General features: G+C 40.6%; 2 protein-coding genes across 4 annotated transcripts; one reads left to right on the top strand and one right to left on the bottom strand.

Moving 5' to 3' along the window:
• Positions 1-20,053: 20,053 nt before the first annotated feature.
• Positions 20,054-49,800, bottom strand: URB2 (URB2 ribosome biogenesis homolog). 3 transcript variants are annotated; one of them, XM_039332872.1, is made up of 11 exons: positions 49,404-49,800; positions 45,618-45,754; positions 42,945-43,121; positions 42,151-42,228; positions 37,941-41,322; positions 35,815-35,975; positions 34,625-34,735; positions 32,911-33,144; positions 29,636-29,726; positions 28,237-28,376; positions 20,054-21,339 (listed from the first exon to the last, which is right to left on the bottom strand). In XM_039332872.1, exons 2-11 carry the CDS (start codon positions 45,741-45,743, stop codon positions 21,142-21,144), a joined length of 4,698 nt encoding a protein of 1,565 aa, XP_039188806.1. In that variant the 5' UTR covers positions 45,744-45,754; positions 49,404-49,800; the 3' UTR covers positions 20,054-21,141. The 3 variants fall into 3 exon arrangements, with proteins under 3 accessions (XP_039188806.1, XP_039188807.1, XP_039188808.1); XM_039332874.1 differs by lacking the exon at positions 20,054-21,339 and adding an exon at positions 28,868-29,090 and having other exon boundaries at positions 28,243-28,376; XM_039332873.1 differs by lacking the exon at positions 42,151-42,228.
• A 103-nt stretch (positions 49,801-49,903) lies between these two features.
• Positions 49,904-60,404, top strand: TAF5L (TATA-box binding protein associated factor 5 like). The gene is made up of 5 exons (XM_039332875.1): positions 49,904-50,251; positions 51,451-51,595; positions 54,412-54,516; positions 55,325-56,049; positions 57,925-60,404. Exons 2-5 carry the CDS (start codon positions 51,454-51,456, stop codon positions 58,720-58,722), a joined length of 1,770 nt encoding a protein of 589 aa, XP_039188809.1. The 5' UTR covers positions 49,904-50,251; positions 51,451-51,453; the 3' UTR covers positions 58,723-60,404.
• Positions 60,405-60,948: the final 544 nt, after the last annotated feature.

A 60,948-nucleotide genomic window follows, 5' to 3' on the forward strand; every position in this document is an offset into this window, starting at 1 on the left:
ACTGTGAAAAGTTGCAGAGGTCTGAGAAAAAATGGAAGGGAAATTGACATGTTTAATGAGAGATTGGTACTGGATAAACTAATTGAAGGTATCTCTTTCAGAGATCATTTCATTGTAAGGCTAACCACAAGCTAGATAAAAACACTGGTGATCAGTTAAAGTCTGTATTTTCCCTTAAAAACTGGAAATGTCAATGGGGCTGCTAGATATTGGTCATAGGCAACATTTGACACAACTGTGCCTATTTGAATTGAAAATTGTCCAAAGTGAAAGTTTTTTTAAAAAACTTTCTCTTGGCAGCAAATGAAAAGCACTGAATGCCAATCTTATGTTCACAGAACATGAGGTCTGCCATTTTAGTGAAAGAAGGATGGGACCCTCAAATGGATGATTCAGAACTGCATTTAAGCTTTGTTCTTAGACATGTTTACTTAAGAGTAAATCAGGATTGCCCTACTATTCAAAACTTTTCTTTCCGTGAAAAGCAAAAGTTACCGTACCTGCCCTGAGGTCTTCCAGATGACTGTTAGAAGGAAGCAGAGTTTTCTGTTTCATTTCGCTGTTATTGAGTTAATGTTCATGATTTGCAGCCCTGATATGCTAACTCAACCCAAGCCCCAAGAAATCATCTGTTTCATGTTTTTGCTCTCATTTTAATGCTTTTTTCATTTGGTATGGGTTTATCATTGTCAATCTGAAAAAACTTCATAAATTACTGATTGAAAATATGGCTAGTTTTTACTGCAAATGATATTTCTGCTTTCCTTCTCATGGTTTCAGCATTTCCTAAACCACTGTAACAGACAAGTTTTAAATTTGGGCTGTCTGCTATTACTGATCTTCCAGATAATAATCTTCCAGAGATAATCCAAATATAAACTTGAAAAAAAAGGTTTTTGTGCATCTAAATGTCTTTCCTTTTTTTTTTTTTAGCACTTAATAAGTAGTTTTATCATATGCCTAAAATGAGCTTTGGAATGCCACTGTTGTTTTTTTTTCCAAACTGATGCTGTCTGAATTAGTTGGACTACAACTCCCATAATCTCTAATCAGCACAGTCCAACACAAGGATGTTAGAATCCCAAAAGCTGCCTAAATAACCAGAAATTAAAGAGAATTGAACATGGAATGAATGAGGCCTTATGGAAATTTTTATTTTTAACTGCATGCATCTATTTTGTTATGTGGAAGATTTATATTCGGGAGCAAAACATTTCAATATTTCAGTGCTGCATTGTTTTTCTTCTCTGGAAAAAAGAAAAAGAAGGAAGGAGAATGCTTAATGCTAAGCTCTTATTATATGATTATATGTAACATAACAAGATATGAATCTCAAGGAAGAGAATAAAAATATATTGCCATGTATTTAAACATCACACCTATAAATATGCTGTTATTTATGCTCTATGGATTTTATTACACTTTTATGACTTGGGTAGATTTTTTTTCCCCAAGGACAATTTCTTAGCAATCTGCAACTTCAGAATTCAATACAATGAACCCAAAACATTATTTATATAATTATTTTGAGGGTGCGGGGTGAATTTCAGAAGGCAGTCTTCAATGGCAAGGCAGTTCACACAGTGGATTACTGCTGTAATGTGCTCTGCATGGGACAGTCCTTGATAGCAACCCTAAAACTAGAGGAAGTTGTAGTGGCCTGCATGCTAAATGGGATAGCTGGGTCTTGTCATGTAACTTCAATCTTGCGGACTGTATTGGCTTCTGATTTGTTTCCCAGTGCAATTTAAAATGCTGTGATCAGCTGTCTACTGGTCTGAAGAACTGACGAAGCTTCTTGGATGGGAAGTGAAACATCTTCAAAGAAAAAAAAGTCCAGTTTCCTTTGGAAAAGCACCTTTGGGACAACCATGACCTGGATGACTGAGAATCTCCATAGATGAATAGCTAACTAGCTTGATATCTGGCTATTTCCAAGATTGCTTGCTCCAAATAGAACCTGCCCATCCAAAGTGGGTCTGTAGGGGGGATCTTTTGAGTATTTCCAGTCTCGCTGAAGTGTAACAAGAGGGGAGCTGCAGGTGAGCATTCTCAGCAAGAAATCTCGTCCTGTGGAACCTCTCCCAACAGATCTAAGAACTGCACTCTCATTTTCAACATTCAGGAAGCTTTTAAAAACCATGAATTGGGGACTGAGAGACACCTGAATATAGGATGATTATTGTAATTTGGTAATATACTATATGGTGTTATACTCATTATTCCTTATTATTATTGTCATTATTGTTATTATTACTATCATGATTAGTCAGCCAGATGTTTAGATTGGATTTGTCATTTTTTAAATCTACTTACAGAGTCCTTCTCAAGGACCTGAGATAGTCAGACGTTGCTTGATGGTGTTAAAGGTATTGCTGCAGGATGTAAGCTGTTTCAAGTACTATTAGTGATACTCTACTTGGTTGCACAATCAGCCAGATGTTTAGGCTGGATTTGGCATTTTTATCCACTTATTGAGTCCTTCCTGAGGACTGTTATTAGTATTATCTGTTCCTTCAAGTTAGTGTTGACTCCTGGGAACTGCAAGATTTTGGAAGTGGCTTCCCTTTGCCTCCTTCCAAGAGCTGAGATTGATGGCCCAAAGGCACTTAGCTGGCTTTGGGACTAAGGTGGTACTAGAACTCATGGTCTCCCAGTTTCTAGCCCAGTGCCTTAATCACTACACCAAACTCTCTCTCTCTCTCTCTCTCTCTCTCTCTCTCTCTCTCTCTCTCTCTCTCTCTCTCTCTCTCTCTCTCTCTCATATTATTATTATTATTATTATTATTGACTGTAGACAGACAGAGATAGATTTTAATAATTTGTGGACTATTGTATCATTATATATTTGTCGTTGCTTGGAAGTTGCTTAGAGTCAGGTAACTGAAGCAGCATAAAATCATGCACAATAAATTAGAGAGACAGAAAGGTAGAGAGATAGAGAGACATATGGTTTTGAGTGAAGCCAGCTGTTGTCTCCAAGGGTCTCTAACTTGCAATGTTTTCACAAGAACTAATAAAAGTACAAGGATGACTTGGAATTATTTGTTCATCTCTCAGCCTCAGTTTTACTCCTCAAAAGGAAGAAGACCAATGCTGACTGACTGCTTTTGATTGGGTTTTTATTTTGCTTTCTTGGCCAAGTTTCCACCAGCCCCTTACCATTGCCAAAAGGCAGAGTTCCCCAACCTTTTGGACACCAGGGACTGGCTCCGTGGAGAGAGGTTTTTCTGTGGACCAGAGAGTGCATGGTTTTGTGTGCTGCCTGCATCTTGCAGATTGAGCTTTGTTTGTTTGTGCAGACCGGTTGCTGGCATGCTGTCGCCCAGTAGTGATCCACGGACCGGAGGTTGGGGACCCCTGCCATAAGGTATATACTAATTTCTATGCAATTGTATGGTTCTGCCTATGTTCTGTAATTTTGTTGATTATCCATGTTTCTTCCAAAGAGAAATAGTCCAGAAGCAACTTTCCCACTGTTTCTCAATATTTCTTGATAATTCTTGAAACTAAAAGTCAGTCAAGATTTGTAAACCAGGTCAGCCAATTCAGTATGGTTTATTGTCTTCTTCATACAGATAAAACAGCCCAAAGATTTTTTTTCTCCCTTTTCCCAGCTGCAATCTGCAAAAATGAAAGTTTCTAGGAACAACAAAGAGCCTTATCTATGTCCGGGCTTCATGCCAAATTTTCTTTAAGCATAATAAATTGTAATGCCAATGTTCACCACTAGATGTCATTAACATCCATTTTCCACTTTTTAAGTTCAAATTTATTTCACCAACTTTCTAAATATCTTTTCAAAAAGAAAGTCTTAAAAATACTTTTAGTCCCCAAATTTGTCGAAGCTATGTCTCTATATTAAATCCAAATTAATCTTGTAGATTTCTCTAATTTCCCCCCAAGGAAAGTTATTTGCCACTTCTCTGTTCCTGAGAGAACGGGGCGGAAATTTCCCTTCTCTCTATCATCTGGGGGTATTCTTTGCTTTGGGAATTCTTTTTTCCAGGAAGAAGTTTTAAAATTATAAAGGGAGGATTACATTCTCACCAAGCTCCATCCGCATTGTTCAGAGGTTGCTAATTAGTGCTTATCTTGGGTTGTTGGTGGCTTCTGGCTGGCCACATAAATGCAACCAGTCTTTCTCCTGCTGGTTTGAAGGGCTTCCTTGGATCAAATGGAAGGGCCACAACCCTCCACATCAATGAGGGTCCCCTCCTTCTTCATCGCCTCTCTGGGATGACTTTAGAGCAGGGGTGTCAACCTGCCGGCCCGAGGGCTCGACGCGTCATCGGGATACCACATCCACCCCACTGCCGGCAATGGCAAAAAAGCTCTGATATGTTGCGCAACATCACGTGACGTCGCGAGTTTGGCATGTCTGCTTAAGAGCCTTTTTAGGATCCCCAGCAGACCGAAATCGGACATGGAAAATGGAGCCCTGTTTTCCTGCCTCCATAATGCCACACATCTAACCCAGAAGCCTCCATGTTAGTTTTCAAGCAATGAGTACAACAGCCAACTTTTGGAAAGAAAAAAGAAAGAAAGGCAAAAAGAGGGAGAAAATGAGACATGGCAGTCCTAGGAAGAGAGACAGCACTTCCCTGCCAAAGCAAAGTGGCTCTGCTTGCATATACCTGGATTAAAAAAAAAATCAGGACATATCTGCTTTATTGCTTTAATGCTTTGAGGAACACTGCTTGTCTTGGGCCTCTTTTAAATGCTTTGCAAACCTTGCCCTCAATAGCTATATCTATTTAATTATATTTGCACACAGAAACACACATATATTCTAGAGAACATTAGAGAAAAGTCCATACAAAAATATACAAAACCAACATTAATTTGTTTTTTAAGCTAGGGAGAATGGTGTATAAAAATAAAGGTTAGTTTCTGTCCTTTATGTAAGTGTAAAATCTTGCTGCATTTTACAGCAAGACTTACTGATTGAACAGACTTACTGAGATACATGTAAAGAATAACAAAGAATAATCTATCCTTAGTAGCAGCTGCAATAAAAATAAAATACTCTTCCGGTGCCTGTTCCCCCATAGTACACACAGTACACTACACAGTACACTACACAGTGTGGCAGTGGCCCTCACTAGTTTTGATCCATCTCATGCTGTCTCTCTGAAGATTGTCAAAAACAGCCGTGTGTATCTGTGTGTTGATGTCTGGCAAATCACAATGTGTGACTGGCAGGTTCCTTTCAGCTGGATGTCTTGCAGATGGTAAATGACTGTTTTGCAGAAGGCAATGGTCTAGAATTGGCCCTTTCAATTTTACAGATTAGAGACATCCCCAATTGTAGCATCAAGATTCTTGTTGGGACTCTCTGGGGTTTCCTCCTGCAGTTCCTGGCCCAGTGATTGAGAAATTTTTGCCTGATCTCCAGGGTTATCAGGCTAACCCTAGCCGGATTTGCCAACTCATGAACAAAAATTATGTTCTACCACCAGTTCATTACAGAGTGGGAAACTAGACAGTAAACATTTATTTTTCAGATTTGGCTTGTAATTAAGAACCTGGATAATAAAACCTTGCATCTTCCACCCCACAAGTGCCTGAAATTATACTGTATAAACAGCAATCACTTCATCCACCATTAAATAAACAACTGCCTTCACCTTTGTCTGATGACAAGGCACAGCCAAACAACAATGCTCAAAGCAAGGAAGGGATCCTACTATAGGGCCTCTTCCATTCATTTAGCACCAACAAATTCAGAAATTTGCAAGCAGGGCACATCTATCAAGTGTATGCCGTCTGCTTTGATATCCAGTATAAATAATCTGAGCAGAAAATTAAAGAATGTAAATTAGCTATGTAGAGAAGAGAAAAAGCTGTTAAGATGTGTAGTCATGATGAAAAAGGCAAGATGGAAAAATAAGAGATGTCTCCTGGCTGGGGAATTGTGGGAACTGAAGTCCACACTTCTTCAGGTTGCCAAGTTTGAAAAGTGCTGCCTTAGACTGAAATGCAAAACCAAAGCAAATGTGATGCTATGTAGCTGCAATTTATCTCAACTTTGCCTGATAATTCCCAAATGAATAGCCTTGTAAAGAGACACAAATGTAGATTTGTCTGCTGGGCAAAGTGAGGCAGGGCATAGTTTTAAACCGGTGACTTATTGCTGTTCACTAGAGATTACTCTGAAACAGCTTCAGTTATTTGCACAGATGTACTTTCCATTGTAGAGTTATCTTGTTCATGTATCAGTCTGGATACATGTAAGACTTCTTCCCATAAGACTTCTTCCCATATGGTTTGGCCTTCTGGAAGGTATCCATACCATATATTAATGTGGTGAAGGAAAAGTCTTCATCATGGTTCAGTCCAAGTCAGGAATAAACAACATGGCTACTGCTTTAGAAAGAAGGTTGCAGTTTATTGAAGAGGAGAACCAGACAGAAAGATGGCTCTTGAAGAAAAAAGAAGAGCACATGTAGGGAGTGGGCTTTTATACCCTCTGGAGCCTTTTGTTTGGAGTTGTTCCTGTGGCATGAACTTTGACCTGAGTCTGAGTGTATCCTTTGGCATCTGTGGGTTAATCCTACTATGTCCTTTCTAAGAGTTTGCGTAAGGTATGTAGATTTTAGGTGTCTTTGTCTTCCTAAACTTCTAGTTTCAACTTTCCTGAATGGTTTACATCTGCATTTCTACACAGCTGGTTTCTGCTTGGGGGAGGGAGACTTGGGGCTATTAAGAAAAACTGGGCATGCTTTTCTGCCTCTTTAAGATCCTTTGAGAAAATATATTTTTCTGCCCTTTTAATATTTCCTTCTCTGGGGGGCTGACTTCCCACAAATGTATGCACTAATGTATTAATATATATTAATATTTGAGACAGATCAGTTATGATTACAGAATTTGTAGGTATGTCAGTAAGATGAACAGCATGGGTAGAAGTCTGTACGTACATCACCAATGCTAGAGGTGGTTGTGGGACCTCAGATTTTCATTAAAATGATGAAAAGAGCATTGCAGTGTTGCAGTGCAAGCTCTGCCTTCTACAAATGCCACAAATGAAGGCGAATATATATGTCTCAGGATAATGTTACAGGATTCAATCTGGATCAGTCACCGGGACCAGAGGTTTAGTCTTCCAAGCTTTGGGAGTCATGTTAGAACTCATCTTCAGGGAACTTCTCTTTAGCAAAGTGTGTGGAGGAGAAGAACTAGGAAAGAGATGGTCTTGGAGCAACAAAAATCCCTTGCCTCTTTTCTACCTAAAAATAAAGGAAAGGAAAATAAACTATAAAGCACTAACCTTCCACACCATACAACAAACAAGCAGATGCTTTGTCCAGGTGGATTCCCTTCTGGAGATTCTTGTCCATTTCAAGCCAACTGCCTTTATGTGAGTTGCAGAATTTAAAGGAATACTTGCAAAGAGTCATGACAGAGCAGATGAATTTGGACTGCTTTTTATATTTTGCATGGCAGTATGACTTTGCTCAGCCATATTCAAAAAAATTCCAAAGAGTTGCTAAAAGGGAGATATAACAAGTTGTCATGCCAATTTCCCCTTGAAGAACCTGTGAGTAGAAAAGACATGGCCAGCTGAAACCCAGGAGCCACAAGGTGGGTTGAACAGCAATTTTGTCAAAGGGGAACTCAGATTGCTTTAGATCAGGGGTCTTCAAACTTGGCAACATTAAGACTTGTGGACTTCAACTCCCAGAATTCCTTAGCCAGCCCTGTCTGGATGAGGAATTCTGGGAGTTGAAGTCCACAAGTCTTAAAGTTGCCAAGTTTGAAGACCCCTGACCTAGACTCTCACTGTAAAACTTCAGCATTGGGAATAGAAAAAATATTTTTTTTCTTCCTAGTTTGGGTTAAATTAATCAACTCAATTGTCCATAACATGTTGTCCGTAAGATGCCATAACATCACTGAGGAGCAAAGAATTGATTCTTATTCTGGAGTATGCAAAGACCTTGTAAAAATATGCTACCAAGACTACGGGTGATTAAACTACTTATCTCCTGTGCTGAAGCTGGCTCAAAATGAAGCTAGTGCAAGAAATTGCTGTCTAGATTTCAAGTTTTGGTCATGTGTTCTGTTCAGACGAGAATACCACAGCCCACAACTAGGGGGAGTGGGAGATATCTCCTGGTTTTTTAGTCTTACTCGCTATGCCAAGAAAGTGTTATCCAATCACTTTCCTTTTTGTGGGTAGGTCTACGAGGACATGTGGTTTCCATTTGAGCCAGGAACATCCAATATTACAGAACTGTAGCATGACAAAGATGAAAAAAACTTGGTTCAACACTCTGTTCACACTGAGTTTTTTACCAACCTACATATGAACTAGTGGGCGGGATCACATATACAGATTTTCTCCATGATGATCTATCCCTAATTTCTTCTTTCAAGTCTCCTAATGTCCATCGCCACTGTAACTGAATTGATTCACTTTGCTACTGGTCATCCTTTTCTTCTCTTTCTTTCCACCTTTTCCAGGGAACTAACTCTTCACATTATGTGTCCAAGGTAGGGGAATTTAAGCCTGGTCATTTTTGCCTTGAGGGAAAAGGCACAATCTGGATTTGGTTTGTTTCCTTGGTTGTCCTTGGTGTTCTCAGGAGTCTTCTCTGACACCAAAGTTCAAAGGCATCAATACTCTTCCTATTCTGCTTCTTTAAAGTCCAGTTTTCACTTCCATAGAGTGCCACCGGGAATAGCATGGCTTGCACAATTCTGATTTTTGTGGGTATAGACACATTATGGCATTTAAATATTTCCAAGGTCTTCATGGCTGCTGTGGTATTTCATGACTGTTTGTTCCTTTATGGTTTGGTGGTTATCCTAAAATGCAGAAACTATCCACCGTTTTGACATCTTCTTCATCAGTTCTAAGGCTGGCTGTTCTACCTGTGGTCATTAGTTTGGCATTCATTATATTTCATTTTAGTTCCATTTCTTCATTGTACTTTTTGACTTTTAGCACTAGGGTTTGAAGATCCTTTGCATATTCAGCTATCAGAGTAATGTTATCAGCAAAGCACTGGTTACTGATGTTTCTTCCTCCAGTTTTGAAACCACGCTTATCTTCTTCCAATCCAATCTTTCTGCCCAGATCATTCCACATATAGGTTGAAAAAATAAGGGGAGAGCACACAGCCTTGTCATACGCCTTTGCCAACCTGGAACCAGTCTATTTTACCATGTTCTTCTATCTGTACTGTGGTTTCCTGACCTGTATATAAATTTATCATGAGGACAATGGGATGTTTTGGGATTCCCATTTTTCTCGGTACTGACTATAGCACTAGTCCGCTATAAATGAAACTTGTCCAACAGAGTCTTGGAAGAAACTTCCAAGGTTCTAACTTATATCACCAAACTCAAGGATGGCCTAAATACCATATTTTATCTTTATACCCATTTGAAGAATAAAGAACAAAATTATACACACTTTTCAAACCTGAATAAAGAAATAAAGACTGAATGACTAATGAGATTACACCCAGCACATCATAAAGAAAGAAATTCTAGCAAAAATTCTTCCTTGGATATGTTGCCTATTTCTACAAGAAAAGAATCCTCTTGAAGGAGAAAATCTCCATTTCAGTTACCCAAATTTCCTTAGTTTCTCATTCTATTCATCAGAAAGTGTTGGGGAGATGGTAAGGCCATTACTTTTCAGCCTTAGTTGAGGACCTTCAGGTTTTGTGTTTAAAGGAACCATTCCCCCCCCCCCATTTTGAATAGAAGGAAGAACTGGAACATCTGGGTCTCCGTGTATGTGAAAATGTACTATAGATCCCTTTACTGTATGTGTAAAGTATTAGATTGCTATTGGATTGCAAGCCTCTTTCGTTTTTTTTTTTTTGTAAAAAATTTTATTTTCAACTTTACAATACATAACAATCTTACAAATACTTCAGATAAAAAATAAAACAAATTGATACACACCACATTCGGTCTTGCCCGCCCATTTCCCCCCAAACCGCATCCCACCTCAAACCAACTTACTTCTTTCCCTCTTTTTCTTCACTCACCCCCTCTCCTCCTTCACCTCAACCTTCCTACTTAACTTCTCACCTTCTTCTCCTCCCTCTTGATGCGGTCCAGGGGAAATGCCCGAGCAGTTCCTCTCTCAAAATTAAAACATTAATATTATATACAATAAGACTATTTCTACTTTATCTGAACTACTTAAACTTCAACCCATCCCCCCCCCCCCCTCCCCCTCACCCCGACTTCCCAGAGCAAAATACAGGATTATGTAAACATATTAAACATAATCTATTTAAGTTTACTAATTATACAATGAACAAAATCATAAAAACCCTTAACTCTCTTCAAACTTTAACATCATAAGTTTATAAACAAAATCATTACTCATAGAATAAGTGAAACTTTGTAGTTCCATATTTCTTCTGAACATATTCTATCCATCTTCTCCATATATTAAAATATCTCTCTTGTGAATGGTCCTTTAAATAAGCAGAAATTTTAGCCATTTCTGCTAAATTAGAAACCTTAAATACCCATTCTTCTAAAGAAGGCAGAGTATCCTTCTTCCAATATTGACCCACCAGTAATCTTGCTGCTGTTATTAAATTCAACATTAAAATAGTTTCTTTAACATTAAAGTCCACAAAAATTCCCAAAAGAAACAGTTGGGGAGTAAACTTAATCTTCCTTTTAAAAACCTTTTGAATGTTCCACCAAATCATAATCCAGAAGGCTTTAATAACTTTACAGGTCCACCAAACATGAAAATAGGTTGCATCCAAGCAACCACATCTCCAACATTTAGGTTGCAGGTTCGGGTACATACAGGACAACTTTTTAGGATCCAAATGCCATCTATAAAACATTTTGTAAAAATTCTCCCTCAAATTCTGGGCCTGCGTAAATTTAACATTTCTAGTCCAAATTTCCTCCCATAAGTCCAACGAGATCGGTTCTTGAATATTCTGGGCCCATGGATTGCAAGCCTCTTAATGGTGGAATTGCATGATGAGAGAATAAAGATCACCAATCACCTCTCTGTCAGCTCCTGAAGACCGTCTGTCTAGGTTAAGTGCTGTCAGCTTCTGATTCTGTTCGCATCTCAGCTACCTCACCTATGAAATGTTGCAAGAAATATAGCCATTTGATTGCAATTCGTAAAGGCCCAGGTGTTTAGATTAATAAAACATTTTGTCAGGAAGGAGGGAGAGAATTTTAAATGGCCATTTATAGGCATTCTGAGAATTAAACAAGCCACAAGAGTCAAGAATAAAATCCTGGCCTTAGAAATTGAGAGAAACCAGCAATAAAAAAGGGTGAATCATTTGGGCAACATATTATTTTCATCCTAAAAGCTAAGCAAGCATATACCTCTGTGACACAAGAGGCTCTTATCCTAGTGTTATTATTCTTTTCTGTCTAGAAGCTTAGGTTATCTAGAAATAACGCAGGTTTACAGCTTTTATCTTTTACTTTCTGTACAAAAAGCTTCAGTCTTTTAAATATGTACCCCATCCATATCTATCCTACTCAAGGTCTAGTGTGCCAAGTTAGATTCAAGTTCAAGAAAAAAAATGAGCAAGAAACACTACAAATAGTCTCTTGTTCAATGTGATGGCTGATTCTGAAATACTACAGTTCCCATCCACTTATATCATCTCCTACAAAGTCTCTCCTACAAAGTTTCTCTCATCTCTTGCTCTTTTTCAACCCTATTGCCCATCCCTCATCAAATTCTTGTTCTTCTGAGACTTAGTTTTTGAGAACCTTCCTTTATTTTTTTTAGCAATCCTCCAAGTTGACATTTTTCTATAAGATGCATAAGCTGATTATTTTCCAGGGGGGGAAAAAACCCTTCCATTTCTATAGCCTGTTTTTAACGGCTCCATCTTTTGAACATTTCCATTCATGATTTGCACAAATGTATGCTGCAAGATACATAATACAAATGGGAATGAAATTACTTTTTTTTGTCTTGATTGCTGATGCCCATATGTCCATGAAGTAACTCAAAAATGCTATTTAATGTTTAGTGTTTAAGATAGTCAGTAATGGAGCTAAGTTTCTGGATTCTCTGTTATCGTTTTGGCAAATGGGTGTATATATTAACAGGAATGGAGTGTGTTTTCCAAATAATTTGTCTCCAATTCAGAATATTACAGATATGCAGCCAGCTGCTGATCAAGACACCAGCAAATTTCTGTAACTTCTCTTCAGTTTGCTTTCAATAACATTCCTGCTGATTGCTATGCAGTTTTCAAATCAACTGGTTTGGAGATAAATATACTGTACCATCCCCTTTATGGATTACTGCCTTGTCGTGGCGAAGGGGCTTGCGTAACTCAATGAAGCTATAAGCTATGCCATGCAGGGCCAACCAAGACGGACAGGTTATAGCAGAGAGTTCTGACAAAATGTGATCCATTGGAGAAGGAAATGGCAAACCACTCCAGTATCTTTGCCATGAAAACCCCATGGACAGTACTAAAAGGAAAAAAGATATGACGCTGGAAGATGAGCCCCTCAGGTCGGAAGGTGTCCAATATGCTACTGGGGAAGAGCAGAGGGCTAGTACTAGTAGCGCCAGAAAGAATGAAGCGACTGGGCCAAAGCTGAAAGGACGCTCAGCTGTGGATATATCTGGTGGTGAAAGGAAAGTCCGATGCTGTAAAGATTTTTTCTCCATAGGAACCTGGAATGTAAGATCCATGAATCAAGGCAAGCTAGACGTAGTCAAAAAAGAGATGACAAGACTGAACATCGACATCTTAGGAATCAGCGAACTAAAATGGATAGGAATGGGTGAATTTAACTCAGATGACCATCAGGTATACTACTGTGGGCAAGAATCCCTCAGAAGAAATGGAGTAGCCTTCATAGTCAATAAAAGAATAGGAAAAGCAATACTGGGATACAATCCCCAAAATGACAGAATGATCTCAATTCGAATCCAAGGCAAACCATTCAATATCACAGTAGTCCAAATCTATGCCCCAACCACTGGTGCTGAAGAGGATGAAATTGACCGGTTCTATGAAGCCCTACAGCACCTTATAGAATTAACACCAAAAAATGATGTCCTTATCATCATGGGGGATTGGAATGCTAAGGTAGGAAGCCAAAAGATAACCAGAATAACAGGCAAGTTTGGCCTTGGAGTACAAAATGAAGCAGGGCACAGGCTAATAGAATTTTGTCAAGAGAATACGATGGTCATAACAAACACTCTTTTCCAACAACCCAAGAGACGGCTCTACACATGGACATCACCAGACGGTCAACATAGAAATCAGATTGACTATGTGCTCTGCAGCCAAAGATGGAGAAGCTCTATACAGTCAGTAAAAACAAGACCAGGAGCTGACTGTGGCTCAGATCATGAGCTTCTCATTGCAAAATTTAGGCTTAAATTGAAAAAAGTAGGGAAAAGCACTAGGCCACTCAGGTATGAACTAAATCATATTCCTGATGAATATACAGTAGAGGTGACAAATAGATTTAAGGAACTGGATCTGATAGACAGAGTGCCTGAAGAACTATGGATGGAAGTTCGCAACATTGTACAAGAGGTAGCAACTAAAACCATCCCAAAGAAAAAGAAATGCAAGAAAGCAAAATGGCTGTCTGAGGAAGCTTTGCAAATAGCTGAGGAAAGAAGGGAAGCGAAAGGCAAAGGAGAAAGAGAAAGATACACCCAATTGAATACAGAATTCCAGAGAATAGCTAGAAGAGATAAGAATACCTTCTTAAATGAACAGTGCAAAGAAATAGAAGAAAACAACAGAATAGGGAGGACCAGAGATCTCTTCAAGAAAATTGGAGATATGAAGGGAACGTTTCATGCAAAGATGGGCATGATAAAGGACCAAAATGGCAGAGACCTAACAGAGGCAGAAGAGATTAAGAAGAGATGGCAAAACTACACAGAAGAACTATACAAGAATGAGCTTAACATCCCAGATAACCACAATGAGATGGTCACTGACCTCGAACCAGACATCCTAGAATGTGAAGTGAAATGGGCCTTAGAAAATCTGAGCAACAACAAAGCTAGTGGAGGTGACAGTATTCCAGCTGAGCTATTCAAAATCTTAAAAGACGATGCAGTAAAAGTGCTACACTCAATTTGCCAGCAAATTTGGAAAACTCAACAGTGGCCACAGGATTGGAAAAGGTCAGTTTACATTCCAATTCCAAAGAAAGGCAATGCCAAAGAATGTTCAAACTATCGCACCATTGCACTCATTTCACATGCTAGTAAAGTTATGCTTAAAATCCTACAAGCTAGACTCCAGCAGTATGTGGATCGAGAACTACCAGAAGTACAGGCAGGATTTCGAAGAGGCAGAGGAACTAGAGATCAAATTGCCAACATACGCTGGATCATGGAGAAAGCTAGGGAGTTCCAGAAAAACATCTACTTCTGCTTCATTGACTATGCAAAAGCCTTTGATTGTGTGGATCACAACAAATTGTGGCAAGTTCTTAAAGAGATGGGAGTACCAGACCATCTCATTTGTCTCTGAGAAACCTATATGCGGGTCAAGAAGCAACAGTGAGAACCGAACACGGAACCACTGATTGGTTCAAAATTGGAAAAGGAGTCCGGCAAGCTGTATACTGTCACCCTGCCTATTTAACTTATATGCAGAGCACATCATGAGAAAGGCAGGGCTAGATGAATCAAAAGTTGGAATTAAGATTGCCGGGAGAAATATCAACAACCTAAGATATGCAGATGATACCACTCTAATGGCAGAAAGTGAAGAGGAACTAAAGAGCCTCTTGATGCGGGTGAAGAAGGAGAGTGCAAAAGTTGGCTTGAAACTCAACATTAAGAAAACCAAAATCATGGCATCCGGCCCTCTCAATTCCTGGCAAATAGATGGGGAAGAAATGGAGGTAGTGACAGATTTTATTTTTCTGGGCTCAAAGATCACCTCAGATGGGGACTGCAGCCAAGAAATTAAAAGACGCTTGCTCCTGGGGAGGAAAGCTATGGCAAATCTAAACAGCATTCTAAAAAGCAGAGACATCACCCTGCCAACAAAAGTGCGTATAGTCCAGGCCATGGTTTTCCCAGTTGCAATGTATGGCTGTGAAAGTTGGACCATAAGAAAGGCTGAGCGCAAAAGAATTGAGGCCTTTGAACTATGGTGCTGGAGAAGACTCCTGCGAGTCCCTTGGACTGCAAGGCGTTCAAACCGGTCAGTCCTAGAAGAGATCAACCCCGACTGCTCTTTAGAAGGCCAGATCCTGAAGTTGAAACTCAAGTACTTTGGCCACCTAATGAGAAGGAAGGATTCACTGGAGAAGAGCCTAATGCTGGGAAAGATTGAGGGCAATAGAAGAAGGGGACGACAGAGAATGAGATGGCTGGATGGAGTCACTGAAGCAGTAGGTGTGAACTTAAATGGACTCCAGAAGATGGTAGAGGACAGGAAGACCTGGAGGAACATTGTCCATGGGGTCGCGACGGGTCGGACATGACTTCGCAATTAACAACAACATACTGTACCATAATATAGAAATATGAATTTCTTTCTCTTGATGGAACCTTTAATATTTACTGTGTTATCCAATCAATCAGGTTTTTGTTTGATGAATTTCTTCAGGTTTTGGATTTGTCTTGGTTTCTTTCCAGTGTTTTTGTCTCCTTTTCAGATTTAAAAAGCTCCTAGTTTTACTTTAACCCAGACCACAAAATATTGCATTATTGTATTGCTGATCAAAATACAATTAGCCAATAATAAGGTGGTGGGTTATTTTTGTTTGTCTTTGTTTCTTTTCTTGCATGCATTCCCGTGGGATACATATGAAGTCTTCTCATCATTGTGCTAGGCTATTAAATAACAAATTATCAAAGTTGAGAATGTCAGACTATGGAAATGAGCTAATAGCTGTTCTCATCTGCATACATCTCTTTGGAAAATGCTTACACAGCCTTAAAAGACCTCAGAGAAGGTTTAGGTAGCTGAAATAATAAATGGGAGGATTAATGTGTGCACAAGGAAAAGGATGTAGATTTCACTGTACAGTATTTTAAGGGAAAAAACACACAGAAGTGGGGCCATTTCAAAGCTTTTGGGGGGGTGGGAGTGCTCAATAAGACTGATCTCAGATACTCTAGTGAGGTGGCACCCCAGCATAAATAAAATCAAAGATTTCTCTTATTTGATACTGATCAAATATTTTTGGTAGCTAAGGCAGAAAAGGCCTCCCAGAGGAATTACAGATTAAATTACAGATTAAAACGGAGTAGTACCCATCATTCAAAATACCCCAAATCAGCTGCTTTTGCCCAGTATGAGAGTCAGTTTGGTGGAGTGGTAAAGGCATCAGGCTAGAAACCAGGAGACAGTGAGTTCTAGTCCCATCCTAAACACAAAGCCAGCTGGGTGATCTTGAGTCAGTCACTCTCTCTCAGACTCTAGGGCGGGGGTAGGCAACCTTGGCTCTTTTATGACTGGTGGATTTCAACTCCCAGAATAGTGAGCATGTAAATCAAAGCCCACTCCTTTTATACATATGGCAACTTCACACATATTTACAAAATGGACAGGGACTTTATCACAATGCTGTGCTTGCTAGCTTGCAGATTAAGACAAGCCCTTTGTGGATGTCCATAACCATAAGATTAGAATTGGATTTGCATCGTATGCAAATTATATTTTCATCCTAGACTTGTACATTACTGACAGACTTCCACTTGAAGTAGCTAATGTGAACACGTTCAGCAGCATTTAATCTTGTCCCATAGTTCTCTTTTACCACAGCTAAGCGAAGATGGAGCAATTCTAACCAGAATTTGAAACCAAAGTCAATTATTGGTTTCAAATGTATTTATTTACTTAGTAAGATGGTATAATCTCTAAAGGTCTCTTTAGCAATATAATAAACCATAACAGCAAGATTAAAATGTCCATGATACAAATATAAAGATGAGAACTAAGGCTCTGAGGAACCATATAAAAGCAAAACCAATAAAAACAAAACAAAAAGGCAATGATGACATTTCGCTGAAGTTCAGATCCCTCCAGATGAGGATTGTTTTAACAGACTTTTAAAGGTCTGCCATAGAAGGAGTCAGTCAACTAACTGTTAGATGATGTCTATCTCCAACATCTAGTCAGAGCTGTAGAAATTTCTTGGATGAGAAGCAAAACGTCTTCAAAGGAAAACAAGAAAGTCCAGTTGCCTCGTAAAAAAGCATATCTGGGGATATTTTACATCCTACTTTCTTTGGGTATTCCACCAGGGCCCTTTTCTGGGGGATGACTTCCCTGCTGCCATTCACCAAGTGGCTAAAATGCCAAGAGAAAGCAGAGCCTGATCCTGCCCTGAGCATATATATCCATTCCTTTGCTGCATTTCTGCTTGTAATGAAATTATGGCTAGAAGGTGAATTTTTGACAACAACCCCCTCTTGTGACAAAAGGTTTTTACTGCAACAGGCTTCAGGGGATAATAAATATGTATGTCTGTTCTACAAAGGGAAGAAAAATGGCTTGTGTGCTTGTCTTCCTGCTTCCTGTTTTGGAGTTACTCATCCAAAGGCAAATTTAAAATTAGCATTTTTGTCCTTCAGGATGAAACTGACAAGATTTGGGAGCTTAATCCTAGAAAATTCAATATTGCTTATAAGTCCCATTGTCATGCTGGTTGGTGCTAATATGTGTCACCATTTCAAATAGCAGAAGGCACCAGATTGCCTGCCCAGGTTTCAGCTTTATTTGCAGAAGTTCTTCAACAGTTTCTCCTAGGCATAACTGAAAATGGAGGAGAATTAAAGATGGACATTCTGCTTATGCTATGCTGCTAAAATGTGGCTCTTCCTGTGGATAAAAATGAAATTTATCATGCATTGATTATATGCCATCAAGTTGGTATTGATTCTTAGTGATAACACAGCTAGATATACTCCATAATGTTTTGCCTTCAGTCTAGTCCTTTGGATTATCCAAACAGCTACCCATCAACACTGCAATCAAATCTAGCTACCTTATATCATACCATGCATATAGGTACACACATAGTGTAAGAAACAGCATTTTTTTTTTCTTTTGCCAAGCTCCATATTCCACTGATGTGCACAAAAGCCAGACTTCCCACCTGTGCGTTCATACACTATGTGAAATGAGCCAACTTGTGCTAGGCTTTTCAGTGTAAAAAAAAAGCAAACTTTGTTGAATTAGGGTTTATTTATGTTTGAAGCTCCAAAGCTAGTTATTAATTCTACTAAAAGCTCAACACAAATTTGCTGGATTATATGCCTCAAGTGAGAGCATGCTGGATTTTAGGGTTTTATGACCTCACATTCTCATGTTTTTTCAATGGTTAGATAGGCGTTATCTTGAATAGTCCAAGAGCAACTAAGATGATCAAAGGCCTGGAGACCAAAACATACGAAGAATGGCTGCAGGACTTGGGTTTGGCTAGTCTAAAGTAAAGAAGAAACAGGGGAGAGATGATAGCAGTATTCCAGTATTTGAGGCGTTGCCACAAAAAAGAGGGGGTCACTTTATTCTCTAAAGCACCAGAGGGCAGGACAAGAAACAATGGTTGGAAACCGACCAAAGAGAGAAGCAACCGGCAATTAAGGAGAAACTTCCTGATAGTGAGGACAATCAACCAGTGGAACAGCTTCCCTTCAGAAATCGTGGGCGCTCCATCACTGGAGTTTTTTAAGAAGAGGCTGAACAATCACCTGAGATGGCATAGGTTCTCCTGCTTAAGCAGGGGGCTGGACTAGAAGACCTCCAAGGTCCCTTCCAGCTCTATTCTATTCTAATCTATGTCCAATCTCTTCTTAAACACTTCCAGTGTTGGAGCATTCACAGCTTCTGGAGGCAGGTTGTTCCACTGATTAATTGTTCTAACTGTCAGGAAGTTTCTCCTTAGTTCTAGTTCTATAAATAAGTATTCCTCAATAAACAATATAAAGGTTAAAAGTGAGGAAATCTTAGTTTCCTGCCCTGAAAGAATGAGGCAGCAAACATACTGAAGAAAGACAATGATCTTGAAGGACAAGGAAGATCCACTAACAAGGCAACAGATAAAACTTCAGTCCAGGCCAAGAAAGAAATTTGTGAAAACAGTTCAGACAAGCCTCCCTTAGACTTAACGACTGTTCATCTAATGACAGTTTGAATTAACAACGGCCTTGGAAAGGACGCTTTACAACCTGTAAAACATCATGTATTCCATCATAAAATGTCACACACATTCCCCTCATGGTCACGTCATTTGTGATCTGGGCACTTGGCAATTCGCACTCACAACCGGTTGCCAAGCGTGCAGCAAACGTATGATCACCATTTGCAATCTTCCGTGTCAGGTTCACCAGAAAGTCAATGCTTGGATTTTGTCAGGGTGGATTTGCAGCCCAAGTCTGCAGCTTGTGCTCTACCCCCCCCACCCCCACCCCCTGCTCCCAGGCACTCTGCATTCTTTATCTTACTGCTTCCTACCTTAACATCTTGCTTGGGTTTTGGCAGGGAGGATTTTCAGCCCATGTGGAGAGACTTGTCTGCACCACCACGCCCAACTTGCATGTGGCCTGCACTGGGCCTCTCAGGGTCACCCCCAAATTTCTGAGGACTCCAACACTACTTCCATAGGACTCTGTCCACTTAATGACCCACAAGACTGCTTAACAACCACAACCAGGAATGCCAGGATTGTGATCATTGAGTGAAGCAGCCATGTCGTATCTCACTTAACAACTATTCCACTAAATGACTGAGATTCAGGTCCCAGTGATGGTCATAAGCTGAGGACTACCAATAATTCTGAAGATAAAAGGAGGAAGAAAGATATATAGTACATTCTGACTTACAAAGTTCTATTATTAGCTATAGTAATACTACTACTATAGTAATACTAGTACCGTTATAGTAATACTAATTACTATAGTTCCAGTAAAAGTACAGGTAGTCCTTGACTTACAACCACAATTGAGCCAAAAATTTCTGTTACTAAGTGACATGGTTGTTAAGTTTTGCCCCATTTTACAACCTTTCTTGCCACAGTTATTAATCACTGTCATTGTTAAGTTAGTAACCCGGTTGTTAAGTGAATCTGGCTTCCCCATTGCTTGCCAGAAAGCCGCCAAAGGTGATCACATGATCCTGGGACACCGCAACCATGATAAATACATGCCAGTTGCCAAGCATCTGGATTTTGATCACATGACCATGGGGACACAGCAATGGCTTTATGCAAAACGGCCGTAAGCCACTTTTTTCAGTGCCATTGTAATCTTGAATAGTCACTAAATGAATAGTTGTAACTCAAGGACTACCTATCTAGTGTCTATTTCTTTGTCTAGTTTACTGATAGGGCTGACAGCAGAAAAGTTTGAAGTCTTCATAAATTCTGAATTACTACCTTTGCTTTCTCAGAAACTGTCAATTATTTCACATGGCTGTTGTTTCCTAGAGTACAATAAAAATATAGTTTCTAGGGGTGTTTATCCCTGTCTCAATGGGACTCTGATAACATGACAATTTGACAGGCCAATAACAGAACACACATTTTGTAGAAATTTTTTAAAATGTTATATGTCTTGTAAAGGTGGCTCTAATACACCCTCCAAATATGTACTAGTTTCCTTCAAATGCCTCATTTCCAGCTACCTCTTCGCTGTGCAGGTAAGAAATGATGTGATTTATAGCATCTGGAAGCATCAGGTTAGGAAAAATCTGGTTTAAGGATACAGAAGAGAAACAGCTCCATCTTTTTTCTTTTCTTTTTTTTTAAAAAGCTAGTTAAATTTAATGGTTATCAATATTTTAAAGGTATAAGATAAACGTGTTCAGCCAAACTATCCTGGCAAAAGAAAAGTTTGGAACTCATTATCCCTTATTGCAAAAAGGGAAAAAATGATGTTCATTCATAGCTCAAAATTCTGGGCCATTAATACATATTTTTTCTCTACAGTCCTTGCTATGTACAAGTATTTAATACAATTTCTTTCAGAAATGTCAGCGTGTAACCCTGGAAAAGCAGAGGTTTATTCAAATTACCAACGCGGAGAAAATATGCCGTACAGCCTTGCTTCCAGGCATATGGTTTTCTCATTCCAAATCAAATGATTTAACACCGAAGAAAAGCAGGTTTCATCCCATCCAGATGGAGACTCTTCACCCAGATCTCAAAAGACTAATTAGTTCATGCTTTGTACTTTTCATCCCCTTGCTTTAAAGCTTTGTAATAATGAGTATAATCGCGATAGAGTTCCTTGAAAACTTCTCTCACACCTGCTGGTAGAGAGATAGTTAAGAATTTGATGTCCCGTTCCTTGCAGCGATCTATGATGTGATAGATCCCTTCTGTTAGATGTTTCTTTACAGCTGGATGCAAAGTCACCTAGAAGGAATATAAATGGGTTTATTAAAACTTGTTACCAGTGATTAATGACACACATACACTCTCATTAGGAAAATCACTGAAGAGAATCACTCATTTATTATCCCACTTGCATTAAGACTGTGGAGGTATAAAGACTCCAACCTTAAAACATACAGGAGGAAAAGATCTATGTGGTTTCTTTACCAAACGGTAGCCTATTTTTATTGTCAGTATGTATTTTTATTCCTCTGTGTATATAATGAACAACTTCATTATTTAGCAGCCAAAAATGCATAACAAAAATAAATACCGCTATAGGAATGTCTGGGTGTATTTGTTCTCCTTTGAGAAGACTGCCACACTCAGATACGAAAGCACTTTTTTCTTTCAATTTTATCAGTTTATACCAGAGAGAATGGCAGAAATGTCCACGTCAAAAGTACAAACAGTAAAAAAAAAAAATGTAATAGAAGAGATAAAGCAACAGTAAAACATATACAGGCATAGAAAGGTAGTCCTCAACTTAACGTTATGTTACAATGGCACTGAAAAAAGTGACTTATGCCCATTTTTTATACTTACGACTGTTGCAGATGCCCATGGCCTCATGATCAAAATTCAGACGCTTGGCAAATGACTCATATTTATGACGGTTTCAGTGTGCCGAGGTCATTTGCAACCTCTCATAAGCAAATGGGGAAGCCAAATTCATTTAACAACTTTGTTACTAAATTAACAACTGCAGTGATTCACTTAACAACTGTAGCAAGAAAGGTCATAAAATTGGGCAAAATTCACTTAATAAATGTCTCACTTAGCAAAATAAATGTTGGCTCAGTTGTGGTCGTAATTAGAGGACTACCTGTACAATAATCAAATGGTTCAGTGATTGAGGATAAAATGTGCCCTAGATATATTACAGATAGACAGGAAGTAGATCAGGATCTTAGTAGTTGATCCCTGGATGATGTCAGATCCCACAGCTGAGAAATTTTGGAAAAAATTACCATGGACTCTTATGAGCAAGTCAGTCTGCATTGAGTCAATTACAATACTACATTCAAAACTCAAACAAATTTTAAGTTAAGCAAAATTTTTATTAAAAAAGACAACAATCAAGATACTAAAACCTACCTGACCAATGTTCATTTTTTTTCATATGGATTAATGTTATGTGGATTACTTAATGTAACACTGAATAACATACATTAAATAGGAACACTGCCATGCTCTTTCAAAAGCATAGTTTTGCAGCATTCAGGATTGTTTTACAAAGATTTGCAGACTATTGAGCAATAATGCATCCAAGTATATACTGTCCAGGAATTGATTACTTCCAGAACCGACCTCATTTTTTGGGGGGAGGGGGCTTTTTATATATATAAATGTAACTTTGAAAGCAACCATTAATTGCTGGGTTTCTCACACAGGAAAGATAAAAGCCCTTATCATTCTACTCAAATCATCAAGAATTTACCAAGCACTCTGCCCCCTCAGCTGTTAATTCTCCTCTCTAGAGACTTAGGGGAGGAAGAATCTGCAATGTATCGTTTATGAACAAAATCTCGTTATCCATTCCCAGATGTCTAGCTTGAAACCAAGCTATTCAGTTGGCTCCTCATTTGTCTACCGAAGGACTCCTTCTAGGTAGTTATATTGGGTCCACCACATTTTGTTGGATTAATTTTGGATTGGGAAAAAATATTCCCCAAACTGCGGTTGCACTCGTGGTTAGCAATTATCTGGGAAAGAATCCTACTAAGTACTTATCTAAGTCTACCAAATTCAATCAAGCTTTTTTTTTGGGGGGGGGGGAACACTCTTTCCAGTATTAGTAATACTCACCCCCTTTTATCTTCATCTGCTCAACTGAGAAATTCATTATATATTTCTTTGTAATCCAAAATTTTCTTATGCAGTCCAAAAAATTTTAACGGTAACATCACCAAAGCTAAAGACAACTCTGGGAATCAAACCTGCTCTACATGACTCCTGGTTATTCCTTTTGAATTTCAGGACCGGAGGCGCCATCTGAGTAAAATGCCAGCAACATTTTCCTGCTGTGGCTTTCTCAAGAGGCAATCTTGCTATTTTTACCACCAAAAGTATTCCCTCCTTCCATGTGCCCAAACCCCAGATTAGTCTCATGCTGCCAGACATGCCATACTAACTTCCTAGGAACAGAAATTAAAGAAAGGGTTGTCATTTGTATTAACACTTTTTCTTCTCTTCTTCAGGCAAGTAATAAAATGTTTTTCTGATGAATTAAATTTCTAATTGCTATGACAGCACAGTGGGAAAAAAGAAGAATGTCAGTATAACATCCGAGGTAGCTGTGTTTGAACCTATTCATACTGTGAAAATGGTCCATTTTTCTCACAATTTTTAACAAAGTGGTATCATCCATGTTAACATAAAACCAGCTTTAAAACCAACATAATGTTGTGCAAGGATCCTGCTGTTAGAGTCTTCAAGCTGCCTGCAGGAAAGCTCAAATGGATTTACCTGGAGTTTTTTAAAAGCTTTTAAAAAAGTAAACTAAAATTTTGCATGAATTATTTTAGTAAACTAAAATTTTGCATGAACTAGTTTTACTACTAAAGTCTAATTGATAATGCAGGTAAGGTAGAATGCATTTAATTTCTTTATCTAGAATAGCGAAACCGCCCCCCCCCCAACCTTTTGGGCACCAGGAACTGGTTCTATGGAGAGAGGTTTTTCCACAGACTGTGGGGGGGAGAGATGGTTTTGTATGCTGCCTGCATCCCGCGGATGGAGTTTTTCTTGTTTGCCTGGCCCAATCTCTGGCATGCCATGGACTGGTCCCGGTCCACAGACTGGGGCTTGGGGATCCCTGATCTGGATTGGTCTGAATGCATTGGTTTGCCTGCTTTATATAAGCATTACAATAATAAAAGGGAAGTATTAGTAATGCTGAGAAACAAGAAAAAGACAGATTTACAATACAAGGCCTCTAAAAGAAGTGCAAAGAGCCAACTCTTGCATGCTCGATTTTTTAACTAGTGTTTATGCTGTAAAATCTCATTTATTTTCCAGTTCTTTTTTATTTATATAATTATATTGATATTTATATTTTATATATTACATATATTTTACATCTTTTATAAAATATATCTCACATGTTTCTTTTACATTTGGTCCAGGCTGCCTGATGAACCAATTCATCCCTCTAGGACAGCGGTTCTCAAGCTGTGGGTCGCAACCCTTTTGGGGGTCGAACAACGCTTTCACAGGGGTCGCCTAAGACCATCGGAAAACACATATTTCCGATGGTCTTAGGAACCGAGACACTAGTGAGAATTTCTGCTCAAAGCTAGCTTCGCCAGCCAGCTCGGGCAGAGAGGAATGCAGCCGCCTCAGCAGCATGGCGGGGCTGCGCTACCCATCGCAGAGCAGCTACTGCCGCATCACCACGGCTATAAACCTCCTGCTCGGCGTCTTTCAGGTCCTGTTGCCTGGCTTCCATCTGGGAGAAGCGCAGGGCCAAGGTAAAAAAAAAAAAGCCTGGCGAAATACTCCCGAGGGGTAGCGTTGATCTGTAGCGGGAGGTAAGGGGGGCGGGTGGGTGGGTGAGTGGGGATCGACCAGAAGGGAACTGGGTCTGATAAGGGCGAAGGTTGAGTGAGGTTTTCCCCCTCGCCCCTCTCTCCGCCTCCCTTTGTGCAGCGGCATCTCTGGCTGCTGCTTTCCCAGTCGCCGAGAAAGGGGAAAAAAAAGAGCCGTGAGCGAGTTCCCCTTTCTGCCTCGTTGTTTAAAGCTTTTTTTTTAAACGACCTCGGCGCTTGTTTGCACGAGCTTGTGGCAGATCAGTAAATAAAGGGGTGGGGGAGCCAAACCATCCAAGGCGTTTGCACCCTGAACGTGTGGACGCTGCTTTCATGACTTGACACCCCCCCTCTCTCTTTCCGCCCTGCTCGGGCAATGCGTTGCTGCTGCTGCTGCTGGCTGAGCTGAGCTGCAGCACCGAGCCGGTCCCCACGCCTCCTGGTTGCCCAGCTGCGCTCTGCCCCCGGCTGCCCTCCGCGCCACGCCAGAGCCTCCCCCGCGCTGCCCGGCCCGCCTCCCTCGCCATCGGAGGGCATCTGTGTGTGTCTCCAGACCTTACTGGACTACCATCCCCAGTAACCCTAAAAAGCACTGTGGAAGAGTGGGGAATGCCGGGAGTTGCAGTTCATCACCATCTGAAAAAACATGACTCTCCAAAGATCCTTCCTTCCTTCCTTCCTTCCTTCCTTCCTTCCTTCCTTCCTTCCTTCCTTCCATCTCCTTCCCTTCTCCTTCAATCTCTCCTTGCTTGCTTCCTTGCTTGCTTCCTTCCTTCCTTTCCCCCTCAATCTCCTTCCTTCTCCATCTCCTTTCTTTCCCCTTCAATCTTCCTTCCTTCCTTCCATCTCCATCCCTTCCCCTTCAATCTCTCTCCTCCCTCCCTTCCTTCTTTTCCCCTTCAATCTCCTTCCTTCTCCATCTCCTTCCTTTCCTTCAATCTTCCTTCCTTCCTTCCTTCCTTCTCCATCCATTTCCCTTCAATCTCTCTCTCCTTCCTTCCTTCCTCCCTCCCTTCCTTCCTTCCCCCTTCAATCTCCTTCCTTTTCCATCTCCTTCCTTTCCCCTTCAATCTTCCTTCCTTCCTTCCTTCCATCTCCATCCCTTCCCCTTCAATCTTTCTCCTTCCTTCCTTCCCCCCTTCAATCTCCTTCCTTCTCCATCTCCTTCCTTTCCCCTTCAATCTTCCTTCCTTCCATCTCCATCTCCATCCCTTCCACTTCAATCTCTTTCTCCTTCCTTCCTTCCTTCCCCCTTCAATCTCCTTCCTTCTCCATCTCCTTCCTTTCCCCTTCAATCTTCCTTCCTTCCTTCCTTCCTTCCCCTTCTCTCCCTCCCAATATTTTTGAGCAAGGAAGATTAAGCTTCTCCAGCGAGCATTGCTATATTGTTTTTGTGATTAATCACTATGCTTTAATTATGTTCAATTTGTAACAATGAAAATACACCCTGCGTATCAGATATTTACATTACTATTCATAATAGTAGCAAAATTACAGTTATGAAGTAGCAACGAAAATAATTTGGGGGTCACCACAACATGAGGAACTGTATTAAAGGGTCGTGGCATTAGGAAGGTTGAGAACCACTGCTCTAGGACAAGCCCTCCACAATCATGCCAGCAGAGAGGACCTATTACGGATCCCATCATTCAAAGAACTCCAACTAGCGGGATCCAGAAGAGCCTTCTCTACTGTAGCACTTGCACCTTGGAACATCCTACCCTCCAACATGAGATCTACCTTCACTCTCCAATCCTTCTGTAAAAACCTGGAAGACCTGGCTCTGCCGATTGGTCTGGGGATCCAATGGAAGAGGACCCAGACAGGAGGTAAACCCCACCTATCCCCTGCTTCCCCACCCATCCATCTTTTACTCTCATATTGCTCTATCATGCTGCAGTATACAACATGAGAACAAATTAATTTTGTTGTAAGCCATCTAGGCAAATAAGTTTAAGAAATAAATAAATAAATAGCCTCAGTGCATGAGCGTTAAGATGTTTGCCCCTAGTCCAGTGGTTCTCAACCTGTGGGTCGGGACCCCATTTGGGGTCAAACGACCATTTCGCGGGGGTCGCCAAACAATGCAGTCCGCCATTTTTTTCCCTTTTCCCTAGCTGTCCTACTCCCTCTTATTGGTGGCCACACCCACTTTGAGGTCACCACAACATGGGGAACTGTTTTATGGGGTCACGACATTAGAAAGGTTGAGAACCACTGCCCTAGTCAGTGAGACATTATACTGAATCCCCTTTTTTAACGTGGTTTTCCAATAGAGACATCATGAAAAACTGGGGCAACTGCAAAGTGAGAAAATATGGGAATGAGTCAGAGTGCATGACAAAAAGAAACATGCTGATCTGAAGCACGTTCCCTCTGACCAAACTAATGCTTTGCCTAGGTTAGCTCAGCTGAGTCATTTTCTGAAATGCCAGCTGAGGAAAAAAGCCTGAACAATACAGTACGAACTATGTTAAAAACCAGAGTCACTTGCAGTGATTAATTTCTCATCAAAAGAAGCATTTGCCCCTCATTAAAAAGAATGACTGAGAATTTCAATTACCATAGGGCCAATCAGGAGGAATCCAGTGAGCAAATGAAAGCTCTTTTGTTTCTCACTAGGTGAGAAGGATAAGGAAATTATTGCTCAACAGAAAAAATAAATAGGGTGGAGCAATCAGACGTTTTGCAAAGACAGAATTTCCTTTCTCAAATAAATAGATTTAGAATTAAAAAGGTGTCCAAGACAAGTGCTATTTTGACTTTAGGCGCACTTTATGACAAACAAACCCTACTGATTTTAGTAAAGCTGATGTCCAAGAAGTGGGGATGAGTGTATTTAAGCTGCTCTGCTCCACTCTTAAGTATTTTGGAAGTACCATAGACTCAGATATCCTAATCATTTTTAAAACTGTCTTTCGATATTCTTAAATACAACTTCTCTAAACCTAATGCACTTCAGATACACTATCATCACTAATATAACCACCCAGATCACGGGTCTTCAAACTTGGCCCTTTTATGACTTGTGGATTTCCAAAATTCCTCAGACAGGCATGCTGGCTGTGGAATTCTGGGAGTTGAAGTCCACAAGTCATAAAAGAGACAAGTTTGAAGACCCCTGCCCAGATCATGACCCCTCCAACCGACTTACCAGTTGAGGATGATGGAAGCTATAGTCCAACACTGCTAGAAGACTTGGATTTGGACAGGCCATCTTGTGACATGAGACTCAATAAGGAAATGTGTTACATGTTTTTTCTCATGCATCACTGTCAATGTATTCCTCGCTTCTCATTTCTTAAAACTAAGAACTGTTTGTCTTTTGGCTGAATAGAGGGGTCATTACCTTCTGCAGCTCTGTCACATATCGGGCCACAATGAAGGCTGACAGCAAAGTGAACTCTTCTGTTTTTGCAGCAATATAACTATACATCCGCTCCACCAACTGAGCACATTTCAATATAGCTTCAAGTTCATCCACAGACCCTTGGAAAACAAAATGTATTGAGATTTACTTATTGCATTATTATACGGAGGGATGAGAGATAATTATGTTTCACCCATCCCTCAGCAAATCATAGGAGCGAATACAGGTAGTCCTCGACTTACAACAGTTCATTCAGTGACCGTTTGAAGTTACAAGGGCACTGAAAAAAGTGACTTTGGACAGTTTTTCACCCTTAACGACCGTTGCAGCATCCCCATGGTCATGTGATCAAAATTCAGATGCTTGGCAACTGATTCATACTTATGACAGTGTCCCAGGGTCACGTGATCCCGTTGTGACCTTCTGACAAGCAAAGTCAACGGGGAAGCCAGATTCCCTTGACAACCCTGTTGCTAAGTTATCAATTGCTGTGATTCACTTAACAACGGTGATAAGAAAAGTCGTAAAATGGGACAAAATTCACTTAACGATTGTCTCACTTAGCAACTGAAATTTTGGGCTCAATTGTGGCCGTAAGTCGAGGACTTACCTGTATATTGATGGTCATATGAAAGCTTTCCATAAGCAGCTCCTCATAGTTCTGGGCCAGTTATAGCCTGAAGTAACACTTAGTAACTTCCCTGGCATGCTAATATGAGAAAGAAGAGTGTACACTTTTGAGGGTAGTATATGTATAATTAGATCCACTGTATTTTTTTTTTCTGGTTGCTGAATTTGTCCTCTTACATTCGCGATTCCAGTAGGACTCAGTTCTGAAATTCAGAGGATGTAATAACAAGTAGTAATTCAATATGGAAATATTTTAATTGCCCCTAAATTTCTATAAGCCTTACATAGCAAAAATTAAAACGTAAGTACTCATGGGAAATATTTAGAAAGAAAAATCACTTTTACTGTTATGTATATGCTTATTCTGTTTGGGGGAAATGATTTGTGCAGTAAATGGCATCCAAATAGTGCCTACAGCTTTTCTCTTTCCCTAATGTTTAGCAATGCAGGAAAGCACTGCATGGTCTAGATAAGTTTTGATCCAGTCATATGGATTTTCACTCAGAATATATTGAATGGGCTTTATTTCTAAGGGTGGGAGTTAGGATCACAGCTATAGGTACCCATCACACATGGTTAATAACTGATGAACTCAATTCAAACCCAGGAAGACTTACACAGAGAACAACTATAAACCTCAAATGTGGCTAGGTAGACTCTTCCAGACATGCAACATAATTTTACAGTCAGGAAAGGACATGAGTGCAGAACAAGATGAAAATGGAATATAAGATAACATATGTCAAACCTTTGTCTCCTTTTTGCCTCCCTTCGTGCATCACAGAAATAACCAATCGATGAAAACTGTTCAGAAAAGATGGAGCTGCTTTCAGCATCACCTGCATAATAAGTACGTTGACATTAAAATGCAGAGATTCAAAAATCCATACTCAAAGTAAATAAGAGAGACTGAAGGCAGGATTCAAAGCTATGTCTGGCTTTTGAGAATGCAGAAGGAATAGTCTTTTACTTATGTAACAATAATCCATAATCATCATCTATATCAAACGTCAGGGCAGGGTCCTGCCAACCTGCAGCCACAATGGCAGCATCCACATGCATGAGGAAGATGTAGTCAGATTGAGGAAATTCCAAGACATTTTTAAAAAAATATTGCAAAGGAGATAATCTAGAATACTCTAAAGCAGTGGTTCTCAACCTTCCAAATGCCGCGATCCTTTAATACAGTTCCTCATGTTGTGGTGACCCCCAATCATAAAATTATTTTCATTGCTACTTCATAACTGTAATTTTGCTACTGTTATGAATCGTAATGGAAATATCTGATATGCAGGATGTATTTTTATTGTTACGAATTGAACATAATTAAAGCATAGTGATTATGCTTTCCTCTCTTTCTCTCTCTCCTCTCCCTCTCTCCTTTCCTCTCTTTCTTTCTTCTCCCTTTCTCGCTTCCTCTCTTTCTCTTTCTATCTTTCCTCTTTCTCTTTTCTCTCCCTTTCATCTCCCTTTCTTCCCTTTCTCTTTCCTCTTTCTCTCTTTCCACTTTCTTTCCTCTCACTTTCTCTCTTCCCTCTTTCTTTCCTCTCTCCCTCTCTCCTCTTCCTCCCTGTCCTCTCCCTCTCTCTTTCTCTTTCCTCTCTCCCTCTCTCTTTCCTTCTCTCTTTCTCTCTCTCTTTCTCTCTCTCTCTCTCTCCTCTCCCCTCAATATCTCTGGTTTCCCCTTTCAGTGACTCTGGGCAGGTTAGAGTTCAAAGATGTATTACAATTAAAAATACTAAAAACTTTTTAAAAGAGTAATGACAGCAAAACCAATAAAAACAACAGAAGCATCCAAATTAAGTGACCACGCTGGAATAATGCCCATAATAATTGGGCCATGAGGCGCAACTTCCCCCCAGGAGGCAGAAAGAATTCAGGCAAGCAGCATTTTGGAGCCACGCAAGTCAGCCCGGGGCTCGGTCGGGCCCTCCCAGATGCAATTAGGGGCGGCTCCACAGAGTCCCGGGCGCCTGACTCATGGAGGAAGCTGGCCGGGAGCCCACAATTAGCGGGCCCACCAGGAGGCGGCTGACGTGGACATCCCCATGGCGGTCAGGCGCCCCCCGAAGCCAAATGAGATTCCTGGCCAGCTGGCCATGGGGCGAGAACGGGTCCCTCACTGGGGCTGCTCAGCCTTCCCGGCCGGCCAGCTGGCCAGGCCTTTCCAGGGCCAAATCATGCCGAGCTCTGCCTGCCGCAGGAGGGTGAGCCGGGCCAGACTGGGCAGCAGGAAAGGAGGCACACTGCAATTTGCACAACCCCAGTCCCGGTCCAAAGGAGTGCCCCCGCCCCGGTGGATGGGGGCTCGGAGGGGGAAGCCCCTTCCCATGCCCACAAAGCAGCACTTCCTCTCTTGCTCCGGGCGAGGGAAAATGGGCGGAGGTCCCGGGAATGCCAAGCGTGGGGGGGGGGCAGGAAGCAGCAGAAGGCGCTGAAAGGCGCCTGGGGCACCACGGACCGGACTGCGATGTTGCCGCCCCCACTGGGACCGAAGCAATGCCGCTGCCCCAGCAGGACTGCCGTCCAGCCTGGGGAGATGCATGGCTGGCTCAACGGCCCGGGAACGGCCCAGGAACCAATGCCCCTGCCGGCTGCCGCCGCCGCCAGCCGCCACCCCCGCCACCCCTGCCAGTGGCCCGGGGATAGCCCAGGAACTAATGCCCCTGCCGGCCGCCACCCCAACCGGGACTGCCGCCCAGCCCAGGGAGACGCGTGGCCGGCTCAGCTGCCCCTCCGCCTGCTGCAGGTAAGCCAGGGGGGCCGCACTACCTGCCCCGAGGCCGCTTTGCAGGGGTGCTCCACGGACTCAAAGCCCCCTCCCTACCCCTACCACTCACCCTCCATCTCCGGCTCTGCTGCTGCTTGACCAACCGGGGCCGTGGTTTGCGGAAGGTCCAGCCCGCTCAGCAGAGGCTCTGCTGGCCACTCCCACCGGGGATCCCAGGGCTTCCTTGCGTGGTTCCCCGGCCACATGCACCTCGGATGGGGCCAGCCAGGGAAAGGGCCTTTCTGGCCACCCTTCTCCCAGGGGCAGGGCACCTGGCCGCAGGGCCAATCAGGAGCTCTGCGAGGGGGCAAGTCTGCATGAGAGAGAGAGAAAGAGAGAGAGAGAAGGGAAACGCAAGTGCCCCCCCCCCTCTCTCTCTCTCTCTCTCTCTCTGTCTCTCTCTGCAAATGGCGGAGGAGGCTTCGGAGCCGCAGGAGGTTAGGCAACCCCTGTGAAAGGGTCGTTCGACCCCCAAAGGGGTCGCGACCCACAGGTTGAGAACCGCTGCTCTAAAGAGTAAAGCAGCAGGGACAAGGAACTGGGAAGCAGAGGAGATAGGTAGAAGATGGAGGCAGAAACAGAATGGACTTTATTGGTAGAAAAGGACATACAGAAATATTAAAAGGATATGCAAAGAGCCTTCTCTTGTTAGGCTATGTCAACTTCTAGCTAAGGCAAACTATTCTGAAACATCCAAAGGATGGAAACAAGAGATACTGATAGAAATGGATGAAACGCATACAATATATTTAGATAGCTCCGACTCATTCTAAGCTAATTCCTTAATTAATAAGACGGAAGGCCTTCTAAGTCAAGTTACCAAACAAATGCAGTTTTTTTTACAGCAATTGTATTTGGGATGAAGGGAAATGCCTTGGGAACTAGGTGATCATGGCTACATCATCTTTTTTTTTTCTTTTCCACATCCAGGATTGCTGCTGGATCTTTTGAAATGTGCCAGGAATCCAGGGCATGTGAAAAGCAGGATTTAAAAGAGAAAGTGGCTCTGTTCAGAATAAAAACAGCATTTGTCTTAATCTCCATCCAACAGTTTCCATTAAACTGATTTCCCCCACTCATCACAACTTTATCCATGCTAAAAGCCACCAACTTTCATTTTCACATTATTTTTCTAAACTTGAGGTCACTTTTAACAGGAGGTGAACAATTACAGAAAAAGCCTAATGGGGAGGTATACAGCTTTATCCCTCAGGCACTAGATCATGTTTCATATTTTTAAGCCTGCTCCTTACCTTGGGATGACACTGCAATATGGAAAAGAGCACTTCGTGGATTCCCAGAAAGATGCTGTCATACGCCCTCTGGTCAAGAGGGACAGTCAAAAGAATATTAAAAACAAGGGTGACATGATGTGGATTGGAGAGAATCCCTTCTCCCCGCCTAAGAAGAAGAGCTACTGCCTCCAGGATAGGCGCAGAAAGAACAGGGAGCAAGACTGGAGTTTGAGAAGCCTCTTTGATTTGCATCTACATTAGGAGGAAGGAAACACAAACAATAAGACACACACTATATGTGTTAAGGCGTGCTTCTCCAGGCTCATAACGTCCTCTGCAAATTGCACAACTGCTATGTCATTTCTGTAGTAATCAGTGCTCAGTCATTGCAAGGTGCAAATATGGTTGCTCCCTACACAGCGTTTATTGTTTATATACAGTTTACAAGCAGCAAAAGTTTCTGCATGACAATAGCATTTCATTGGCTAAACTCCTTTACCAATCCTCAAGAATATAGAAGCCAGAGGCCCAAAACAGGGATCAATTTGGCAATAACATCTTGTTGGTGTGAGCTAGCTGCTATCAAGCAGGCAAGGTCATTCCAAAGCCTGCGCACTTTCACATCGCCATGGTGATGTGAAGGGAGATTAGATCTAGAGAAGAAGAGGCACACAGGCTTTGGAGGGGCAGTTTTCTGCACACGACCTCAGCCTGGTCCCCACCTCTACACATTTCCAGTATGATTTTCCACAAAGGCAGTAATGTCAATAAATCCATGCCTATCCACCATCCTTCCCTGCCACTGAAAATTTGCTATACAGGTAGTCCTCAATGTACGACCACAACTGACCCCAAAATTTCTGTTGTCAAGTGAGACATTTGTTAAGTGATTATTGCCCCATTTTACGACCTTTCTTGCCACAGTTGTTAAGTGAACCACTGCAGTTGATAAGTTAGTAACCCAGTTGTTGAGTGAATCTGGCTTCCCCATTGACTTTGCTTGTGAGGAGGTTGCAAAAGGTAATCATGTGACCTTGGGACACAGCAACCATCATAAATGTGAAATCTGTCACATGATCATGGAGAGGGGGGGCACACTGTCTGAGGAATTCTGGGAGTTGAAGTCCACAAGTCATAAAAGGGCCAAGTTTGAAGACCCCTGGTCTAGTGGTTAAAACATCAGATTAGAAAGCAAAAGACTATGAGTTCTAGTCTTGCCTTAGCCATGAAACACAGCTGGGTGACTTTGAGCCAGGCACACACTCTTAGCCCAAGCCACGTCACAGGGTTATTGTGCACAACATAGCAGGAAGGATGTGTGCTGGATATGTTCGGGGCCTTGAGTTATTTGTAAAAATAATAAAGGCAGCACAAATAAATAAATAAATATCACAAGGTGCTTCTTGCCATTAACCTGTATATTTTGAACTAGGGGGTTCAAAGTTGTCAGTGACCTACATGCAATGAAGCACAGGCTATTATTCCAGTGCCAAGAAAGCCAGGAGGTTTAGCCATACAGGAAGCTTGGAATACCTAGACTTAGAAAGCATGGAACACTGAGATAGTGTTGATATGAACTATTTAGTTTTTAATCCTCAGACTAAGACTACAATATGAAAGGTCTATGCTTCTTTTTCATGTCTGTGTCTTTGGGGGTGTGTGTCAATGCATAAACATAAACAGGGACCTAAATTCGGTAGCATATGCCTAATCCAGCAGCAGAGGTACTTACAGCTAAAGCAGTCATTATCTGGGGAGTAGAAAACCAGAAAACTTTCTCTTTCTCTCCACTTAGAAGACAGTTGAGTAGTACTTTCAGTAAGGTAACAGCTGATAATACTATCTGTACAAAACACACCAAGAAAATAAGAGTAATAAGCAAATAAGAAAAAGATAAAAGATACAAGCAAAATGCAATGTAGAAAATATTAGGTTAACCAAGATTGTATAAAAGTAAATGAAATTTAAATATACAAAAAACACATAGAAGTGAGTCCCTTAAAATATCTGTATATTAATCATATTTTTAAAAAAAAATTCTGAAGCTTGCCAATGCATAGACAATTGGATAGATAAGCAATTACTTAAGCATTGAATCAACCGATTAAGACTGCAAAATTATATTTTTATGAATAGGTGCAATTATTTTTGGTCACGCATGATAATTAGCTTACACAAAAAATCCTAAAAAATAACCCACATGTAACTCAGGAACTACCTATAATATAAGATTTAGGGGCAGAGTACGCATTTGGTACTCAGAAAGTTTCTGGGTTTAATCCCAACTTCCTCATGCAGAGGGCACAATGGCTCAGCACTTAAAGAGGCTCAGCTTGTCAGCTGGAGCTGTTCAAGATCTGAGTGCCTAGCAACAGGGTGAAATCCTATTCCTGCCCAGTTTCTGCCCACCTAGCAGTTTGAAAGCATGCAAATGCAAGTAGAATATATAGGTATCACTTCAGTGGGAAGGTAACAGCATTCCGTGCACCTTTGGCATATAGCCATGCTGGCCACATGACCCTGGAAATTGTCTTCGGACAATGCTGGTTCCCTCAGCCAAGAAACAGAGATGAGCACCATCCACTAGAGCAGGGGTAGGCAACCTTGGCTCTTTTATGACTCGTGGATTTCAACTCCCAGAATTCCTGAGCCAGCTGTGCTGGCTCAGGAATACTGGGAGTTGAAGTCCACGAGTCATAAAAGAGCCAAGGTTGCCTACCCCTGCACTAGAGTCGGACATGACTAGACAGGGAAACCTTTAACTTTTACCTTCTTCATGTAAAAAAATACTCTATGTAAAAAATACAAAAACGGAAAACCTGTTCAGAAACAAAGCAATTCAAAAGCATGGAACCGGATGAAGGCAAATACTAAGCACCAAGGATTCAAATACATTAAAAAAAAAATTAACATTGTCCCTACTTCAGGATTTTGTTTCCAAAGATTGCAAACATTCAGTCCCTCAATCAGCAGCCTTAACATGGTAGAAAAGTCATCAATGGAAGCATTCTCCACCAGCTGGGCAATCAGTTCAATCAAGGGGACATCTAGATCTTGAATCAACTGGCCTGTGACTTCAGGACCTGCAACAGTTCAAGAGAAACCATCATCCACACTCTTAAGGCCAACAAACTGCTGACAGAGGCCAAACCATTATAGCGCAAAACTTTCCCTCACTTTTTACCCTTTACTTCCCCCATTTGTCAATTATTGAAATGACAAACCAACCCATTCTTTTTCTTTACAGTGCAATAAACGTAACAGCATTTCTCACACACCAACAACCAAGGCTTTTTTTCTCATAGAACGCCCAGAACAGAGTTCCGGCACCTTTTTTGGGATGGAACCTTGTAGAGTAGGCAAGGCGGGTTGTATGACGTGTGTGAGTTCCGGCACCTTTTTTTTTTTTTTTTTAGAAAAAAAGCACTGCCAACAACAACATCTCCTTTTCTGCACCCAGAAGACAGGAGAAGGATGGAAAATCTAGCCTCTCCTGTCATGTGTATGTCTTGCCAAAATCTCGAATTATTTCTTTCAATAGAACTTCTTGTTAATTATAAAATGCATTAGCAGAATTTCACAGTGGAATAGTCACACCAGGAAGCACAATGCCACTAAAGCTCCTTTTCCAAGATGAATAAAAATGGTAATTCTGCAGATACTGTTGAACTACCATGCTAAATATTCTTTATCATAGGCCATGGCGGTAGAACTGCCAAAAGCTGCATCTAGGCAGCCCTTGGTTCCTCCCAACTTCTAAATTAGGCAAGCTGCTACCATTATCAGGTAATTACTGTATTCCACACAACTCTCTGCTTCTCTCTCAGCCAACATAGGCTGTTTTGGGATAGGGGAGGATAGAAGGGGAAACCAGAAGCAATATTCTTCATGCCCAGCAAAGAGATCTAACTAAATAACATCTCCAACCCAGTTTGCTATCAGGCAACAATGGAGAAGCCAATGAAATCTTTCTGCATTCATTCAACTGGCAGAGATCAACTATTTTTTCAAAGAAATTAAAACCTAAATTGTATGATTTTAAGTAGGCACTTTTTGGTGGCTTCAGTTCGTGTTCCAAAAAAAAAAAAAAAAATTCCCAGCAGCTCAGAGTCTGCCCCAAAACAGATAGGGCCCAACCTTTTAGAACCGGTTTTTGTACTAAAGAGAGGGGATTAGGATGTCTTTAAGGAACAAAATATTATCCCCTAAAACAGAGGTCTCCAATCTTTTTGATTTGGTGGCCTGGAAAGGGAGGCAGGAACCGCTACGTGCACACGTGCAAATGGGGGGGGGCGGTATAAGCACTGGCGGGATGCTTGGAGCGGCTCTAGCGCCGATGGGAAGCTTGGGGGTAGAGCGGCGCTAATGCCGGCGGAATGCTATGGGCGGCACTAGCACCGTTGGAATGCTCTGGGGCGAAGCAGCGCTATGCGTGGGACACTCAGGGCGGCAGTAGCGCGAGTGTCGGGGGCGAGTGCCATCCCTTCACACGGCCTGGTGGCCAAGCAGCCATGGCCCAGTAGTGGGCCTTGGCCCACAGGTTGAGGACCCCTGCCCTAAAACTTCTAGGAACCACAAGAAAATCAGGCAGATTGTCCAAAACCCACCCAAAATACACTATGGTGCATTATGGTAAATTCGTATCACTGAATGTGTTTCCAACAGGCCAGGAAGTACATAAAGGTAAAAGGAATAGGATTATAAACAAAACAACACTGACATCTCCTAATCTCTACTAAAGATGTTATCTAGCCTGGTAACAAAACATTTGGAAACTAACTCACAAGCTCAGACAACAAACCTTCACCCTCATTTTAGAGTCACGTCACAGCCATGATAGACAAAAGCATGTTTAGAGATGCCATTAATCTGCCATTGCTGGCCATCCATAATAATTCTGACCTGTCACCTCTTTCATAATCTTTATTATTCCTGGGTGCTGATTTTTGATCCTTGCTCAACACTGGCTCTCTGGAACTGTTTCTAATCTACCATCTTCCTTCAATTTTTAGAAGAGGAGTGAAGAAATAAGAATTGCACTTCCTTACCTGCAAGTAGTTTTCTGACCGAATTAAATACTGCAACAGAAGTTACGTGTGGTAGATACAGTTCTGGCATGGAACAGAAAACAGACAAAAACTGCAAAGCAGAGTGAAGGAACTGGAGGTTATTATGTGCCAAGTCAAGTTCTCTCAATATTTGCACACAAAAGCTTTGATATAATTCCCTGTGAAAAAGTTGCCAGTTTTTGCTTGACTTCATGGGATCTTGTAGTTCATTCTCACCAGCTGCGGGAACCACAGATTGAAAACAAGATGAATCCGCTTTGAGAAGAATAGTAATATATGGTATAAAAGCCAAAGGTAATGGCTGGCCTTTTCTGTTGTTTCTAAGGCAGAACTTGACAGTTGTTCCTGTTTGCAACATGGCCTGTTTAAGAAAAACAGGTAGCATTCCTGAAATCTGTAGTTTTCCACCCGGTTGTTGTTGCAGGTACGTAGCCAGAACATGACACAATGAAATTAATGCCACTAGAAGAACCTGGTCAGCTTCAGCGCTCCAATGGTCAGACTGTCCAGAACTTGTATCACATGGTTGGCAACTTGTTATGAAAGACAGGAAATTTTCCAGGTTCAGTTTCACACTCTGCCTCCTTTCTAGGATGACCTGAAGATAGTGTTCCAAAAAGACTTGGAGCTCATGAAGAAATCCATCCCAAGCATCCATCATCAAGACTCCACCAAAGGTCTTGCAGACTGCAAACATAGAGGAGAGGAGAGCTTTGAGAACATTACTAGCGTACAAAACCTTGAAGGATGAGTTTGCATGTCTTCCGGCCTGTAAGCATGCTAGAAGGTGGAAGCAGGCTGCCAAAAACTTTAAAGATAAGGCTTTGTTGCAAGAAATGCTTGCCCTGGTATTAACTGTCAGAGAAATCAACAGAAGAAAGCATCGTGTGAAATCCAAAGGAAAGAAGCTGTCTACATTCAATGCTGAAATGATCTCTAGTATACTCAAGAGCTCTTTGATATGTTCTTCTTCCAAGGTAGCGTAAGATCCGTCTTTCGCTAATGACAGTATATTGAGAGCAACTTTCTCCATAACTGCCCAGGAGACTGAAAAATCATTGCTAGACCTTATGCTGGCCGCATGACCAGAAGGGATAGCTTCACACCACGGAGCATCTCCTGCACACAGCAACTGAAGAGGCTGATTGGCAATATTTGGAAATGTAGGCGAGAGAACCCTAGCACAGCGCTGAATTATTTGGCTTAGGAAAAAACAGTGCAGCATCTGCAGCTCTGGAAGAAGAGAGCTGTGCAATAAATCCTTAGATAGGTTCTCCATTGTGAATAAGAAATCATCCTCATCAGCAAAAGTTACCTGGGTTTGCTTAACCAATAGTGTTTTCAGGAGCACCTCCGCAATATGCTCTGTATCATTCTCAGAAAGATAGGGAAACAGGACAGGAAGATTTGAGAGTACCAGGTGCCAGTGTGCCACTGGATAAGTATGAGTAGTTATACTACTTGCAATACCATCCCAGGGTTCTAATTCTTCTTTGTTCAGGGAAGCTCTTCCAGACTGAAGAATGAAAGCCGCAGCACTCTGCAATGTCTGATGCAATGCCTCTGTCCAACTGGTGGTGTGCATTAGCATCTTCTTCATTTTTTGAAGCACCAGCCATTCAGTACAGTAGCTGCTCATTGGGGAGGAACCCTTTGCCAGCTTATCTATCTTCTCCCAACACCCTGCATCTAAACCAGGAAATATGGCTGAGAAGTCCCAGCTTTCTTCAGAAGAATCATCAAGCAATGGGGCTAAGGGAGAGCTATACTGCTTGCAGTTTAAGACAAAAAGAGTATCGCTTTCTACCCAGACACAAGCAAGAAGAAGAGCTGAATTACTGATCTTCTCTGTCCAAAGCTCAAGTTCTGTTTTTTCTGCCTCAGAACTTTTCAGCAGGTCAAATAAAACTTGGATGACATTCTTCCGCATTGTCTCCAGGAGGTTCTGGGTGCGACGCACAACAGTCAACGGAGTGGAATCATCTAAACTCTTCATGTGGAAGAGAACAGAAAACAGCAATGTGCTTATGGACAGAAGCTTTGAGGCCGTGTCGGAATCCCCCTTGACATGAGGAATGACAAAAGTCTGACACTTCTCCATTGTGAGGGCTACTATATCCAGTATCTGATTGGATGGCAGATCCAAAAGACACTCACATAGCTTGGCCCTGATACCGGCTGGCAACAGTGGGAGTCTTGACTCTTCTGCAGCAGGACGTAAAATGACTGATAAGATTTCTTGGAAGAGATTTTGGAACTGGCGCAATTTGGTGTAAGTGGAGAAGACAGTGCTAACAAGGGCTGTCTGAGCTTTCTTTGCACGTGGTTCGAAGACCTCTGCATCAATCCAAGCCAAGGCCACCAAGTCATCCAAATCAGGATCCACAATCAAGTGATTTAATGAAATCAAGGCCTTGAGACATCTAAACCAGGCAGGTATGGTGGCCTGCGAATGATTCATTAGCAACTGTGCTAACTGACGGTAAAAATTAAACTGGACTGCTTTGTGCCGAATCCGATCAGCAGCCACATTATAAATATTATTGCTCAGCACCAAATTGAGAAGCTGCTCCACTGCAAGCAGCTCCGAGCTCCACTCTGATGCTGGAAGCTGGTTCTCCCAAAGATTCCCTCGCAGGCAAGAAATCCGTAAGCAGTCGTAAAGTTTGGTAAGCATGTGAAAGCAGACCAAATGGTCTTCCGGCTTATTGTAAGAATCTAAAAAGAGCTTGAAAAGCAGAGGCACTGAATGCGCTACCACTTTTCCATGAAGAGCTTGTTCGCAAAAGGCGGTGTCTCTTAAAGAACTTTGGATTGAATTGGTTGGGAGAAGCAGATTTTTCAAGCCTCCTTTCTTTGTGCCAACAGATTCCTTCTCTGGCAACAGCTCATCTCTGTAGGACGACAAGAGCTCCTGTTGGAAAATACCAGCCTTGAGCAAAGTCTCTACATGATTTCGGACTTCCTTGCTGAGATGTGGATGAATGTGATCATCAGCTGCATCAGTCCATACTTTCACTGTTAGCAGGAATCTAAGCAACAGGCATGGCTGCAGCAGTTGTTGGATCACTTGTCCAAATACGCGATTTGCATTGGTTTGCTGCCGCTGGATTAGAAGATATTGCCTGAGGCTCAGTTGAAGGACATCAAACAACTGGAGGGATACAGGATTTTCTGATGATAACTGCCAGCAGGTTAGCCAGGACAACTTACTCAGAAGATGTACCAGAAGTTCAAATTTTGCAGTATAAACTATTGAAAGAGGAGATTTGGAAAGGATGCCGCTACAACAGCTTAGCACTGCCTTGACATTCTTCAGTGTTTTTTGATTGTAAGCAAGAGAAAGATTTTCATTTATGACCTAAAGACAAGACAAGGTACAAAACAGAAGTTATGTTCAAGGATCTGTATCTAAATGGAACTCAGTTTCTTCTTGTATATTTATTAGTATCTGATAAATCACGTGATATAAACAATTTTCTTTCCCTCCTTTTACATTTTACTCATTTAAAAATTGCACTACCATCTGTTCTGGCTCTTTGTAATGACAGTAATTATGGAAATTCACCCTTATCTTGAGGATCCAAAAGCAAACAGACAAAACATCCTTTACAAATGGATTATAGATAAGGAAGGTTCTATAAAGGTGAAAATCAAATCAGGCAATGACTTTGTAAAAAAAAATAATTATCATACTAGCACAATCTGATTTTTAAAGCAATGTGTGTTTTAGTGGAATTTCACTCAAAAAAAGCATTTCTTGTTGTCAAGCCCCACATAGTTGGCACCTACAAACAAAGAACCACACCAGAATCCAGAAAGGCATATTTAATACAACTCAGAGGTAATAATATAGGTGATCCTGGGGACACAGATAAACCACCAAGTGGCCTCAATGACTGCTAGAAAGAGGGCTAAGATGATTGCAAGAAATATAAATCCTTCCATTCTCCACCATTCAGTCAGAACTGAAGAAACTTCTTGGATGAAAATCAAAACATCTTCAAGCAAAAACAAAGAAAGTCCAGTTGTCTTTTGAAAAACCATCTTTGGGACTTGGATGACTGAAAATCTCCACAGACATTCAGGTAAAAATATACGCTGGAAATCTTAAAAGTCCCTAGGCAGTCTGGGAGCATTTCTCCTCCCTCTCCCCCCCCCTCTCTCTCTCACACACACACACACACACCGATATCAAGGTTGTGCTGCCTTGTTTCACATCAGCTGAATCTTCCATCTGCTTCTCATAGTCTCTCCTATTTTCCCACTAAAAAAACAAAACATCTTTTATCTATCTCCGGAAGCCAAAAATATTATGCTCTGTTAAAACTTTACAACAATTAGTGGGATTTTGTTCTTGAATAACATGTAAGTAGTCAAGTGTAACAATCAATATTCTTTGGCTGGGAAGATATGGCATCTAGTATGTACATTTAAAAGTATCATGTATTGTTCTAAATTTTCATTCACAATTCTATCTCAGGAAGATACGTATTAATTCTTTAAAAAAAACACCCCTATCTATAGCTACAATGTACAATAGTGATACTAAGTTAAAATGTCCAACTATTGAACATACTGGTATCAGACAATATTCCTGCGAGTACCAATATATTTCTATGTGCTGAACATACATACCTGCTTATAGATATTTATAAATGACTGCTGGATTGCAATAGTATTGCCCAAGCTGGCATCTCCCAGATGTGCTGTAACAGCAAATTCCATGGCTGGAATTCTTTGAGTTGCAACCAAGACGCAACTGGAGACAGCTAAACTAGGAAAAGCTGTTCATAAAGAAATACAGCTTCCAGAAAGTATCAGATTATTATGGGAGAGTTGCAAAAAAATTTGCAACAGAAATTATGATTTAAAGAGAAAAGTTTCAGCAGACAGTCAGCAAGATCTCAAAGCAATCTGGGCGCTATTTCCAAAGGAAGATGGATCTACTGTATGTAAAAGTTTATTTCTTTATAAACATACCTGTGCAATGGTAAAACGCAGAGTTACCGTTTTTCCATCCTTGAAGAGATTCTGCAGCTTTTTGCTGTGAATGATGCCATCCAGGTAAATCCAAAGCTTCTCAATTATTTCATCTGGCAATTCAAGTTTCTTATTGTAGCAGGAAACCAAGCTATGACTCACCCAATCAAGTAAGACCTGTATCCATCAAAATACCCATGCATACATATTAACAATGATTATTTTAGATAGGATAGTGACACAAATCAGTTTGAGGCAAATAATGTGATTCCTAAAAATAAACAGATCTGTTTCACTAATACAGGACTTGTAAGGGCAACTCAATACTTACGTATAAATGGCAGGCTTCCAGTATTGTGATTAAAGAGATGACAATATCAAAACATAGAGATTCATTCTACTTCCTTATTAACAGTCCTTACCACCTTGTACATCTGTTATATAGCTTGCAGCTAAAGCTGCCTGTACCTGTAGGACTATATCTGGGCACACACAATCTTTTTCTTTTCTGGTTCTTTTCTTTTCCTCACAATCAGAGACATCTCCCAATTTCCAAAACTCCCATCAAAGATTATTTAAGCTTAAAATTTGGATTCTATATGTATTGGATGTGGGTGATGTGACTCTTCCAAAAATACACTAAGGCTACATTTTCACATGCATGGAAATACTAGGAACTTCAGTGGAATAGAACAATACATTTAATTTTACATGACAAAGAGAAACATAGATAAGACCTACTAGTATATACTACCATGTTTTCCCCAAAATAAGCCCCACCCCGAAAATAAGACCTACCCTGATTTTTAGGGGTGCACCTAATATAAGCCATACCCCCAAAATAAGCCCTAGTTAGGACCCCACCCACTCTGTCCCACCTCGCTGCAGCAATGGGGCAGGAAAGCGCATGTGCCACTGCTGCCACGAGGCGAGGCAGGCAGGGGAGGGAGTGGAGCTGCCCCACGCATCCCGCACCTGTTTCCTTCAGGGCCCCCCAGTCAGGCCATTCCTTGCTCGGCGACCTTCCCTTTCACTCCTCTCCCAAACCGGACTGCCATGCTACGGAGGATGGGTGGGGTAGGCCTGGTCCCCCTCCGCCATTTCGAAGCCAGTGGGGAATGATGGCGAAAGGCTCTGCTGCTGCTGTGCACTGCAGGAGAGGCTTTCTTCGTGTTTCACCCCATAGATCACTTGCCCGACGGCAGCTGCTGCCTCCTTCTTCTCTACCAACTCTCCCATGGCTTGCACCGTGACCAAGCGGCACAAGCCTCCCACGCCGCCTCCCGCCGCCAGCCCTCAATCTGGAAAATAATGAATTATTCTCACAAATTACAGAAGATTTTCTGCTACTAACGGACCCTTAACTCTAGATAAGTTGCTATGTACAGACTTAACAAAATTCAGTCCTTATATAGCATACTAAATCACATGTCTCTGGTTTCAGTCAATGTTGGTCTTGTGTGTCCAGGGATATGTCCCATGTTCCCAGTAATATCAGAGGTGCCACCATATTAGGAATCCTTAATTGTGACTAGATGACAGAGTTAATAACTTTTTAGTTTGGTTTCAAAGGGCAATGTACTAATTTTTAAAGATCTATATCTGCATGGTACATTGGTATTTCATGGATGAAATCCAATGTTAGGAGTATGTTTCTGCTTGAATTACAGATCTTTTCTTTCTCCAACCTTCTGCATGTCCTCAAAATCTTTTCATGAAGCAGCTGCAAAAAGGCAAGGAAATCTCCCTTTTCTCCTTTAAAAATCCACCTAAAATGTGTTCAAAATTGTTGTCCTCCAAATATACTCTTGATTAGGGAAAGAAATATTTTTAACAAAGACAATGTAGCCTGCGAGTCTCCTGGACTGCAAGGCGATCAAACCAGTCAGTCCTAGAGGAGATCAACCCTGACTGCTCTTTAGAAGGCCAGATCCTGAAGTTGAAACTCAAATACTTTGGCCACCTAATGAGAAGGAAGGACTCACTGGTGAAGAGCCTAATGCTGGGAAAGACTGATGGCAATAGAAGGGGACGACAGAGAATGAGGTGGCTGGATGGAGTCACTGAAGCAGCAGGCTTGAGGTTAAATGGACTCCAGAAGATGGTAGAGGACAGGAAGGCCTAGAGGAATGTTGTCCATGGGGTCGCAATGGCTCTGACACGACTTCGCAACTCTCAATAATAGCAATAGAGCCTTAAAGGTAGGTAAACTTTTAAAATGGTGAAAGAAAGGCACTAGATGTTTACAAAAATATCCAGTACTGTATATTTATATTTCCTTCAAACACAATTTCTAACATTACAGAAATATAGTAAGAATGGTGTGTTGTGATAAAAACATCCTCTCATGAAAAACAAAACAATTTGACATTTGTGCTATTCAAATGCTTCTTCGAACATCAAATTAATTCTCATCCACTGTCACTTAAACTTGGATAAAATAAATTATTAAAAAGTTTTAAAAAACTAAGCTCCTTTTTGGTTGAAGAAAGAGTGCCAAGCAGGTTCAAGACTTCCTAATATAAAAACAGCATGGAAAATCTTTTAAGACAGAAACTTGGCCTTTTATGACACGCTGGCTGAGGAATTCTGGGAGTTGAAGTCCACACGTCATAAAAGGGCCAAGTTTGAGGACCCCTGTTTTAAGGGAAAACATATAATGAAATACATTACTTGTTCTTTGTTTGGAAGGAAACATTGATGAGAAATCCATGCAAACCGGGCCAACTTGAGTTTGTCCTCCCAAGATGTCTTTGAGCTTTTCAGCTTCAGATGAATTCCAGAGTAAACTGCAGCCATGGAAGGAGCACCTGAAAATTATTTAAAGCTAAATAAATTATGTTTCTAGCCAAATGTTCATGACAGCTCCTTAAAACTGCTGCATATCTGTTCCGGTCTGCAGTATAGTTGATACCGGTTGAAAAAAGCAAGTTCTATAATTCAATTCTCATACCACCTAAGAATTCATTCATGGTACAGGTAATCCTCAACTTATGACCGCAATTGGAACCAGAATTTCCATTCCTAAGCAAGGTGATTCTTAAGTGAGTCACGCCCAATTTTACAATCTTTCTGCCACAGGTTTCCCCATTGACTTTATTGTCAGAAGCCAGATGGGAAGTTTGCAAATGGCAATCACGTGACCCTGGAATGCTGCAACCTTTTGCAAATACAAACTGTTACCAAGTGTGGACATTTTGATCATGTGACCACAAGGATGATGCAACAAGTCACAAGTGCAAAAATTGGTCATAAGTCGCTTTTTTTGAAGCTGTTGTAACTTTAAACAATCACTAAATTAATGGTTGTAAGTCAAAGACTATCTGTAGTCATTCACAAGGTTGCATTTATACTGCCTGTCCACCATTGTAATATTGGGATAAAATAAAGAACAAATGCTAATCAACTTTGAAGGGTTACTCTAACACCACTGGGGGACCTTAAATTCCTTTTCTGGCGCTTAAGAAATAAAGAGAATATCTGCTGAAGGAAAAAATAATCTAATGTTAAGAGATGCCTAGATTTCCTTTCATAAGCATTTCAGCAGAATAAACAATGTTTTGAAGGATCTGTTCTTTCCCGATTAGAATCAAGCTGTAAGCCAAGGGTAGGCACACATGAACTTCAATTCCCAGAATTATGACACATGAACTTCAATTCCCAGAATTCCTGAGACAGACATTCTGGGAGTTGAAGTTCACAGATCATAAAGGCGCCATAGTTGCCCACTCCTGCTGTAAGCTGTATCCCCAACAGACAATAGAGTTGGAAGGGACTTTGGAAGTCTTCTAGTCCAGGGCTTTTCAACCCGTGGTACATGTACCACTGGTGGTACTTCGGCACCTGGCAAGTGGTACACATACAACAGGTTGAAAAGCACTGTAACAAAAAAAAGTGGAATAGAATGGAATCGAATAGAATAGAACAGAGAATAATAACTTTGTCACTTTGAATGTACACTAATCGGCATACATTAAAATGAAATTGAATTGCATACAGCTCTCAAAGGGTCACCACCTCCAATATACACTATATAAAATGACAAAAATAAATACCGAATTACGCATATACACAAATATTATATGACAGAGAAACAACAGTCTAGTTCGGGTTATGTATACATGTGCAGTGTATAGTGGGGGGGGGAAGAGCTAAAGGAGCAGCAGCGCCGCACAGGCTTGTGGGAGAATCAGCTGTAGCTGCTGTGTTGCCAGGGCTCTGCTGAGCGCCCAGGATCTGTGCGCGGCTCCAGCTGATTGGCGCTTCCAGGAGCAAAATGCAGCCTGGGGGAGAGGAGTCAGCTGGAGTTGCACCGAAGAGAAAAAGAGGAGGCGGGGAAGAAAGGATATAAAAGGAGGTGGCTTTGGTGGGAAAGGGAGAGAAAGAGATACGAAGAAGAGAGACTTCTTTGAGACAAAGGGAGAGGAGATAGAACAGTGCAAAGATTAATGACAGAGAAACAGGCACTGGTTTCTTGTGAAAAGTGTGGTAAGTGAGTCTACAGATAGTCCTCAACTTATGACCACAATTGAGCCCAAAATTTGTGTTGCTATGAGAAATTTGTTAAATGACTTTTGCCCCATTTTATGACTTTTCTTGCCACATTTGTTAAGCAGTTGTTAAATTAGTAACAGTTGTTAAGTGAGTCTGGTTTCCCCATTGACTTTGCTTGTCAGAAGGCTGCAAAAGGGGATCACGTGACCTTGAAACACTGCAACCATCATAAATATGAATCAGTTGCCAAGCATCCGAATGTAAATCACGTGACCCTGGGGATGCTGCAACGGTCATAAGTGTGAAAAATGGTCTTAAGTCGTTTTTTTCAGTAACAGTCACTAAGCGAACTGCTGTAAGTTGAGGACTACCTGTACTTTATCACTTTTTTCATCTTTTTTGGTCATCAAGTTTTTGACACCTTCCTAGGCGACTGATGGTACTCAAATATTTCCATATCCTAAAAATGGTACAATCTGTGAAAAGGTTGAAAAGCACTAGTCCAACCCCTGTTCAAGCAGGAGACCCTATACCAGGGGTAGGCAACCTTGGCTCTTTCATGACTCGTGGACTTCAACTCCCAGAATTCAATTCTGGAATTGAAGTCCACGAGTCATAAAAGATGCTGGCCCAGGAATTCTGGGAATTGAAGTCCACGAGTCATAAAAGAGTCAAGGTTGCCTACCCCTGCCCTATACCATTTCAGACAAGTAGCTATCCAGTCTCTTCTTAAAAGCCTCCAGGGATAAAGCACTCTCAACTTCTGAAGGCAAGTTGTTCCACTGGTTAATTGTTTTCACTGTTAGAAAATTCCTCCTTAATTCTAGGTTGCTTCTCTCCTTGATTAGTTTCCATCTATTGCTTCTTGATCTGCCTTCGGTACTTTAGAAAATAGGTTCAGAGAATAGTATCAGAGAGTGAAAAGGGCAAACTGGCACTGTTTAGAAAATGAACTAGCTAACCAAGTGCACCTAAGCACAGTAAGTCATGTTAAGATTACCATTTCATTCTATGACAGCCTTCTTCTACCTTTTCCTGTTCTTATAGCAGCAAGGTGTGTCCTCAGTGAGACTGTGCATAGAGATTAGATATATATCAACGCTGAGCAGCACTTCAAGTGCACTGTCCAAAAAGGGTTTGCAGCACCCAGAAAAAGGTACTGATTCTTTAAGGTAAAGATAAGCGCTACATTCATTTTCCTGCACATACCATGCAATTACGGGGATATGACTGTTTCAATAAAAATTGTTCAAATCAATAAAGTTTCTTGTCTCTTATCACTGTCAAACCTCTGTTTATTATTAAGTTTGAATATGCACATTAACTAATCAGATTCTTACTGCTGATTTGCTGACTGCTTACTTATTATAGACTTTATTATAGATTTACTATAGTGTCTTCCCCCAGACATAGAAACAACCTACCAAAATGGTCTCTCATTTCCAAATTCATGTAAGAAACACTTCAAACACCCTGCCAGTAGTTTTCATACAGCAACCACAATCCCATCTCAGTATCATTCAGTTCCAATGCTAACATCAGGATTTCAACAGTGCCCCATGAAAACATACAATCAGCAGGCATACTTATGCCTTCTATGTTTTAAACTATAATTTCAATCCAACCTAACTTTGCATGACTTACAGTTAAAGAAAAGAATGAACAACCATTTGTCTGAAATGGTATATGGCTTTCTGCTTGAGCAGGGGGTTGGACTAGAAGACTTCCAAGGTCCCTTCCAACTCTGTTATTCTGTTATATCTAGCATATGCCCTGCTAAGGGTCCATGCCTCGCCATCAACTGACCCCCAACTAAATTAAGAAGCAGTAAATTCAGAGCAGACTATATAACTTCCAGGAAAGTTTGCCTTTTAACACAAGAAATAAAAGGGCTTCCCCGTGGTTTCCTCCTCAGAATCGCTTATCTGAAATGTTAAGTTTGCAAACCGAATGAGAGCTGCTTACAAATCAGTCTGCAAAAGACCGGCTTCTTGCTGCCTTCCAAAACTTGCCGCTCTGCCAGATAACAGCTTCCAGAGTCCCTTGCTGTTAGATCACTAAAATAAAGAGAACTGGCTTCACTTCCACAGTCCACCTATTGCTTAGGCACAAGTTACGTTAGCGAGAGGATGCAGAGGACTGTAATCCAACCGAGCTTCAAGGCTACTCTGATGGCGGCGCGCATTTGCACAGTCCCGCGGACACTCCGGCAGGCTTCCTCCGGCCCGGGACGGCTACGGCGGGGAGGACACCTCCTCTTCCCACGAGCTTCCCAGATGCCCCACGCACGTGTTCCTCCTTCCGGAACCTCCTCGTGCTCTTCTCGGTCACCTAATTATCCGGATGAAGGGAACCGGGAAGGCCTTCCTAGCTGAGCGTCGAAAAGAAAGAGCGCCTTTCCATTGGCTAGAAGGCCACGCCTGCGCAATCGCCTTTCTCCCTGCCTTTTCCCCCCCCCTCCCCACCCCGGTTTCTCCGAGTCAGTTCCGTCAGTCATGGAGCGGCGGTTTTCAGCCGCGACAGTCATCGAGCTCACGCCACCAGCCCTTGCAACGCGGGACGTCCGAGCCAGCTTAGTTTGCAGAAGACTCACCCAGGAGGAAAAACTGTTCGCGCCACCACCGGAGTCTGCGATCTTCGCAACCACCAGCAGCAACAGCGGCGGAGTCGTCTCGCGCGGCTGGGCGCAGTGACTGACGGCGCGAACCCAGGAATTCTGCCGCGTGCCTGCATTAGGAATCACCCACGTTCGCCGCGGCTAGCGTGCTCCCTTTCTCTTTCTCTCTCCCTTCTTCCACGCCCGCAATGCTCCAGTGAGTATATTTCTTCCCCGCGGAGCAGCCCCTTTGCTCGGGCGGGTGGAGAGTCGAGACAAGCCGAGCTGCGCGCGGAAGCGCTCTCGGGCCCTCCCTGGGTAAAGTCGGGCTCTTGGCTTCGGTTTTTCCCCTCTTCCCGCCGGTGCAGCTGCCGGAGCGGCAGGAAGAGCTGGGTGTCTTCTGGCTGTGCATGCTTCTCGATCATCTTTTTATCCCTCTTTTCTTGCCTTCCTCCCCGTGTTTTTGCAATTGCTTTCCCTGGGGACGGATGTGGCGGAAAAGGCATAGAAACGGGAGATCGTTTGTACATCTTGCCTTGTTAAGGTTTGGAGCATGAAGCCACAGTCCGTGAAACTTTTGAATAAGTGGACTTTATATCTGGCCGCCGTGTATTAGGTTATGTTTCATCTTTTGCTTTCTTGATACTGAGCAAATAGAAATCCGCGTAGAGTTTAAATAAAATAGCCACAGTAGGGATTAGCAGTAATTTTAATTCTATTGTACTGTTCGAAATATCATTACTGCTTATTGTACAGAAACAGTTGACGACCCAAGACTGTTGGTTATGTCAGGAGTAGTATTTAAGGGGACATGTCTCTGATTGATGGAGAAAAAAATATCATTTGCAGGCTGAACAATTAGGAGGGGAGGCAACAATTCAGCCAGCATGGTAAGTTATGAAAGTTATGGAAAGCCACAAATTCCCCACCTATGATATCACCTGGAGTATTCATAATCAATACTACTGTATAATGTTGAAAATTGTTTGCAAATAAAGATTTCCAAGCAATTTAAATTTGATGGGTGCCATGAAATCTAAAAAGTTAGATTCTCAGTGAACACAGTGATTATGGTTTATCTGATCAATAGACAGGTTAAAAACATTGTTCTATGTGATGTATAAATGAAGCCAGTGACAATTTGAAATTTTCTTTGACAAAATCCTTGCCCAACATTTTGTTAAGGTTTTATTTAAAAAAAAAACATAAGCCTAAAAGTATTTCATTGTCATAAATCCTATCCATCTCAAAATGCTGAAATCTAAACACTACCTTCTAATATTGTATGAGGGGTTCTCTCGGACTGAAATATGGCAGAAACTTGCAGCTTACAGTAACTATATCTCAAGAAAAGTCTACATAAAACTCATGATTTTACTGTTTCCTTGCAACTAAAATTCTGCTCTTTCTTTGAAGGTCATGAAACGTGTACGCACCGAACAGATTCAGATGGCTGTTTCCTGCTATGTCAAGCGCAGGCAGTACGTAGACTCAGAAGGTCCTCTGAAACAAGGGTTGCGCTTATGCCACACAGCCGAAGAAATGGCAGCTAATCTAACAGGTATGCAAGAAAGGAAAAATGAAATTATTTTTATAGTACTACAAAATGTCTAAGCATTTACTTTGAATATACTTGGGAAGAGACTGAACATAGTGAATCCAATTCAGCAGCATTCGGGAGAGGGGGGGGCTCAGAAAAGTCAAAATGATAGCCAGGAATGCTTGATCAAAGTCTTATGCTTTTTGCATGAACAATGCACTCAAGGAGTAGGATTTTTATTACATAGTTGCAACTACCATCTTGATTTATTTGATATACTCTGCAGACATCTGTGTAAGCAGGATTGTAATTGAAATGATTTATTTATAAATATTTTCATTATTATAATAATTAAAAATAATTTCATAATTATAAAAATATTTATTTTTTATTTATTGTATTCCATCTTCATTATTTTTACAAATAATTCAAGGTGGCGAATATATCCAACAGATCTTCCTCTTATTTTCCCTCTAACAACAATTCTGTGGGGTGGGCTGGGTCAGAATGAGAGAGAATGACTAACCCAAACCTGCTAAGCCTTTTTTGTGGCTAAGGTGGGACTTGAACCCAGAGTGTTCTGCTTTCTAGCCCTGTGCCTTAATCACTTGACTAAACTGGTTCTTTAACTAATCAGTTAATATTTGCAAGGAAAACTTGCTAGAGATTTTGAAATAAGAAGATATAATGAAATATCTGCTAATGCTGAATGTTTGAAAATGACTCATTTGGGAACTGCATCTTTAAATTATTACTGTATATCTTGAAATGTTGAAATAAACTGCACTTTTATTGATTTAGTTAATTAGTTAAATTAACCACTGAATTGGAACATTTATTTCATAAGTGAAATTAAAATTATGGGAGGTTGTGTGGTTCAGAAGTGTATATGTTCTAAACCTATGAGGTCATACATATTTAAAATCTTGATGTGATTCTGGGTTCTATGGATATATTAAAATCTAAATAACTTAAGGATGTTATGTCATTTTTGGACAGTTCTATGAGAAATAATTGCATTTTAAAACAGCAATAAAGTGTGCAACTTGAAGTTATGATTGGGGGAGAAATACCAGGGGCCATACTTACATAAGCAACTACATTAGTTTTTTGTTTGAAATCTATGTTGATCTACTTTTTCAGGTTATATGAGAGGAGTTCATCTCTATGCAAACATCTTATGTGTTTTTTCCATGAATATGTTGGAGGCATTATTAGTGTATTTGAGTGTGTGTGTCTAAAACAGTAAAAACAGCTTCATAGGAAAAAGGATATATGCACTGCTCATTCTTGTTTGCAGTGATGCTGGGATTCATGTTAAATTACCTTAGCCAAATCTTCAGAGCTCATTATTTTTGTATAACTTGTGTAAACCCACAGACAATGAATGCAAGACTCTAATTAAATTAATAGAATTTAAATTATATAGGATTTGCATGGTACAAGCTGATTAAGATATATTCCTATTTCCTAAAGTGTCTTTTTTCCATTTTTGAGAATTATTAGCCAACGTAATTGCAAAAGTTGCTTCTAGATTTTTTGTGGGATTTTTATGGGACGCTAACAATGAAATTTAGGTTTCCAGCTTGAAGGAAACTAATTAATTGTAGAGGTTCCACTATAAGCACAATCTGTAGTGATGCTGAGCCACAGATCTAGCCATCCTGAGGAGTTATTTGTAGACATAATCTAGAAAATTATTTCAGTCTCACAATGAGATGAATCAAACCAGTGCTCAGGAAGGAAAAGGGATTTTATGCCCCTCTGGCCCTCCCAGTTCTTTGCTTACCCAAAGGTGGGGAGGAGTTGCTGAAAGGCTTCCTAAAAAAAATCAGACAAAGGTATATTTTGCTAGCAGGAGCTCTGTGATCAGAGTCTCTGCCTTTGATTGCCTGAAATAACTCAGCAGGTCAGCGGTTCAAATCTCACCGGCTCAAGGTTGACTCAGCCTTCCATCCTTCCGGGGTAGGTAAAATGAGGACCCAGATTGTTGGGGGCAATGTAAATATATATATACATTGCTTACTGGTGTACACCGCTTAGAGAGTGCTTGCACTTAAAGCGGTATATAAGTCTCATAAATAAATAAATAAATAAATTTTGCATCTCTCATGCCACAGTACTGCATATAGAAATGCCTCAGTGGAATTTCAGAGGACGGGAAAGGTCTCTTTCCTTCATTCCTCTTACCCATGTTCCTTTTAAAATTGTGTAAGATCAGTTCACGCAGTTAGTGAAGCCCTCTTTGCTTAATTAGGATTCTAGATTGCATAGATAGCTATACTCAAGGTAAAATTAGTATGAGTACAGTTCTTCAGATTTTATGGTGGACATTTAGATGGGCATCTAAAAATGATAATGGATTATATGGTTATTGAATAATCTCCACTTAATTTAGGAATGGGCCTAGCTCAAAGGAAATAATGTATTCCAACATTTCACGTGCCATCAATTTTTTGTGATAGTAGTCTCTGATAACAAGGTATGCTAAATACTAATTTTTGTGTGTGGCATGGTTAGTTTAGTTACATATGTGAATTCATTCTATATCGTGAAAAAAGTAAACTTGATTGATAGAAATATAAGCCATTACCTTAACAATCTTAACTTGTTTGTAAACTTTACATACACAGAAGAAGTATACCAAGAATGGGGGATTATTTTCAACCTGATTAGTACCCTTTCCATTTGTCCTATAAAAATAATGGAAACTGGTATTTACTAGATTGTTTTAAAAATGCAAAAGTTATGTATTTGAATAAAAAAGCAGCAAGTTACATTGCAGCATTCAATGCCTTTGAAAGCCAATTGTCTTCATTTTTGTTTATTTTTTTTAGTACAATCTGAATCGGGTTGTACAAATGTGATTTCTGCTGCGCCCTGCTTAGCAGAGCCCCAACAATATGAAGTACAGTTTGGGCGGTTGCGGAACTTTCTAACAGGTGAGTAAAATCCAGATTGGAGTTATAGATTTGTTAAGTGAAAAGTTCCTTGACATTGTATGCCAGATTTAAAGGTCAAGCAGATTTCTCCAGCACTGCATGTATGCTTTTTTAGACAGTTGCATAACTGTTGTATTCATACATTTGCAAATGTTAACATTCTGGCTAGGGAACACTCAAACAGCAATGCACAGAACAAGTCAGATCAATCAATCAGCATGCAGGACGCACACACCTGCACGACATGGGAAGTGTTTGCGTTGACCCGTCTGCAGCCATTTGCAAGCTACACTTACCCATCAACCTCTTTGCCATGTGGATATGCGGTAACGACTACAGGCAGTTGCGGGTAACTCTAGTCTAAACCAACCTTTAGTCATTGGGCCAAGAATGTGATTTTTCAAATGCCATTGGAATGTTAGTCCCTGTATCTTCCATTTCTAACTCTTATCTCTACTCTGATGGCGTGTTATTCTCCACCACAAATGCCAAAACAAAATAAAGAACTCCCTGACTGGAGTTCCATAGATGGAATGGCATTCTGTTATCAGAGCAATTTTTTTAAAGCGCCAGAGTGTAACTGGCTACTTATTTGCCCACCCTTAATTCTGCCATAGACAGGGTTCCTATGTGAGTTTTAAAATTATCCTGTATTTCGTAATGTTGAATATTTCCTGATTTGTTTTTAAAAATCTAATCAAAAGGCTATCTGTAAAAGGGGTGAGGGATGGCTTGCTTAATTTTCACTCTAATATCTGCTGAGTCCTCAGTGAGGAAAAAGTGATCTTTCTTTATCTTTGATGTTTAGATTCAGATTCCCAGCATAGCCAGGAAGTGATGCCTCTCCTGTACCCTCTCTTTGTCTACCTCCATCTCAACATGGTCCAAAATGGCCTAAAGAGCACAATGGACAGTTTCTACAGTCGCTTCCATGGGATGTTCTTACAGAATGCCAGCCAGAAAGACATCATTGAACAGTTACAAACTACATTAACAATTCAAGACATCCTGTCCAACTTCAAGCTTCGGGCATTTCTGGACAATAAGTATGTGATCCGCCTTCAGGAAGACAGCTACAACTTCCTCCTCCGCTACCTCCAGAGCGATAATAACAGTGCTCTCTGCAAAGTCCTATCCTTGCACATTCACCTAGATGTGCAGCCTGCCAAGAGAGTGGACTACCAGCTCTATGCTAGTGGTGGCTCTTCACGCAGTGAGAGCAATGGCCTAGAACCCACTGACATGCCTGCTTCCATCCTGCAGAATGAGGCAGCCTTGGACCTCTTGCAAGATAGCATTAAAAGAGTCAAAGATGGGCCACCATCCCTTACTACCATATGTTTCTATGCATTCTATAATACTGAACAGTTGCTGAACACAGCAGAGATCTCGCCAAATAGCAAGCTGCTGGCTGCTGGTTTTGACAATTCCTGTGTAAAGCTGTGGAGCTTGCGGCCCAAGAAGCTGAAATCTGAGCCTCATTTAGTAGATATTTCCCGAATCCACTTGGCCTGTGATATCTTGGATGAAGAGGTCAGAGAATCTTATTTATCCTGAAAATTTTTGGAATCATAGGTAGAATGTATTATTTTTAGGTTGAAATGTTTTATGTGAGAGATTTTAAAAATTGTCATGTTCTCACAACCAAATCAAAAGCAAAATCTGTCTCACACTGGTGCTTTCCTTCTACCTGTTAGTCATATGGGTAGGCTGGGCAGTGTGAAATAATAGAGAGCTAACAATATTTTGTGTGGGTAAAGACTTAGGTTAAAACTATCCATATACCCACCTCTGATAATAGTAAAACTGATCAAATACTTGACCTTATTTAATTGCCCACTTCATTAGCCAATTATAACTCCTAATGGTGGCAGTTTCATTCTTCATTTGCATTTACAGTAATACACCTCAACTTTTGAAAGGCACAAATCAAGGTGAATTTAACATTTGAGTCCAAATGGGAGACTCAGGAAGTGCTTTAAGTTATAATCTCAAATTCATTCATTGGAGGAAAGTTACTTATAGGTTGCATGTACTCCAGTATGAGCTTTAAATGTTCAGGGTGATTTTAAGATAGAATTCAATAAGATGCATGATTAATCCAGCTATTATTTCTACCTCTACTGTAAGTGGCATAACTGCTTAAACACAGCAGTATTAACAATTGCCTAAAATAATTCCTAAAGTAGTCTTGTGTCAGTAATGCCTAAAGCAGATTGGTCAGTAATCAAAATAAGTGACTTCACTTTCAGTATAGATATAATTTTATAGATCTGTAGTAGAATTGAGGGTGGCGGCAGGAGCACCTTAATGAAAGAAAGGAACTGTCTCTTAGTCTTCTGATTGTAGCACAAGATTTGTATATTTTATTATTTTTCTTAAAAAACAAAGGTACAAAATCTTTTGCATCATACAATTTTCTGTCTGCAAAAAATGAATAATAAGGAAGACCCAGTTACATGTTATTATATATCCAGCTGTTAACATAATCCAAATAATATATTTGCAGAGGATGCAAAACATCTTAATTCCTCCGGCTCTTTGTGTACGTCTCTACAGCAAGTTATTATGATTCAGTAACATATATACAGAATTCTTTTTTGACCTGTAAGCAGTTTTAATATTCCAGCCATGGATCAGATATAGAAATATAGAATAAAATAGAAATAGCAATGCCTGTTTCCGTCCCTCAGGTACATTTCAGATGGTCCTTCTTAGAAACAGTTGCTCTTTGGAACAACAGTTATTATATGGTGTCCCTTGGGACTCCATATCATTTTCAGTACTTCTCAACATCTGCATGAAATGGGAGAGAGCTCATCAAGAGATTTGAAACTCAGTGTTATGGTATATTGTTGACACCCAGATCTATTTCTCTATAAAAACATTGAGTAATGAAATGATTTATGTAAATGTCTGGTTGTTATTAATACTGGTAGTTGAAGGCAACAGTATTGGATTGATTATTCACTGAATGAGGTACTAATTTCATGTAAGTTATAGTTTTAAGTTCCAATAGGCCTCCATTCTCCCAGAAGGAGAATCAGCAGAAGCAGATGCACTCTCTATGCCATTTCTTGGATAAAATGATATTAGTGGTACACAAGCTGAAAATTTCTAAGCTTGATTTCTCTACATAAGGCTGCTTTTATATTTGAGCCACAAACTTTAGTTAGTGTAGGATTTGGCAGCCAAATTGGTCTTTGAGAAGGACTCAAGAAGATCACATTTTACAAGTACTTGGGAGTGTTTCACTGACAGCCTATTTATTTCTGTTAGTTGTAACTGGTAAAAATTCTGGAACATTTTGACAACAAAATGTTGTCCTGTTATTGCTTTAATAAAGACATTAAAAAAGCAAAGCCTAGAGAAAAATCATCTGAAGAAACTTCTTTATTCTCTTTACAGGCTGAAGATGATGATGATGTAGGAACTGAAATGAAGTTATTAAGAGGGCACTCTGGACCAGTGTATAGCACAAGTTTTTTGTCAGACAGTTCAGGATTGCTGTCATGCTCTGAAGATACAACTATCAGATACTGGGATCTTGGATGTTTTACAAACACTGTCTTGTACCAAGGACATGCTTATCCGGTGTGGGACCTGGACATCAGCCCTTGCAGTTTGTACTTTGCTAGTGCTTCTCATGACCGTACAGCAAGACTCTGGTCATTTGATCGGACGTATCCCCTACGGATATACGCGGGCCATTTAGCAGATGTCGACTGCATCAAATTTCATCCAAATTCTAACTACTTGGCAACAGGATCTACAGACAAAACAGTGCGCCTCTGGAGTACCCAGCAAGGAAACACAGTACGTCTGTTTACAGGTCACCGGGGTCCTGTCCTGTCCCTTGCTTTTTCTCCCAATGGTAAGTACTTGGCCTCGGCAGGTGAAGACCAGCGCTTAAAACTGTGGGACTTGGCATCTGGAACTCTTTACAAAGAACTGCGGGGGCATACAGATAATATCACCAGCCTTACTTTTAGTCCAGATAGTAGTTTGATTGCTTCTGCATCAATGGACAACTCTGTTCGGGTTTGGGATATTCGAAACACTTACTGCAATGCTCCTGTAGACGGCTCTTCCAGCGAGCTAGTTGGAGTATATACTGGACAGATCAATAATGTACTGAGTGTACAGTTTATGGCCTGTAACCTTCTTTTAGTGACTGGAATTGCACAAGAGAATCAGGAACATTAGCCTTTTTGAAAATGGGACAGATGTTATTGAAAACTAGAGTCTATTATAAACTGAGATTATATATAATTGACTGTGAATTTTTCCCTCTCCCTTTGTTAGACATCCAGAATGATGGAATTACTGTATTTGAAAGTATCTTTTATTTTTGTAAAAATGATAGGAAGGGAAAGCAATAGAAGAATTTCACCGTAGTTCTACATTAGTGCAAAGTTAGGAAGCAATGTAATAAAATGAACAGCCCAGAATATTTTGGTACAGTATAGGGGTAGTCCAAAACCTGGTCCAAACAAGTAAAATCATCACTGGAGCATTTGCACTTAAATATCCTGCATTGATGGGAACATCCTACCTATTTCTACTAGAGACTTGTCAAAATAACAGTTATGTAGTACAGGTGACATCACCTTGGGTAGAAAAATATATTCTGTTCTGAGGATGTTCCCAAATATATAACATTTCAGTAATGTTTAAAATAACACTGAAGGGCAATTTCCCAACTCGGCATAAAATATGCTTCATTAGATCTAAATAAAAAAAACCCTTCCCATCCATGGATGTTTGGATCCAACATAAGAGAACCTGATGGGTGAAAAGGCTGTTTTCCACTGCAATCTCCTGTGATGTCCCAGAAAGTTTCCCAACCTTCTGCAGTGGATTTTTGAGAGAGTAGAAGGGGATTAAAGAGGAAAGAAAGGATTTTTGAGAGAGTAGAAGGGGATTAAAGAGGAAAGATATATATATATATATATATATATATATATATGGCAGTTGTCACTACCAAATATATAAAATGGTTTTAATTCTTTATATGGACCACAGCATTTGTAGCTATTCCTAGATCAAAAATTTGGGGTTTTCTCTCATCTGTTTGCACTGTGATGATGACATAAAATACTAGAAGATTAATCGGTGAAATAATACATTAGCTGTGGAAGGAACCAGCAAAACATGGCCAAATGTATTGTAGCACATTTCAACTCCATGTAGAAAAGACAATTCCTCTCTTCAGAAACATTATTTGCAGACAATACGAACAAAGATATCCAGGGAATGGAAACTAGTATCACTAAATCATTAAGTATTAGAAGATGCAGCTTTGTCAATATGTGATGTTTTCCACTGAAATAAACATTTCAGTAAATTTTCATATACAAGTGTCAGCATGCAAAATGGAGCGGGAGGTGGGAACAGCAACTTTAATTTCTTCATTCTAAGAGAAGATCAAATATTTCTGCTTTTGGGAAAAAAGATTTTGTATTTTTTTAATTAAAATGTTTAGTTTAAAGAGAAAAGTTTGGCATCTGTATGGAATTCAGATTTTATGAAGTAGATAAAATCTAACTTTGTCACATGGGTAAGGATCTTTTTGTATCTTGTCCATGTCAGTCTAACAAATATACAAAAATAATCTCTTCAGAGTTCTGTACCATTTTGCAAATCGTTTTTTTTTAAACTAAAAACATTTTTGTATACAACTTTCCCTAACATATTTTTTACACATCTTGTATGCCTCATTTCCTCAAATATATTAATTTTTGTATATGTCTTTTTCAGCCAAAAATACTTTAAGCCAGATGTTGGCAGGCTCTGAATTTTATGTCTGTTCACATTGTGGACTCTATGTTGATGGATTACATAACTTTGCTTGAAAATAAATCCATGACAGGTTTCTCTTACCCATATACATGCTGCAAGCGCTATTCATGTTTTTATGCACTTAAAGTTGTATATTTTGCAAAGAAGTGGAGGCTGAAGGAAGCAGATTTTAAGCAAAGCTGAAAGTAACATGTTTTAAATTACTGATTACTATTTTTAAAAATATAGTAAAATGAGCAACCATTTCTTATCAACTTTAATAAAAGTATACAAAAGTTTCTGGTGCTTTAAAAAACCAATGCAATATAAATAGCAATATCCAGGAAGCAAATCTAATTCAGGTTTTCTTTCAGGAATATATGAAAGTTTATTCAGTCCTCAAAACCTTCTGAAACTTTGTACAATTGTGAGATATTCCAGAGCGGATTTTGGACTACTCACAGAATTGCAGAGACAAGTAGAGGAATTCTGTTACACATGTGAAAGTACACTTGCACAATATTGGATGTTGTTTTTATATTTCTTTAGGATGGAATGCTCAACTTTTGAGAAGAAAAGTATTATAATAGAGACTCCAGTTTGAAAGAGAAAGGGAGCTGTGACAAATGACATAAATTTTCATTACATTTA

The sequence above is a fragment of the Crotalus tigris genome, unplaced genomic scaffold, assembly GCF_016545835.1.
Source record: "Crotalus tigris isolate CLP2741 ecotype Arizona unplaced genomic scaffold, ASM1654583v1 scf7180000024467.898045, whole genome shotgun sequence".
Taxonomy (NCBI): Eukaryota; Metazoa; Chordata; class Lepidosauria; order Squamata; family Viperidae; genus Crotalus; species Crotalus tigris.

What these genes read in the sequence shown, in the direction of transcription:
- TAF5L (XM_039332875.1), top strand. Translation starts at nt 51,454, where the DNA reads ATGAAACGTGTACGCACCGAACAGATTCAGATGGCTGTTTCCTGCTAT. An exon ending in AATGGCAGCTAATCTAACAG is followed by an intron (nt 51,596 to 54,411) that starts GTATGCAAGAAA and finishes TATTTTTTTTAG; the next exon opens with TACAATCTGAATCGGGTTGT. An exon ending in GTTGCGGAACTTTCTAACAG is followed by an intron (nt 54,517 to 55,324) that starts GTGAGTAAAATC and finishes TTTGATGTTTAG; the next exon opens with ATTCAGATTCCCAGCATAGC.
- URB2 (XM_039332872.1), bottom strand. Translation starts at nt 45,743, where the DNA reads ATGGCTGCAGTTTACTCTGGAATTCATCTGAAGCTGAAAAGCTCAAAG. An exon ending in TGCGTTTTACCATTGCACAG is followed by an intron (nt 42,229 to 42,944) that starts GTATGTTTATAA and finishes TTGTTTTTTTAG; the next exon opens with TGGGAAAATAGGAGAGACTA. An exon ending in TTTGGAAACAAAATCCTGAA is followed by an intron (nt 34,736 to 35,814) that starts GTAGGGACAATG and finishes TGTTTTGTACAG; the next exon opens with ATAGTATTATCAGCTGTTAC.